The 72,089-nt window shown below is 39.5% G+C and overlaps 1 protein-coding gene and 1 long non-coding RNA gene across 2 annotated transcripts; one reads left to right on the top strand and one right to left on the bottom strand.

The window, feature by feature from the left end:
- Window positions 1-10,643: 10,643 nt before the first annotated feature.
- Window positions 10,644-30,113, bottom strand: LOC149315100 (uncharacterized). Its single transcript, XR_016281158.1, has 3 exons — window positions 29,983-30,113; window positions 17,427-17,511; window positions 10,644-10,928 (listed from the first exon to the last, which is right to left on the bottom strand). It is a non-coding gene; the product is annotated as an uncharacterized LOC149315100 (long non-coding RNA).
- Window positions 22,203-23,943, top strand: LOC149315101 (uncharacterized). Its single transcript, XM_089521467.1, has 2 exons — window positions 22,203-22,337; window positions 23,311-23,943. Exons 1-2 carry the CDS (start codon window positions 22,203-22,205, stop codon window positions 23,941-23,943), a joined length of 768 nt encoding a protein of 255 aa, XP_089377593.1.
- Window positions 30,114-72,089: the final 41,976 nt, after the last annotated feature.

Below are 72,089 nucleotides of genomic sequence, written 5' to 3' on the forward strand. Positions count from 1 at the left end.
TGGAGGAATTTTTGGTACAGAGCCTTCTCAGTGTCTGTTTCCAAGGCCTACAACTCTATGAATCCTAAGCTTGTCCCCTCTCTGTCATCCTTCTGGTATAATAACACTAAATGTGAGAGAAAACAAAAGCTGTTAGATGTGTCTACAACTACTTGTAACAATGGCCTGCCAGGTCTCAGAAACAGGGCATGAACACAAATCTCCTCTTCACGCTGTTATGTGGCTTCAGCACTTGATAGTCAGAGGCAAAGTGACACTGAACATGGAGGCTCCATTTTGCTGTCACAAACAATGACCATTCATAGAACTATCTTTTGTGTATATTTCTGATTACCTATTTAAAATAATCAATGCTAGTGGCTATTATATCTTGCACTGAATTCTATTAGTCTAATTATAGAGCCAGTGTGGTGTAATGGCTTGAGTGCTGGATTATGACTCTGGATTTGATTCACCACTCAGTCATGGAAACCCGCTGGGTGACCTTGAGCAAGACACACACTCTCAGCCCCAGAAAACCCTACGATAGGGTCACCTTAGGATCGCCATAAGTTGGAAATGACTTAAAAGCACACAACAACAATTATATACTATGAGAAGTACTTCCTTTGGTTCTGTCCTGAACCCCTGCCATTTCACTTCATTGGGTGAGTAATCCTTTCTTCCTGTTCTAGCATGGGGTGAAAGGAAGAAAAATATCCTCTCTTTGTATCATTCATAATTTCATTAGCCTCAATCATGGCAACCTCTTCCTTTCACTAAAAGAAATGCCCCATGGCCTTTATTTGCGAGAGTAGATGCATGCTCACCAACCATTAGGAATGTGAAAATTTGTCAACCTCATTTAGGCTGTGCTTCTCTGAATCCTAAAAACATTGTCTTCTCATCCTCTCTCAATTCTGTATTGGATTGCAAAACATTTCCTCCACTCTTAGTTGAAAATTTGCACATTTTTTGTGTGTTTGTTGGATATGTCTATATCTTTGTATGCATTTTCCTCCTCCTCCTCCTCCTCCTCCTCCTCCTCCTCACCATTTTTATGCCACCTTTCTCCCAGAAAGAGACCCAAGGTGGTTCACAATTGCACACAAGTTTTAATGTATTTCTCACACTGAGTTGAACATGCTGTGCACTTTTTCCACATAACACATTTTTGAAATATTTATTGATTTGATTTATATCCTACCTTTCTCACAATATGGACTGTAAACCAGTTTATAAGATACATTCAAACAAAATAGGTACAGCATTATATGATGCAATAATTTAAAAACACTTAAATCAATCAAAACATTAATTTAAAGGTAATTTAAATCACCTAAAACACATACAGTATTATATATTTGCAAACAGTACACCCTTTGTATATCCCTCTACCACAGCTGTTTAAAGGCTGAAGGGCTGTTTGAATAACAACAGCTTTGCCTACCAGCAAAGTGGGCCAAAAAAGACTCCCTCCATAGCTCAGCATCAACTCAAAACAAATCTTATGTTCTGTATCCTCATAAGATAGGTCTATGAGGATGGTAGGATGGAGAGAAAACCCTCCCCTGAATATCCTAACACTCAGGCAGGTCCATATGGGGAGATTCAGGTTTTCAGATAGTCTGGACTGATTTATGTGAGGGTTTGGACACATTTTTCTTTACTGAAATACAGTACAAGTCTTGTAAATGTACTGTATACATTTCCAAACCAAGAGAAATAAAGATATATAAAGAATACAGTATGACCAGAGGTCCTTCAGCATGAGTCTATGGTCAAAATCTGGTGGAAATATAGGATTCACTACTATCCATGATTTTCACAATCCACAGTAAGTCTGGGAACATATCCCCAGCAGATGCAGGAGTTGTACAGTACTCATTAATATTTGTATCCTTAACAACGAAAAGGTGTCCCAGTACTTAAATGAACAAATAGGGAACAGTCAAATGATTCTGTGCATTTCAGGATTGTTCTTGAGAAAATAGATTTGTCCAAAATATGTGTGCTTTTTTTTAAAGCAGAAAAAAATATTTTGGTGCAGGAAACAGTATATTTCATTATACTGAAATCCTGGCCATGTAACGCTCACCCCACAGACATATACAAATTAAGACTCTGCCCACCATTATTTTACTATTGTAGTATTGTTTTTAGATTTTTATCTGTAATTTTAATGGATGGAATTGTTTAATCCTTTTTTAAGAGGGAGGAATTGTATATATTGTATTTTTTAAAGGTTGTACGCTGCTTTGATTGTGGAAACAAAAAGCGGGATATAAATTAAAGTTTTATTTATTTTTATTTATTATTTTATTTTGTGCAAAACTGCTTACTTTGCAGAAAGCAAGTTTTCTGTACAATAATCATATTTTCTTCACAAGAAATGTATATTTTTGAGCAATCTGATTTTTTTGGGGAATGAGTTTCAAAGTGATAATAGTGGTTGAAAATTCCGCAGAAGCCCTCATATTCTCACATAGTGAGTAGTACACTGCTGATGTCATTCATTTTCACACACACACGCGTGCACACACACACAAAATTGAAAAGGATTAATATCCCTACCTTAATCCCATTCAGGAAGAGTGCAATGGAATCAACCCTCCTCTCCACCTCTCACAATATTCATTGTGTATCATGACACAGGTATGATAACTTATTAAACAGTATATTTTGTGCAAAATAGCTTTCTTTGAAGAAAGCAAGTTTTCTGTGCAAAAATCATGCTTTTTGCATTCAGGACTCTATACATCTTTTTGAATATTGCAGTTATGTATTTTCAGATCTCTCTTTCAAGATGGTGTAAGCTATTTAAGACCAGGGTAGTATCACACAACACAATGATAGTGTTATGATACCACTTCTAACTGAATCCTGGGATTTATAGTGTAGGCAGGGGTATTTAGAACTCTCAGCCAGAGAGAAGTGACCTATGCATTTAGAAGTATTTTGTGTGAGACTACACCATATTAAATTAGAGTCGGCCCTTCTTATACACGGATTTTTTATACACGGATTCAAGCATACACGGTTTGAAAATGTTCAAAAAAATTGAATATCAAACCTTGATTTTCACTTTTTTTTATAAGGGACACCATTTTGCTATATCATTATATTTAATGGGACTTGAGCCTACACAGATTTTGTTATACATAGAGGATCTTGGAACCAAACTCCAGCGTATAACAAGGGTCCACTATACACCGAAGAACTTGTTAATGCACATTGCCACCATACACTGCATTTGCACTTTGTTCCATTCCATACAAGTCACAGCAGCTGCTACAGGTAAAGCAAATTTTGTTGTCTGCTTAGGTATTACAGCTTCCAGTAGAAATTGCAAAAAAGGAAACCCATTGGATAGCACATTGCTTTTCACATTGCATTTTTAAACATGTGTTAGAACTCTCATGAGTCATTCTCATATTTCCCTGTAATGCAAATGCAGTGAAAGAATGGCGTCGAATTAAAACAGCATTGTAGAAAACCCATTGCATGCATACATTTGCATCCCCGAACAGTGGTGTTACATATTTGGGACATTAATCCACCCAAAGTGAGATGTGGATTTAGCAATGCTGATCCAAGCCATTGTGCATCACATGGTGATTATTACCTTGAGTTGGCTTAATTGCCCATCATATTCTTCATTCAAAAGTACAGCTAACTCTTGGAGCAGTAGAATGCAGCATAATGAATTACTGTTGTGCAGTGCATGTGTGTCATGATTAGCAGTTGACTTAATCACACATCCGCTTGCACATCCAGTCAGCTTTATTTTTTTGGATCTGACAGTAACATTATCCGACCTTTTGCCTCTTCAGGACACTTATCCAAAACAGTGAATATGCATTTTTGCATCAAAAATGACACAATATCCTTGATACTGGTGACATGATTCAACTCATTTGGAAAGAATATCCATGGACTAATAACCTTATTTTGTTTTAGGTGCTACAGAACTTTTGTGTATATTTTGAAATATAACAGTGTCTCATAGGATTATGTTTTTATGCAAAGATAAGGGCTGGAAAACTATCAGGACCTGAAATATACATTGTGGAATTCATATACATATTCCACTAGAGGTCACAGTTTTACATTTTGGGACAGCTGTGTAAACTGGCACCTATTTCTTTTGAACTCTCCTGCAGATGACCCAGTTACTGTCAACACTTAATCATTTGCTTCTAGGAGCAGAAAATATGGAAGGGACAGTGCCTTTACCAAGTGGAGCAAGAAGGAATTATGTGCATTGCCAAACAATGATAGCATCATTTAATGAAACGTTTGCACTGAAGTTTGATCCTGGTGTTGATACCCTTGTTGCAAAAGGGAAAAATAAAAAGAGCTCTCCTTACGTCAGTTGAATGGATGAAATTCACATGCATCATTCATTTTCATTCTCACCCTCTCTCTTTTAACAATGCAACAAATTACTGATAACAAAATAACAGGTAAATAATAAGCAATTGATCTCAGGGTTTTTTTTTTAAAGCATGGATACATATCAAAGTAGGGATGCAATTATTTGCTAATTTTGTTCTCAAGGGTAACAATGAATAATTTAGACAATTTTTTTCCACCTGCAAGAAACTCACAAAAAAAATAATTTTGCAGTTTTCAAACACAATTCAGTTTGAGACTTTTTCTGTGCAATATTCACACATGGGATTTTGGCTCAGAAAACTATATGTTCCATGCAAGAAACAGCAGAACAATTTGTTTCCAGGTCCTTTTCGTTGGTGATGTAAAAAGCATCAAAGACGATTTAAATACCCCCTCCACTTTCATAGGAAGAACAGCAGATTCTCTTCACTGGGGAGAAACTTCCTAAAGGCTCTTTTTGTTTGTTTTATTTTCCTCTGAACGTTTGACAAGTTTTTCTTGTGCAGGTGCAAAACTCACAAATGAAACATCAAGGGGCACCTCACATGTTCATTTCTCTGGCCCAAAATGGTCACTGCAACATTGGACTATGGACTGCAAAAGCTCTGGAGGAGAAACAGATGGGGAAGTGTAAGCCTCTCAGCTCTGGAATATGCTCACCTCTCATCTATCAGGTGAAAAACTGCATGGATTATATACCTGAATTATGTTTTAGGTAATGGAGAAAGAGAGATTTTTCACCAGATATTTGCCCCCCCCCCCCCCCGAGTAGTACCCAACCACAAATAAAGCCCACTTTCTCTTCTTCCCCTTTCCAGCTGCTTCACAAGAATACAACTTCCATATCCCTAATCCATGGTGTATTCCTATGTGGATGTCTTTTCCACAGAGAACTGATAAACAAAGCAGCTGGGATTGCCTCATATCGAAATGGCTGGCTGGATTGCCTTGACATTGCTTAGACCCTGAGTCATCACTTTTGTTCATATCACCAGGGCCCTATCTGCAAGTTAATGAAATGTTGATAATTTAGATTAGTGTAGACCAATGAGTCCCAAACTTTGGTCCTCCAGGTGTTTTGGACTTCAGCTTCCAGAAGCCTCAACCAACTTGGCCAATTATTATTATTATTATTATTATTATTATTATTATTATTATTAACCTTTATTTATAAAGCACTGTAAATTTACACAGCGCTGTACATACAATCTTTTTAATTGGACGGTTCCCTGCCCTCAGGCTTACAATCTAGAAAGACACGACACAGAGGGAGTGGTGGTGGGGAAGGGGCATCTCTAGTAGGATAATACATATTAAATACATAGCAATACAGGAAATGATTGAATAAAACAGACAACAAAAGAACATCAAATAGCAAGTGACAATTATGCAATGCCTGGGAACGCTGCCCTGAACAGGATTGTCTTCAACTCTGTTTTGGAGCTGGTTAAAGAAGTGATGGCTCTTGTTCGCGGGGGAAGAAGGTTCCAGGAGTGAGGGGCAGTGAGTGAAAAGGGGCGAATCCGGGATGGGGCAGAGGAAATCCTGGGCTGGGACAGCAGGCCTTGACTAGGTCTAGGATTCTGGGAAATGAAGTCCAAAGCACCTGGAAGGCCATAGTTTGGGAATCACTGGTATAGACCAGCCAAAAGATAGATTTGCCAGATTGAAAACTATACCCTGTACTTTTAACTGTTATGTAGAAGACAGACTTTCAGCAGATGTTCTTGTTGTCTGATTTTTTTAATCCCTCTTTTACACAGTCATTAAAGGTCCAGGAGCCATCTCCAGTTTTCACTTTGGCAAACCTAGCTAGACATTGGGTGGGAAAGAAAGAGAAAGTTGAATGAACTCTATACCAATCTATTCCTGAGATCACAAATAATCAGCTGTTCCCTTGGATTCCAGCCCATTTGTGATCCTGCTACAACAGGTAACACTACAGAGCACAGGATTTTTTTTTTAATTTAGATTTTATATCATATGTTTCTTGTGTGAGTACTTGGTGGGAAAAAAGAAACTTCTGTCAAAGTTATTTTTAGGAATTCTTCCACTCTCTGCAAGTTACTCATGCCTTGGAAGTAAATTGTTTCTTTATATAGTAGGCTGTTGACTTATTTGCTCCATATGTCTTCTGACAAAAATAACTCCATTGCCATAAAATCCCAATTAAAACTGAAGGCAAAACCAGGACTAACTTTCCTGGGAGTATTATTTGATCCTTTGACTGAGCTTTGTTTTCTGCCATTGCCACATAATTATTGGGTGTTCTTTAAAATATTAGCCAAAATCAAAGCCACTTGTAGTAAAACAAACAGAGATTAAAGGAAACAATACCTACTTCATTCTTTGCCTCTGTTCAGATTTAATAGGAAGTCATGCTTTTTCATTATGAGAATTAGCTGGAACCATTTTGCAATTGCCCATCTTTTGAACCTCTGAGGAACAGATAGGAACCACCTTCTTTTAGTTTTTAACTATCTAGAGTTTCCCATAGCATTCAAACTCAGGAGACAGTGGTTTAAATAAACTACAGTTAATAGAAGCAAGTGAGGCTCAGACTCTGGCACTTATACTTGAGTTAGGCACTAGAGTTCTCTAGCTGAGAATTCTGCATACCTCCCCATACTACAAATCCCAGGATTCCAGAGGAGGGAACTATGGCAGCTTGATTCCTATGGAATTAAATTATTATAACTGCCTAATATGAAAAGTTCATGACATTTTTCTGTATTTTCATAGCATCCAACATTTTGCTGATTGAGGTATCCTCTTAACTCTGCTTAATACAGTGTGTCTGCACGATCCGTGGATTTGCCATCCATGGATCTGAGCTTCCATGGATGGCAAACCACGACTTTTCCCATGGGTGCACATGAGCGTTATGAGCACCCATTGAAAAGAACAGGACTCAAGATCCTGCTATCTGAGGGGGGGGGCGCAAAGGTGGAATAGATCCCCTATGGATAGCAAGAAAGGTAGGCCTTGCCATCCGGCCTCCCTAAAGGAACTGAACCCTCCTCACAAGGCGTCTGACTCCATCCTGACCTCTGAGGGGAGAGAAAGGCAGGCCTTGCCATCCGGCCTCCCTAAAGGAACTGAACCCTTCCCACAAGGCATCTGACTCCATCTTGGCCTCTGAGGGGGAGAGAGGGTGGGCCAATGCCATCAGGCCTATCCTTAAGATACAGAGCCCTCCATCTGTCCATCTGCCTTGGTCCAGGCCTCAGAGGGAGAGAAGAATGCTGGACCTGATCCTCTCCCCCCCCCCCCCCACCATTCCATTCTCCTTTTGTGTCGTGTCTTCTTAGAGTGTAAGCCTGAAGGCAGGGAACCATCTAATTAAAAGATTTTATGTACAGTGCTGTGTAAATTTACAGCGCTATATAAATAAAGCTTAATAATAAGGAACAACTGTAGCAGGTCCAGTCTTGCAAACTGTGAATGCAAACCAGAAAGTCATTGAAATGAATGATGGTTTCTGTGTACAAACATGGTTCAGGTTCAATACATTAAAACATAATAATTAATTTTAAAATGGTTGTTGTGGATGTTTTTCTTGTGGCATGACATACCTTTAGAGACAGTTGCCTTTGTGAAGAGGAAAGATCTTACTGGAGAACCAGCATGGTAATGTGGCTTGAATGTTGAAGTTGGACTCTGAGAGACCAGGTTTCTAATCCCTGGTTGACCAAGGAAATTGACACAGTGACCCTATGACAAATTACACTCCCTCACCTCAGAAGGTAATAATGGCAACCCCCCCCCACACACACACACACAAAATGGCCAAGAAAGCCTCTCCACTGGTCTTCTTTAGGATAGCCATAGGTTGGAAGCAACTTTGAAGGCAGACAACCAATCAAAACAAAGCATCTTAATCTTGAATTACTTGTAATGTAAAGCACAGCATTCCTACAGAGAGGGGGGGAACCATCTAGACGTGAAGGAGAGAAAGCTTGCCAGCTACTGCACAAACCATTTGCCACCTCCTCCTTCACTCTGGGCTTTTTCATCACAGCAGGGTGAGTTTCCTCTTTGCAGATCTCAGGCCAAGCCAGCAGTCTTCAGCAGGTTCCCCACCTGGATTAGGTTACCCCCAGCTGTGGGGTCAGGTCTGCCAAAGGGGGTGACATCAATGGGGGGCCACCCCTTTTGGGGAACCACTTTGGGGATGGCATGAGGGGGGTTGTCCATCAGGCTTTTACAAACTGACTAGAGGTGGGCTTTTAATGCTGTGCTGTGCTTTTCTTAAGGTTTGTATACAGTCTTTTGCTGAGGAAGGAGAAGGTAAGAATAACACGTGGACAACCAATTGGCAAGAAAAGGTCACAACTTTATTAAATACAGCATCAAGTGAACAGAGGGTTGGCCTGAAAGCATGAGGTCTGGATCTGACATCCACTAACCCCCGTTGCTCAATGAACCAAATTGCCTGGTAACGGCCAGGCTTCGGGATGACAGAGGGGTAACGGGCCTAAAGTGTGCTCGCCACTTAAGGAGCCAGTCATGTGCATAAGAGCATCTTTCCTCATGTCACCGGGGAATGCTGAATCGATGTTGCCCCCGCTAGCTGTCAACACCCCCGGGTCCTGGTGGGACTCCCGATCTCGTGCTCCACAGCACAGGAAACCACGCCCATCAGATCCGAGACCTATGCTGCCGCCACAGGAGGGCACCTCTTCTGAAAGTTGTGACAAAGACACAATTGAAACGAGGGAGGGAGGGTGGGAAGCCAGCAAGCAATGGTGCCGAGAGCCGTGCACCCAGGGCCTAAATAGGCCCAGCAGCCAATCATTGGCCAGGAAGCCGGGGAGGGACCACCCCCCCAGGCCTCCTGGCCAATCCAGAGCCGCAGCTCCGGCGCGCGGCCAATTGGGGCTACCTCTGCCCCCTGAAAGGGAGGCTGGGACTTGTAGTCCCAGCCCAGAAGTACCGTGGTGGTGCAGCACCTTGGCTTCCACTCCCAGGGGAGCCAGGGAGTTGAAGTCTGGGCCCCATGTGGCCTAGGAGCGCCACGGCCGACGCCAGCCACCTGCTCGCTGCCGACCGGAGCCCAGCAGGGCCTGGAGCCTGTGGGCGAGCGGGCGACCCGGGGTGGGGGTGCAGGGAGCTGCAGCCACTCCCAACCTCCCCCACAGCAACGGGACCAGCTCAGTGAGTCAGGTGGTCCTATTTAATGAATTTTAATATTTTAAATAATTAATGTTTTAACTTCATCAATTGTTTACTTGCTTTATAAATCTTATATTTACACTTGTATTGATGCTTTGTTATTGTTTTCAATTTTTATTGTTTTAAATACATTGTTAGCCACGTTGAGGCAGAATATAAATGAAAAAGAAGAGGATGAGGATGTTCAGGTCCTAATGCAAGCCAGAACCTGGAAATTAGAGTTATTGTTACAATCCCAGTCTCCAAGGGTGGCAACAGTTATAGCTCGCTTTCTTTTTATTCAACAGAAATGGCAAAAGTTACTTTTAGCCACTTTTTAAAAATATCAGAATATTACAAGCTGTTGGTGTATTGGGCAAAACACATTTAAGTCTTTGAGTCATATACTCCAACCATGACAATTATACTACAAAAGAAGTGATTTCGTATGATGTTACAAACCTATTGCAAAAAAGGAATTAATTACAAGTGACTCATTACTGATAAGAGTTATTTTCAGATAGTATCTTCCTAGAGGTGATGTTTGTTTTCTTGTTTAATCTGACTTTATCAATCCCATGCTAAAGGACCTTTGTGTTACGCCTCTGTATGTTTCCTCATGGCTAAGTAGCATGATCCTGTACATACTTACTCCAAAGTAAAGCTGCTTTTAATGGGTGTTATTTCTAGTTGAATGTTCACATAGGGCTGCAGCCTTTAGTTGTGTCAAATTGTCCTTGTTGCAGTGAGCTGTCTGCTGTCTCCCAGGAGATTTGGCTATACATGCATCTGCATACATAAACCCCATCAGCCAAAATGCCACCTCACGTTCTTTGTCTGCAGTCCCATCTGACACCAGCTGCTACCAATTCTCTGAAATTCCTTTGCTGTGTTTTTGTCTGGTCTCTACATTGCTAACCTACTTCAGAAGTCCAGTGGAGGGCAATGACACCTCTCTCCATCTTTCTGTGTTTATGTGTGTAAGTGTAAGAGAGGGAGAAAGAGAGAGAAAATAACCACAGTACAACATCATATTGAAGAGAAGGGTTGTTTTGAAAGGAAGGCAGGGTGGGTGATTCTGTCTTGGTTCAAACCATGTCTGCTGCATCCCTTTCAGCCTGTGCTATTTTTTCTTTGGCCTTACATTTTGGTGCTTGTGTTGTTTTGGGGATAAATGAATGAGATTAAATATATTTAATAATATATACTTTTCAAAAATAGCAGCTCCTTTGTGGGAGGGTGGTAGTTTTCTAGATTACACCAGTTGGGGAGACAGGGGTAGGACAAAACTCTTTCCTCCCTGCTGTGGTCCTAGTACAAACTCCTCCTCTGAAGCTGCTATTTTTCCTTGGTAGAAATTCTGCATTGTTGCCAGATGAAATTTGCTTCATCTCCCACTGAAAAAAAAAACCAAAAACAAAGACTTGTTAGTTTCTAGCTATTTCACCAAGCAATCCAGAGGAGGGCGACCAAAATGGTGAAGCATCTGGAAATCATAGGTGAGACTTAGGAAGCTGTGAATGTGTAGCCTGGAGAAGAAATGGTTAAAGAAGTGATATGATAGCCTGTTTAAGTAGTTGAAGGGGTGTCATACTGAGGCTGGAGCAAGCTTGTTTTCTGCTGCTCCAGAGAATAGGATCCGGAACAATGGATGCAAGCTATAGAAAAAGAGATGCCACCTCAACATTAGGAAGTAATGACAGTAAGAGCTGTTCGACAGTGGAACACACTTCCTCGGAGAGTGGTGGAGTCTCCTTCTTTTGAGGTCTTTAAACAGAAGCTGGGTGGCAATCTATTGGGCATACTTTGATTCTGTGTTCCTGCATGGCAGGGGTTGGACTGGATGGCCTTTGTGGTCTCTTCCAACTCTATGGTTCCATGATTTTATATTTACTCAGGATTATGTCCCCCTGTTTTCAGTGTCCCCTATTCATTTGTGAATGTGTTTAGGATTGCAACCTTAAGAGATACAAAACTATAACATATTCTATGAATGTACCTTTGAAATGAAGAGTTCTACCTCTTGAGCTTTGATGTTTTGTTTTGTTCTTAAATAAAGTTTCTTGTAACATTACAGATTTGCAGCTACAGTTGTGCTAATATTACTGCAAAACACATTTTTATTTCCCAGTTATCTTTTACCATTCTTGCACACAGGTTTCCCAAGTTTCTTCATATTGATCCCCATTATGGATGCATACATATATACATACATACATACTCAGCTGTAGAGTTAAAGTAATGCATGTTCTGTTTAGAACTTGCTTTGTTTAGAACGTTTTGTAGTTGTAGTATCAAAAATAACTTTCCCACTTCTGGTTCAGTTTTCCTGCAATATTCACTTCCTCCAAAATGAAAGATCAGTCTGAATTTTCATTTCTTTTCATTTTTGACAAGAAAGTTCCAAAATCTACATTTTTCACAAACTTAGTGGAAAGAAGTTGATTTAAAAAAAAAAAGCAACAGCATTGTACTAAGCAAAAGGAGACAGTGCTTATTTCTCTTAAATTTAGCTTTAAAACTCTATGTGCACAGCCATGTTTATGGACTGAATCTGAGTTTTTTCTTGACAGATTCCATTTTTCCTGACTCACTCCTCATCTCTTGACAGCTGCCCAAGAGACAGGTACAAACATGATACTCTCCATACCTGATAGTAGCCGAGACTACTGGATTTGGCTGGTGCTAGATCCTGGAAAAGTTACTTCTTTGGATCACAACCCAGGAATATTCTGGGAATCTATAGTCCCATAAAGCAAGAAATTTTAGATAATACAAATGCTTTTGAATTGTATTTATATCACTTTGGACTCCATTTTCCCTGAATTTGTTCATTTCTTTATAAACGGGATGGAAAAAACATGATTTAAAAAAAAAAGCAGATGTGAAAGAAAGCAAAACCGACAGGCTTGTCCATCTCTATCCAAAACAGATGTTTATGCTGTCAGTACTGATGGCACCAGTCACTTGTGGGAGAGTGACTGATTCCAGGCCCACCTTCCTCCCAAACAGGTGATCATTGTTGTCAGAGCTGATAGCACTACCCATCTGTTTAGTAAGAGAGAAAATCCTCTCATGGAACCTTGAGCTTGCAGCAAACAGCAGCATGTAAAGATTTCCTGAATGTCGGCCTGGTGCAATTTCTACATTTCTACCATCTGCATCTTCCTGCCTGTGTCCTTCATGCTCATCATTCAGCTGCTCCAATGAGGCACTTGCTTTAATAACAAGATGCTAAAAAGTGTCTCCTGAGGTAAATCCCAGCTTTGTTGAGAACCAAGGCATGCTATGCATTCTTGTCAAAGAAACACTTTCCTATATCAGTGTTATTTGTTTTCCTTTGCTACCCCAGAAATCTTGGTACAGTTAAATAACCTCTTCTGCACAGAAATGGTGCCACTCCATAGGAACATGTTCTAACAGCCTCTGTGTTCTGCAAATAAATATTTGAGATTGTCACTAGAAAATCTTGCATTTTATATGCACAGGGGTTATTCTGCCTTCTAAGAGTTTGTGCTGATCATCAACCTGTTGAGCACAAAAACCTTCTCATCCCATCATACCAGCATCAGATGTACATCATGCAAACAAAAGAATCCCCTCTGATTTTATGATCCACAGAATTTTAATTTTCATTGCTTGGATTCGTCCTCCTCCACTCAGCATTTGCCGTTTGCCGAAAACAAATTAATTTCTAGTTTAGTTGATTAAATAGGCAGGAGAATTTACAATTGATACAAGATGTGCTTAGGAGAAAAAAATGCTTCCCCTTTCAGCCACTTATTGCAGTAATGCTTTAAACTTCAAATGGACAAAGGTTCAGGGTTGCTTTTCTTTTTTAAAATAAAGAATGAATGCATCCAGGGGGAGCTAGGGAGTAACAGATAGTCTACTTTTAAAGATGAATAAGGGAAAATGGGATATAGATAAGAGTGAGCAAAATTAGCAGTTTTGATTCGTATTCAATTCTTCCTCAATATACCAGATTTTTAAAATATCTACAAAAGCTGGTCAGACATTCTCAGAGTGGCAGAGAGCTTGCCAAGGTCACTGCCAAGGACAAAGGAATCAATTAGTATGCAGATCAGAACCAAGGAGTTCAAAGGTATTGTTCAGATTCAATCACATTAGCCAGGCCAGTAATGAACAAATGGCATGACCTTAATCATGGAGTCTAAGCCACTCCTTGGGAAAAAAAAAATGTGTGTGAGAGAGAGAGAATGAGAAAAAAAGAGGCACAGAGAGAGAGAGAGAGTTGGGTAGAGAGAGAGAAAAGAGGGGCTGGTAGAGACAGTGTAAACATTGTTTAGAAAAAATTAGCCTTAAAAAAAAAGCCAAACTCAAACAAGCAAAAAAGCCCCCTATTTTATGCTCTTTCTTTTTCTCAGAGTTCTGGTGTCTGAAGTTCACTGTGGAACTTAAAGAGCATCTCAGTGATTCAGGTGAATTTTTTTTTAAATGGTTATGCACAACCGTTTGGTAATAAAAGGATTTTTGTAAGGCGCATACATGGCTAGCTAACCTCTTCTGTCCTGCGATTGCATTTTCTCCCTCTCTTTGTCAGTGCTGCTGGTTTCCTTAATTTAAACACTGAGAGAGCATTTGCTCATCCTTTCCCCCACCTTCTTGGGGTTTCTTCTGGCTTTGTGTCTCACTCTTCGCTTTCTCAGAGGTATGACTGGTTATCCTGCATAGCATTCTGTAAATACAGTTATGAATAGAGTGAATGAGTGTTCATACAAGAGGGTTATGAACACTCTTGAGTTACAAAATTACTTGCCAGGTTTCTTCAGCACAGTTATATGCGTGAATGTGTGTGTGTGCTTAAAAATATATATATACACTACTATAAGGGGTGGGCAGGAAGGTGAATTTAATTTTTATTGCTGCATGATTGCCCTCATAGGTGTTGGCAGCAAGAGCTGAGCAGTTAATACTGTCCTGAATTTTCAACTCTAGCCAAGGCCAGAATATGCTGATTTTTGTACAGCTATGATAGATTTTTTTTCCTCATGTGTACATACAATTATGTTTTTCTGTATTTAATGTTACTCCTCCATACATACTCATGGGTATGAGAAAATGTGTATCAATATTTTGCATTACAATTCTTTACTGCCTATCAAAAGAATAAGTGACACCTTTCCCTAACAGAACAGGTCAGAAGTGTAAAGGGTTCTGTTAAACTAGACAATAACTAGTAAGTTTCCCTATGTTTCTAGCTAACATTATGCCAACAATTACTTCTCCACAATCAATTATCAAGTGAAGCTGCAGGCATCATTGCAAAGAAAGTCTGCAGAAAATGTGTGGTTTTTGTATTGTCAATGGAACAGGACACATGACTGAGCAGCTTAGGCTCTGTGTGAGTGTGTTTAAAAAACATACATACATACATACATTTCCTCCCCCTGCTTTTTGTACTCACTCTGTCTTACTAAATGTGTGGTGCAAAAGAAAAAAGGTATTCTAAAATAGCAGGTTCATGAACACTGGATGAGAAACTGTGGTCCTGATGTCCACTGACAAATATGGAGTCAATATTTCAGTCTTTGGGCTTGGATTATCCTGTACATAAAAGATGCTACATCCACGAGGAGGATTATCTCTTAAAAAGGGGGGGAGGGAATGAGATTCAAAGGTCTCTATGGAGAACAAAAAAGTTAACTTGTTATTAATATAAAGACATGTAATTTCCTCTTTCCCATAGGTGAAAAAGATTTCTTTTTAAATCTGTTTCTTATATTTGATTCAAGGGATTCCCTTCTCAAACCTTGAAATACTTCTGAATACAAACCAAAGATTTGCTGTAAATAACAGCAGCAACAACAACAACGTGAGACATGTACCGCACCAAAAAGAAGGTTACAATCTCCAAAAGGAAATTCATAAACCGATTAAGTATCTTACAAGAAGAATACTGGGTAAGATTTTCTTTTAATGTCAACATACAGCATGCATACTGGGTTGTCATACAATTATTCACCTAGTCAATAGGTCTTTTTTGATCATATTAAGATGATGCTTCAGCTGAATTTCAGAGGGAAGCAGGGATCTTCTTTCTCTTCTCTTACACACACACACTCTCACATACAATTTACTCCCACCCTCACCAACAAGGTCATCTCTTCTTCTTGTTCTTTTCTTTTTTTTTAAAAAAAATTGAGGACTAGAAGTTCCTAGTACAAGATTAAGTTCTAACTGCGTTATAAAACTAAGTGCTTTTCTCTATAATAAAAGGTGTTTAAAAGGTTCGCTACAGCTTTAAACAGAATTACAATTTACTTCTTTTCAAGTGTCCAGGCCATAAATTCTTCTCAATTCCCTCTCTCTCTCCTTGTCGGAATTAATGAGATCAGATTTGATCAGGGCAGTGATGTGTTCAGAGCCAAATCACACAACAGCGCGCGTGCGGTAATGGAATTTGCATCTAATGCATACATAAATCAAACATCTTTCTGGACATTTTCATATGCATAATGTCATTTCATCCAGTTCTCTCTGTGCAAAGGGGGGGGGGGGGGAGAGGGAGATCTCTCTCTCTCTTCTCTCTCTCTCTCTTTCTCTCTCTGAGAGAATGACTTTCTTTAATGCTTTCATTTTATTTTCGCTGACTACAATTCCAGAGAATGCGCTCGGTTGGAGAATCTTTCGGGGCGCGGTTGACAGTTCCTTTTCCAAGAGGGGTCCTTCACATTTATCATGCCTCTTCCTTGGGGGCTTTGTTATGCAAATGTGGCTGAAATTGATAATTCCAAAGTGCTTCATTTCGGGTTCCTTGGCGGTTGGAGATGGTAGATAAAAAGAAACTGACAAGACACACTGATTGCCCTCAATGCTTGTAACTCTCTTGCTAACAAGGCTCGATATTGTTAAAAATTCCTATTGTTATCAGGGTGGCAGTTCCATTATGCAGACCTTGCAAATTTCTGATTTGAATATTAACCCTTTAATCTCCCACTTCCCCTCCCCCAACTCCAAAATCAGTTGCTCCATATATATATATATATATATATATACATACACATACACACACACACATACATACACGTGTCTTTCTGTTTCTGTTTGTGAGACAGAAAGACAGACATAAAAACTTTAAGTGAATTTATGCAATGGTTGTTATTATTATTATTACTATTATTTCTGCAATATATTAATTCTTTCCTTTAGCCCCATATTTTGTAGCCGAATGGTTAAAAGAGAGAGAAAGAGTAATAATAAAAAGAGCTAAACATCTAAGGAATACAAGTCTATAGCACCCTATTGAAAATCTTCTCTAGTAGAGTTGCTACAGGGTTTGGGGTATGGAACAAAGTTGCCATAGAAAGATAGATATGGTACGAAATAAATACATAGATAAGTACCTCAATATCTTTAAATAGTTCCACTGCAGAGTGCGGTGGTACAGATGGAAAGCTTCAGTTGTGGCTTAAAGCTGGTGTGTATTTGCTCTTTTGCTCTCTAATTTGTAATAAGCTGAAGAAAAAGCAATGCCACATATTCACAACATAATTAATATTTACCTGCCTCTCTTTCTGATCCTGGAGACATTTTTTTCTTTTCTTTTTTTAGGTAAACAGTGTATTCAGTAGCACAATGTAAGACTTGAAACTGGCAGGTAAGCAACTATGGCAGTTGTTTGCTGAATGAAAGTCAATTGACAAGGAATGAATTGTTACCTCCCTTCCCTTTATCCTTCTTTCCTTCCTTCATTCCTAATAATCTGGTAGGAAAGTTTTTTTCTAATTTCAGTGGCACTTGCCACACTAGTACATTATGATAAGTTTTTGTGAAATCTCCTTTAGAGTGCAGCCCAGTTCTGTACATGATATCAGTGGCATAATACTATCCTTAACTGGTACTGGTTTTATACATGATCAGGTCCTACTTACCCAATGCAGTAAAGTACAATATGTTATTCAGTGCATATTTGACAGCGGGAAGATGTACCAATAGTTCGTTGCTGAGAATGATTTGCTGGAGTTAAAACAAAAAACAAAAAAGGGAGGGAAATCAAGTTGAGAACTGGAAAAAAACACTCTAAAATTGTTAAGAGATTGTTGTTTTTTTTACTGGTATGTATCAGAAGCTAAAGAAAACCCCCTCCTTTCTGTTTGTAAACATGTGCCTTTGCGATCGCATTGGCTAATTTTGATTCATCTACTCATCTCCTTTTCAGGAAAAGCAAAACAGAGAAATGCAATGGCTGTGGTTAGCATTGCCATGCATTATTATCAATGCTGGAGAGGTTTATTGAGAGGCTGTAAAAATAAAAATAAGAGAGAGAAAAGAGAAATATCATTACTAACATATATCTAGTAACTACAGTTGCTTAACCTCTCGGTGCCTTTATCAGGGTGATGTAGCCACAGTGATCTCTTGTCAAAAGAACATCAAAGTTTTCCACTGTCTTCATTCAGTGGTAGCTAAATTACAGTAAATAAAATAACACTTGCTTTACAGCCTTTCTTGTCCTTATCAGGGAAACCTCTTGTGAAACTGGAGCAACTCTTTGGGATCTTAAGAGGTCAGATCCCCCCCCCCCCCCGCTTCATTCCTAGGTATATTGGTAAATGAAACCTTTTTCAAAATGCCCACTGTACATTAGCTCCATTTTTCATGTCTATTTTTTTGCCTTCAATTATTTGAAACAGCCTGTTAATTTTTAATGCTTTTGTACCCTCATTCCGCTGCTGTAAAGGATACCTGTCTCCCTCCTCCCCCCTCCAACCCGGCAACCACCTTTTCTTTAGTTCAGAAATAGATTCCGCTAAAACTGTTTGCTGAAAATCCATCATTTGGTTCTATCATTTATCCTGTCCATTAGACTCACCACTGTTGGTGCATTTTCTCATTGATTTACATATTTCTGTCAAGTACTGTTATTTATGCTCCGTGATATTAACATCGCTACTTGTACCATTAAGATCATTAGCAGTGCTAGCTAGACCCAGCAATTCAGCTAGTAATAGGAGTTAGTAGGTCTCGCCTGCACAAGGATTATGTTATGGCATCACTCTGTAGTTAATCAAACTGAGTTTTAGTGTCAATAACCATTTAAATGAAATCATCCTAACCACTTTGCCAAAAGGGATCAAATGCCACATTTGACTCCCCCCTCCTTCCACAAAGTTCCTTTTATTCCTTTCCAATAAAAGAAATATCTTAAATCTTGGCAATACAAAAATGTTCTATTTACAGCTAGCCAAAGTATTATTACAAATGGAGGGCTTTTTTTCACCCTCTCCCCTCCGCTTCCCACTCAGAGTTTCCTTCATGGACAACATCCGCATCTCCCATTTGTAGCATTTTCAGAAAATATGTTAATAGGATGTTTTTATTTCTTTTTCAAAAAAGTGTCATAATCTCAGCCATACTTCGCATTGATAAGCCAATTTAAGAGAAATGTGTAGGAGCAAATGTATGGATTCATACAATAAAGGAAACCAACAGTGTGGAATTGATTGCACAAGTCGTTATATTTTGATAAGAGCAAGAAGAGGGATCATTTAGAAGAATAAAACTGAAATATTCTTATATGGTCAAGGATTCAGACTGAGGAACTATAGATTTTTTTTTCTTTTTAATGTTGACAGATGTTCAATGTCAACAGCATGCCATTAAATTGTACCAAATGTTTGTTTGGTACGTAAGTGCAACAAGGAGTCATTTCTTCAATTATACAGCACTCTCATGATTATAGCAGCTCTTGCATGATTTTCTCTGCCACGTCTTTCCTGAATTATACATTTATGTAAACTGTAAGCAAGGTAGATTTGAATGTATAACTCCACTCTTTCAGTTTTCCCACAGTGATGTTCCACTTTTATTTTAAAACACATAAACAATATAGGATCATTACATTATATTATACTTGCTTGATTATTTTTTTAGAAAACACCAAATTACAATTTAGCTATTGGAATGCATTCTCTATATATGACTATTTACTTCCAAAACAGTACTTTGATAAAACTGTATTTATTGTTGAAAAAAGATTCAGATATAAGGAAAAAGGGGACAAGCATTGCACTGGCTGCTGGTAAAATTAGAAGCCGCTTAGGAAAGATGGGAGTTGTAATCCAACCCATTGGGAATGTCAGGAGACCAAAGAGGCTGTACATGTTTCCAGTTGGTGGTGCCAAGAAGTTTTGAATCTTTATGCAGCTCCTTGTGTGGTGAACCACTGAATGACGCATGGCAGGCTTCTCTGAAAAGTGCTTTTCAGGATTCACTTCTACTACTCAGGCTGGTCAGAAAGAGTTCAGCCTTCTTTCTAAATTCTCCTGTTTTCCTTTTCCTTACTTATTCTTGGCCTTGCTTTCCAGCTTATTCTCATTGTTTGCTTTCTACTGTCCCACAGCTTTTGATTTCTGACCCACAGCACACTAGTGTGTGTAATGGTTAGAGCATGGGACTAGGATATATGACAAAGCTGTCAACTCCCTGCATGACTAAACCAGAGAACCTGTCCTGCATTACTGGGTTATATCTCAGCAATGCCAGTGTGGCATAGTGGTTTGAGTGTTGGATTATGACCCTGTAGATCAGGGTTGAATTCCCCATTCAGACGGAAACCCACTGGGTGACCTCAGGTGAGTAATACACTCTCAGCCAAAGAAAACACAGTGATTGTTTTACTTTAGAGTCTCAATAAGTCAGAAACAACTTGAAGGCACACAACATCAACAACAACATGCCCTGTAGTACTGGTTCTCAGCTTCAAAACCATTAACAAGTTGGAACTGGGATAGTTTTTAAAACTTTCTTTTAGAAAATTGTCTTTCTGTATGACTCTGCCTATCCACTTCGGTCATCTGGAGATGTTTTTTGTGTCGTTGGAAATGTGGAAATGTCTGTCCTGGGAAAATCTCTCTGATGCTTCTCAAATCATTTTCCAGTGCTAACTGAAAACTGTTTTGTTTCTAGCTGATCCATTTGATTCTAAGAACCCCATCGTTTATCTGGGTCTTGATGTGCTTTTATTTTATTTCATCTGTTGTCTCTGTATTGTTTTAATTTATTTTAAGCAATGCCAGTGTTTTCTTTTGCTGGTTATATTGGCAAATAAAATAACATATAATGGAAAGGTAGGATACAGCATCACTAAAGGCTGGAATCCTCCTATTGAGACGTTATGAATGCATAATCTAGAATGACACATTTGTAACTGTTTGATATTCACAATCCCTATTTATTCCCTAGTTTAGGAGACATGTGGCTACTATAGTTAATGAGGCAAGCCCCAGTTAAGAAGGGGCAGCCACTGCAATAAATGAGAGTCGATTCTCCTTTTGCTCACAAAGAAGTTGACTGATGTTCCCACCAACCATCCTTGCACAAGTGATCTCCAGTGTAAGGGGGAATTGCAACAGTGACCTCGCCTCTGTCTGTTGCAACAGAGATCAGTCATGGGACGGAGTGGGAACATCAGTCAACCACTTCCTGAGTGACAGGACAACAGATCCCTGTTGATCATAGCGATTGCTTTCTGATAAGTGGGAATTGTGGGTGGATCAGGCTAGGGATCATTGTATAACCATATAATTACAGTGGTTACTTGTTTGTAAGTCCCCAGTAGGATTTCAGCCTCAATATGAGATGAAAAATATACTCCATTGAAGCGATGCAATACCCTCCATGAATGGATACCATAGTAGGGCTAGGTCACAGAAAAATCTTAAAGCATTGACCATACTCTTCAGCTGAAAAAGCGTCCAAAGTGGATTTCAAAGATAAGAATCAGGGAGGTATCATGAGATAGTATGGCATGTTCTGAACAGCATCAGTTTTTGTAATTGTGCTATTCTGAAGCTGTTTATGATGATTTCATACAGAGGTTTTCTCAGTCTATTTGGAATTTCTCCAAGAGCACCTTTCACAAATGGAATCACTCTTTTCTTTTCCTCAGAATGCAAAGAGATCTAGTAGTACCTTTGGTCTAATCTATACTGCAGAAATAAGGCAGTTTGACACTCCTTTACCTGTCATGGCTCCATGCTATGGAATCCTGGGATTTTTAGTTTCTTGTGGCATAATAAATAAATAAATAAAAGTTTTATTTCTATACCGCCCTTCTTGCAATCAGGGCAGTGTACAACATTGTGCAAACATTATACAAAACATATCACATACAATAAAAAACTTTACAATTAAAAAATCACATTAAAACCAATTCTGGCCAGCTTGCCACTGCTGTCAGAGGGGGGGAAGACTAACTGGAGCCTGTGTCTGGGAATGCTAACTTGAACAAGAAGGTCTTTAATCCCTTCTTGAACTGGGCCAGGGAGGCGGCCGAGCGGAGCTCTACGGGCAGCGAGTTCCAGAGAGTCGGGGCCGAGGTGGTGAAGGTCCTCCTAGATGTGGAGGCCAATCTTGCCCCTGGGACTCTCAATAGTTGCATCAGAGCCCTTTGACAGAGAAGGCTACAAATCCCAGAATTTCATAGCATTGAGCCATGACAATTAAAGTGGTCTCAAATGGCATTATTTCTGCAGTGCAGATTAAATCTTTGAGAATAAGTGAAGGCTGGAACAGAAAGCCCCCAAAAGCCCACTTCTGGATCTCACTGGCATGTGGTGTTTAGATGCCGTGCATCCTGATGATGCTGGGAAGCTGATTTGAAGCTGGCTGCCCAGGTGTAGGTGGCTTCATGACACCCCAGGGGCATGACGTTTACACACTGCACACCACCAGAGTGTAATGAAGCTGTCATGAGGCCGTGGAGGGATGGGAAAAGCCGGCTTTTCTCCATCAAAAAAAAGGAGCTGATCTTTGCTGCTCCTTTTTCGACTGGCTTCAAGGTGGATTGGGGGTCATGAAGTGTGGTTGTCACAGCCCCAATCCATTTTTAGAAGAGGTGGCTTCAAGCTGTTTCGCCCCTGAGCAAAAAAGCTGTAGCATTAGCTTTCATAGACTAGTTTACCTCCTCAGATGCATGGAGAAAAGGAAGCAGACTAGTCTTCAAAGGCTAATGTTACAACATATTGCACTCAGTTAGTGTCAAAAGTGCTACAAGATCCCTTTGCATACTGATATTCCAGATTAACACAGCTATATCTCTGCATTTGTTTCCCATGGGCAATGCATCTCAATTTGGAAGTCCTGATATTTCACAATCCTTTCCTTCCCTTTGTCTTCAATTATTCTGTCCTGGATAGCCATGTCTATCATCATCATCATCATCATCATCATCATCTCAGCCTTCTCCTCCTCCCCCTCCTTCATGATAATAATAACATTTACATCCCCCCCAAGGTTCAAGGCAGGATATACAAACTTTCTCTGCAGTTTTATCCTTATAAATACATTGTGAAGTTTATATGTTGCTTTTCTCACAACAGAGGCAGTTTACAACATAGGTTAAAAGGGAATACAGATAAATTCAACTGTAGTGTTTAAAAATATTAAAATGTTAATTCAGCTATCATATTAAAACAATGATGAATTAAAAATTGTTGAAAAACCTTTAAAATGAAAAAAGTGCAGCACCCTTCATTAAAAAGAAAAGAATAGAAGAAGGTTACTGCATTAAGCAAAAAGGAAAGCATATCTAAATAAGGGCGTCTTTGCCTGCTGTTGGAAGGAGTTCCATAGTCTGGAAGCAGCAGCTGAGGTGGTTATCTGGATGCCTGCCTGGGGTCAGTAATGGTCTGGATGAGCGAAAACAAACTCAAGCTGAATCCAGAGAAAACAGAGGTACTCGCGATAGGTACCCCAAGTCCAAACAGAGAAATTTGTCATCCAGTCCTGGACGGGGTCACACTTCCCCTAAAGGACAAAGTTTGTAGTTTGGGAGTACTCTTGGACTCATCCCTACAGTTATCATCCCAGGTGGATGCGATAGCCAAGAGTGCTTGGTACCAGCTTCGGCTGATACACCAGCTATGTCCCTGTCTGGACCGAAAGGACCTTGAAACAGTAGTACATGCATTGGTAACCTCTCGTTTGGATTTCTGTAATGCGCTCTACATGGGGCTACCTTTGTACCAAGTCCGGAAGCTTCAGTTAGTCCAAAATGCCGCAGCCAGACTGGTCACTGGATCTTCAAGGCAAGATCACATAACGCCGGTATTAAAATCTCTCCACTGGCTGCCAATTAGCTTCCGGGCCCAATACAAAGTGTTGGTCATTACCTTTAAAGCCCTACATGGCTTGGGCCCGAGTTACCTGAAGGAACGCCTCTCCCTACACAATCCGCCCCGCACTCTCAGAACTACAAGGAAGTATCTACTAGAGCTTCCCAGAGTGAGACTAAAATCTACCCACCAAAGATCTTTTTCGGTTATGGCCCCTTCATATTGGAATAATCTCCCAGAGGAGATACGGTGTATCCCTACATTGGAAATGTTTAAGAAGACGCTAAAAACCTACCTTTTTCAATTGACATATCCTCCTAACTCAATATAAAGTATACACCATAGAAATTAAATCAAGACCAAAATATATTATGACTGATATCATATGCTGCTAGATTGATAATGTTTTTATAGATTGTTTTTAACAAATTATTGTTATATTATGATAATCATATTTTAAATTGTAATTATTTATATTGCTCTGTCGTTTTATATTCTGTTGTAATCCCGCTTCAATCTTGGGAGAAGTGGGAAATATAAATAAAACGTAGTAGTAGTAGTTTTGTCCTTTTTCAAGATGATTGTGAGAGTCAGGGGACTGAGAGAAAGCTTGGCCCAAGGCAAGTTTTGTTTGTTCAGTTGGGATAGATGGTCCTCTCATGTCTTCATCCAGTAAATGTTGTGCTGGGGTAGACAAAATCTGACCCTGAGGTTGCTAACAATTGTCTTTTGGAAACCATGACTAGAGTAGTGCTATTGAATTTACTGGATTTACCTACATGTTGATTTACCATTCAAAAGTTGATTCAATGAGCATGGGAACTCTCTTCTATGTCACCATTACTTTTCTAAATAAATAAATAAATAAATAAATAAATACGCCCTATTGCCCCAAGGGCTTATGGAAATCAATTTTGCCACACTGCGGCTGCACTCTGACGTCTCCTCAGCATAATGTAAATATGCCCTGCAGTGTACAGTGAGCCCTTGGTATCCATTGGGGTTTGGTTCCAGGATTTTGATACCAAAATCCATGATGCTCAAGGCCATTTAAAGACAATGGCATAGTAAAATAGTGACCCTTATATAAAATGGCAAAATCAGGGTTTACTTTTTGCATAATATATATTGTTGTATGTGTCACTCCATTTCCACTACTGTGAGCAGAATACATCCATCGCCAAGGAACGAAAGGGTGACTTAAGCATATATATGCCACTGAGAGGATATCAGGCAGTCTGAGACAGAAAGACAGAGAGAGACACAGAATGGGAAATAATTGTTTTAGGTACAGGGTGGGTTTTGCCTAAACTAAAACAACAGCAAAGGATTTGAAGGCACATACAGACACAGGTGGGGTGGGGACAAGTGCAATTTTGCGTGCAGCTTCCAGATGTTGTGTAACTGACCATATCACTCTAAATATACATCTTTCTTTGTTTCTACTCAATTATATTTAAAACACCACACCTCAGAAGGTTTTCAGATCCCAGCTATTTCTGTAGGGTTTACTGCTGCTGATCTTCCTCCTTCCCCAAATCATCCTCTTTTAAATATCATATTCAGTCATGTTATTTAAAACACCACTTGTTGGGTAAACCAGGAATGGGAAGTCTTCCGCTCAAGAAATCAATTTGGCCCATGAGATTTCCCCATCCAGCCCTTAAGCTTCTTCGATGATTATCTGTGATCTGTGATTTTTTTATAAGAAGCTACTTAAAAACTCAGGAAGCTGTTGCATGGAACTAAACTCTGGTCTGCAGCCCAGAAGCTGTTGAATGATTAAACAATATATGATAATTGCCAGGATGGTAATTGTCATCATAAAATGGTTGAATCTAGAGATGTCTGAGTGGGGTTCAGTCACAGGGATATTCTGGAAGTATACTGTGCTCCAAAAGAGCGATTCCTAAGGATAAACCAGAAGAAGTTAAGCACAAACTAACAGGCTTAATCTGTCTCACAGATACTCAAATCTGGTCCATGAATGCTATGATGGAAACCTGTCCCCAAAAGCCTTTCTCCTTCTAATTGGAAGGTAAGTGGGATAGTTGGAATCTCTATCCTATATTTAATCAGTATTTTAAAAAATCTATAGGAATTATATATGTGAGTCTTCCTTGTGCAACTGGAAGCATAATTCTATTAACATAAACAATCTTTGGAGTCAAGCCATACCTTATTGGCTAGAGTACTATTGGTAAGTCCCAACTAGAGTAGACCCACTGAATCAACTTTGAATGATGAGTCAACATGCAGATAAATCCAATAGATTCAGTGGCACTACTCTAGTCATGGCTTAGAACAGACAATTGTTAGCAAACACCAGATCCTTTATGATATTGGAAACTAAACGAAGTCAGCCTTTGTTAGTATCCGGATGGGAGATCGCCAATGAATACCAGATACTGTAGGCCCATGTTGTAAAACCTGTGACACATGTGCCCTCTCTGGCATGTGAAGCCATCTCAGAGGGCATGTGGCAAGGGAGGCCATCCCTCTCCAGGGGCTTTTGGAAGATGCCCCAAATCCTGGCTAAACATCCAGACTTTCCAGCCTCCCCATGGCTGGGAGTGCCCTTTTGCCACAGACTTCTCCCAGGAAGGACGGCAGAAGGACTGCTTCAAGCCACCACTCTCTGATAAGACATGGATCTGGGGGTTTGGGTTGTGTGCCGCCAAGTCCTTTCCAACTTATGGTGACCCTAAGGGGAACGTATCATGGGTTTGTCTTGAAAAGTTTCTCCAGAGGGGCTTTGCCATTGCTTTCCTCTGAGGCTGAGAGAGTGTGACTTGTCCAAGGTCTCCCAGTGCATTTCATGGCCGTGCTGGAATTTGAGCCTTGGTCTCCAGAGTCACATGCTCAAACTGCTGGTTCTTTTTGTTTTTGTTATTCTGATGTTCCTTCTGTGCTTTATTGTGCTTGTTGTTGTTGTGTGCCTCCAAGTCATTTCCAACTCATGGGCCTAGAGCACCCTTTCTGAGTGCTGGTTCCTGGCAACCCTAAGGTGAAACTATCCTGAGGCAAGCTTCATCAGAGGGGGATTTCCATTGCCATCCTCTGAGGCTGATAGAGCATGACGTGTGTGTGGTGCTTTCAAGTCATTTCCGACTTATGGTGACCCTAAGGTGAAACTATCATGGAGTTTTCTTGGCAAGTTTTGTCAGAAGAGGGTTTGCTATTGTTAGCCTGAGATTGAGAGAGTGTGCCTTGGAGTACCCACCCCCGGAAGTCCCATCATGGAAGGTGGGCGTCCCACCTCTGGAAGTCATGTCCCCTGGTACCAGGTGACACCTGGTGTGGGAACACCACTGAGCTTGGCTACGTGGTCTCTAGAAGGTTCACCATCACTGCTGTAGGCTATATTTCAGAGGAAGGAAATGGCAAATAACCTCTATTCCTTGCCTACGAAAACCCTATGAAATGCTCAGGGTCACCATAAGTCAACAGGTGATTTGAAGACACATATACACACACAGCTAACTATTAGCATAGCTAGCAATAGTCATTGACTGTTAATCATAATCATAAATTGTTTAGTGGATTTCATGACCAGCATATCATTACTGCAGTAGGCTTGATCATTCAAGACAGCATTCATCCTGTGATTCTCTGTCTGCACAGAAAATAACTCAATGACTCAAACATGGACAAAGCTGATGTTTGCAGTTGTAACCATCTCTTTTAACTCATGATACATTATCTAAACTAGTCACAGCACTAAAAACAGCTTATCTCACACCTGAAATGGCCTGCAGTTTCATAGTGGCGCTCACCATCCCAACATGTGGAGACAAACTTCTCCAGTTAAGAGGAAGGAGGTCTGTGATATCCCTTCAGGCACAAAGTGTAAAGTTACATAAATGTCCTTGCTTGTTGGCATTTAATTTACCAGTTGCTTCTGTAGTGGAGCCTTGGCAGATTCAGCTTGAATCTGAAAGACAAGCTGTCATCCTGAGAGTCTGCTGCCTACTGCTGAAATTGAGAGGCTTGGCAGATATGCAAACGGTAACTGGGTTTGAGTTGTTTTGATTACAAGTTAAACAGAAAATCATTGGCAGGGCCAATATAAATCTGCAGAGGGGGTTGGCTCTTTTGGCAATAGTTTGCTGAGGCATTTTGATGGCTGTGGCAGTCCTCAGTAGACCTTGAGTGCTTCTCTCAAAGAAGGTCCACCTTTATTGCCCAGTCTCCATATGAACATGTTGTCAGGGACATGAGCAAATCATGTTGAAAAATGCATTCATCCCCAGATTCATGAGCCTAAATTCACTGAGATAACTATAAACTTTGGTAGCAGAAGGGCCATAACACAGTGTTAAAACACATGCTTTGCCTGAAAGAGGTCTTGGGTCTGATCCCTTACATCTCTAGAAAGAATTCTATCACTCATTCTGGAAAGCTTCTGCCAGTCAGTGCCAACAACACAAACCCAGTTGTCTAACTCAGTAGATGATATAGAGATTCAGCCTGCTGACATTCTATTTCAGAACCACTAAGTTCCTATTAAACTTTTTTATGTTTTTATCACACACAGTTTTGTCCTCTGTTGTAAAATGTAAAATTTAAATGCAAATTGTAAATGTAAAACTTTTTTTTTTTTGAAAAAAAAACTTTTCAAGCTACTTTCAAGGACCTACTCTTTCCAAGCTTGGCTTTGCCTCTTTAACATTCATTCTGCAATTTTAAAAGAATAAATGAAGGGAAAGTAAAGGAGGAACCACAATGTAGACATTATTGCCTTATAACTTTAATTTGAATCTGCAGCTGATTTTCCAAGCTGATACGATGAAAGTAAACCAGACAGATGTTAAGTCACCAAACAGGGAATCTTGTCTTCTCTGAACAATTGCTCTTTTGCAACTATCTGCTTTGTCCCAATGTAGTGTGTGTTTTTTTTTTAACAGTGTTCACTTTGACCATAATGATTTTAAGCAGGAGTCACAATAAAGAGTGTGCCTAATTGTTTTTGCCACTGTTCCTTTCAGTGTTGAGACAAATTTCTATCAGGCTGATAATGTACAACAAACATAAATTTATGTATGGAAGTAAGAAAGACTGCAGTATATTATCACATTTAAAATGTTAAAATTTGAAGAACTTAAGTTTCTGGAAAGGATCCAAATGTAAGACATATATTATTCAAGCATCTAGTTCTCCTTCTTGTTTCCCATTTATTAGTTACTTCTTCTCCTTTTTAAGGACAGCCCTGGAAGTAAGCCAAATGTGTTTTTTCAGCATTCAGCATTCTTTCAGGTATGCCTGAAACAACTTTGCTTGATCCAAGCTAGTAACAATTTCTTGACAATTGTGGTAAAGAATACCATCTTCTATTTCTCTTCTGCCTCCATTCTCTCCCTCCATCATTGAGATTCAGAAAACTGAAACTATGAATTGAAGAGAGAAAAAGAGAAGGGTCTCTTTGTCTGGGAGTTCTATCATTCCTATATGTTCTTCGCTCTCTTCTTTGATACTCATAAAATAATATGTGCTTATGGTACTAAACTCTAGCAACAGTACACAAAAGCATACAGTGACATATGATTCAGTGGCACTGATTTCATTTGTTATTATAGGCTCTGTAATATCACAGTGATGAAAAATAATAAGAATTTTTGATATTTTTTTCCCAAGTATAAGGTTCATTCACAATGTTCCTTGTTGCCTCTATTCTTTATCCTGAATACCTGTGTTTTGGATCAAAAATTGACTAAGGAATTTCAAAGCTCTTTCTCATACCTTTTATATGTTTGCTCCTCTGCCTAGCAGGTTGATTGCATTTTTTAGAGACCACTTACAGATGCCAAATCTCTCTGGAAGTGATATACTTTACCACTCTTCTTTCTTACAATGCAAATATTTCTGTGCAATGCAGATCTTATTTTTCCAAATATACAGGATGTTGATATACAGCCAAGAAGAGAAGATGGATTTTTCGATATAATACCATAAGTGCTTAAAAGTTTTTTTTTTCCCCTTCCCCTCGATCTGATTTAACATGGGAAATTGCCAGGTAGATTAATTTTACGGGCTGCTTTTATGGGTGTAACATTTCAAGATGAGAAAGCCATGCTTCTGAATTTTAGTTTTGGCTGATTTCATGGGCATCTTTTTTATTTCTTTAAAGTTAAAATTTAATCCCTCCCAATTCGTTGCTTAGTTTTCTTTCTCATTGTTGAGCAAAGGGGTTCCAACATATGTGCTCTCTCTTTTGTTGGTTTAAAAAACATAACCAATATAAATAAACTGATAACTTTTTAAAAATATAACTACTGTGTCCTGTGCTGAGCATTTGAAAACCATTTTGAGTAATGTACCAGCAACAAACTTTCAGTAAAATTTGTCTTGAATTGCAAAATGTCTTACTTACATTTGTGAAGTGCTCCTTCAGATAGCATCTGCAACACAAAACTTATAGAGGCAGGACTCGCAATTGCAGCTGGGCAGGTGAGGAAGACCCTGTCTTTTCATAATATATTGAGAGCAGCATGCACACTTATACTGTGGATGTCATTAAAAGAAGTGTGTTTAGCTATGTTTCTGTGTTATCCTTAATATGGATTCACAACATGCACCATAGGAGGTGTGTGTGGTGAATGTCTTTGAACAATAGTACACATTTGTGTATTATGCACTTGCTTGTATTTCTGAAACACTCACTAGAATGCATAGCAGCTCCTTATGAAAAGTGGCTTTTATGAAGTTGCTTTTTAAATCTCAGCGCTTCCATCATTTGCTATTTTGTTTTCTTTGACAGTACCACAGGAATCTAGCCTATATTGTGGACTAATCGCATACAAAATTGCTTTTAAAAGAATGAAGTTTTTTTTTAATTCAAAGAGCAGGAGGGGAAAAGAAAGCACCTGGAGAATGAGTCTTTTTTTTTTAAAACCTACACAAATATATGGTGGTGTTTGAAAAAAAGAAATTACAAATAGGTATGTCCAGACTCTTATCTCAGTTTTTCATTGCTGCATTTTATGCTTTTGAAATCCCAGTCTTTATGATCCAACATTGAGAAAGTCTTGGGGACTAAATGTTGCTTCATGTTAGAGTGATAGGATGCACTAGAATATAGTCACAAAGGTACAAAATTCATTTACAGTGAGGATATCCTGTACAATGATAGTATTGATTAAATTAAGCAATCAGAAATTCCCATTGTTTTACATAATTTGGAACAGATGGGGGAATTTTTTTTCTTTTTGAAAAAAAAAGCATCCATAGAATGGGTAGAATGTTTAAAATATTAAAAATAGATAGTAACGAACTATTAGTATGGCTGCCGCTCCCACTTTGTTTTTCCAAAGTTGGAACTCAAAGCAGCTTACAATTTTTTAAAAAATACAATTAAACATTTACAAAAGTGAATATTAAAATAGAATTAATCTGATACAGTATTAAACACACTACTCATTAAAAGAATAAAATGCAGTTAAAAAGATAAAGCACTTACTTGTTCCATTAATATAAATTATTTTATATTTATAAATGATAAAGCACCATTTTTTAAAAAGCTCATATTTTCTTTTTCCCTCATTGCTCCAATGCAGGTGAGAGTAATTGTGAGAGATTCAAAGAAGCATTTGACTGTTCAACTAATTTTTTTTTTGTTGTTGTTGAAAGGGAGAAAAAAGATATAAAAAAGCAAAGCAAATGTAAAAAATAAAAATAGGGAAATGAAACCTAGGACAACAAAAGGTATTCTTCATTCATCCCCTACAGAATTCATCATGTGATGTTGTTTCAAGAAACAACCGTACAATGTTTCATTCGTTATTGATTTTCAAAGCATTGCAATTAGTTTCTGCGCTGCGCCACTCATTGAGATTTTATATGTACTGTGTAGAATGAATAACTAAAAAGTACAAAGCAATAAAGCATTCTGTTGCAGAATACCCGTTTGTCACTCATCAGAGGGAACACGATCCATACTAGCGGAATGTCTGCTGAAGAATCCTGTACTATATTGCCAGGCTAATTGCAAACCATTTGTACAAATGCTTCTCCTAAATTTCTTAGGTAATGCTAGCACAGCTGGTTTTGAAAGCAGAAATTAGTTATCTCCACTTACCAACACACATATTCCTCATACTTGGTGGGAAAAGGTAAAATGTTTCTTATACACAAAAATGTCCGTTTTTACATGTATTAGACCAAAGTTGAGAGGGAGATGAAGACTGAGAATAATACAGAGAAAAAGAGGGGGGGGGGAATGTAGTGCTGATTCAAAGAATAAAAGAGCCATGTTTTGATTTTCTTATTTAGGTTTAGCTAAAAATACAAGGAAGGAGGCATGCTTGCTGTACCCCCTGTGTCATTGCTTTATTCATGTAAAATGTGATGAAACTAAAGTATAGAATATGTGTGGAGGTTCTCCGGGTTCTCCAATAAATATTTTGTAATTATTGTAACCATCCTTGAATTCCTTTGTAGGAGAAGGGAAGGATATAAGCTTTGAAATAAAATAAATAAATAAAATATGGTGATTCTTAATCCTGGTTTTCCAGGCTTCTGGCCTGAAAAGTGGAGAACATGTTATATACACAGAGGCATGGAGAGCCTCTATTGTATGTAAGAACATCTTATATAAATAGAGGCAAGGAGAGCCTCCATTGTACGTAAGTCCGCATCAGACTCATTGCTTTCCTGTGACAAATAATAGAGAAACTTAGGCTGGCTTGCATAGGGTGGAATAGGGCTTGGTCTGAATACATATTAAGTCACATGCAACTGACCACATGTATCTAGAGTCGAGATCAAGCAATATTCTACACACTGAACAGACAGGCCAGGAAAGCCTGGGTTGAATCTGTGCTTTCCTGGCCCTGGTGCTCACCCATGCTGGTCCCTGGGTCGATATAGGGACAGACTGGTGTTCACACATCTTGGGTTGAAATCTAGGACCAGCATGTCACTCCTTGCCTTGCTGGCTGTCGATCTGACTGAGAATCCATAGCCAAGTGCCAGGTGCCTGTTTCCATATCAGACACAGGGACTAGGGGGACTTCTCAGTTGGATTTATGTCCGGCAAGATAAGGAGCATGGAGGAGCTGTCTGAACAGACCAGTTTTACAGTGGGGCTTCCTAGAAACTCTGTGCAAATGCAGGGGTTAATTACCTCAGGGTAAAGGCTTTTTACCCTGGGGTTAGGATGATCCTTTGGATCTGCAGCTGGACAGGCAGGATTGGACCCACTCCTGCCTGGGTGTTTTGCACTGAGTGTTTTGCACTCACATCTAGATGATGTGAGACCAGCAGGATGCTGGGCCTTTTGCTCCATGTAGACAGGCCCTAACTAGGAGCAACTCCCATTGCACTTATTGGGATTGATTTCTGAGTATACATACCAAGGAGATTATTGCATGCCTCTTTTCACCCAATCTGGGCACAGGCTGGGAATAGGCTTAAATGGGTGAAAACAGATCGTATCTCACACCTCCATGCCCAACTCAGCTGCATCGCATACCTGATCCAGACTCCTGGCATACTTTTTGAAGAATGGGAAAGTATCGTTCTTCGAAAAGTACACCAGGAATCTGTATTGGGAACACGATGTACCTAAGTTGGGCACAGAGGTATGCAATAAGACCCATTTAAATCCATTTAAGTGTGTGCCCAGCCTGTGCCCAGATCTAGCAACAAGGAGTTTGATAATCTCCCTAGTGTTGCACTGAAAGAGTGCACTCTTGAACAAGTTTAAAGTGGATTTAAAGTGAATTGATTGAGGCTTAAAATGTTTATAAGATTACAAGTTAAATGTTCCCAATTCTGTGTGTGGTTTCCCTCACAATTTTTAAAGGTGAAAATTACCCACTGATTTTTTCATCCAAGGATTCAAGCATCCACAGCTTGAAAATACTTTAAAAATATATAAATTCCAGAAAGAAAACCTTGATTTTGCCATTTTATATAAGGGATACCATTTTTCTGTGCCACTGAATTGAATGGGATTTGAGCATCCATGGATTTTGGTATCCATAGGGGATCCTGGAACCAAAGCCAATGGATAACAAGGGCCCATTGTAATACATATTCTCACTTACCCACTAATGTGGTCATAACCTGTGTTGAATGTGGAAAAGGTTTTTCCCCCTAAAGCAAAAGATGTAGAGGTACTTATATGGTAAATAAATTTTAATTAAATGTCATTGTCTAGCATTAATCTTTTTAGCTCTTTCCCCCATGGAAATAAGAATAAGTATTCCATTTATTTTGATTACATGCACATTTTAACAGAATCGCTTTTTCATATATTGATGTGTTCTTCAAGATGGGAGACTATTTGTGAGACCAAGAACCATTAGTAAGATGACTCAGTATTAATTTTAAACAAGAATTAGGCTTTTTTTTAAAAAGAACTTTGTACACAGCAGTGACAAAAGTTTAGTCATGTTTAGTATTATTTATGAAGACTTATTTTTAAAGTCCCTGTCATGGAGAGCAAACCTGTGTTTACCCAGTTTAATTCCAGATTTTCCAATAAAAATCTAATGTAATGAGTAACCAAATGAATTGCTAAGGGAGAACTAATTAATTACTTTTTCAGGCTTTGTAATGAATTCCATAAGAAATTCCTTTCGAAAAGAAAGTTCCTGAGTTCTGCTATATCTGATTCTTGTACAAAACACGCCTATGCACATATTAATAAGTAAAATCCGTTCAGGTAATATATCACCCATCTTTTGGATTCAGTAGATTGATTTGTCGGTGGCTGTCCAGAGTTTTCAGGGCTAGGGAAAGGCTGTTCAAGTGCTTTTACTGAGCTTCTCATGGCTGTTGTTAACTGCTGACAAGTCAACTTTAACTTATGCTAATCCTAGAAATGAGAGACTTCCAAGATCCCTGGTCATCAACTGCCCTCCCCAAGCCTTGCAAATTCAGGGTGATGGCTTTCTTGATTGATGGCTTTCTTGATTGAATCTATTCACTTGGATTCCCAGTGATTGGGCGGGATATAAATAAAAAAGCAGCTAGGAAAAAAATAGTATGAGAGAGGATTAATTGGGATTGTCCCTGCCAAACTGGGAAACTTGGGGACTGTGGAAGAGGCTTTTCTCTTCTTAATTTCTATGGTTTAACCATGTGTGTTTTTGTCATGCTATTTTGAGAGGACAGCAGATCATCAATATTTCTGACCAGTTTGCTGTTCCTGCATACCATGTGACCAGTGTTATAAATGATTTAATGAAATTATATCATACATATAAATTAAGGATGGACAAATCATCCAGCTTCAACATTTGTCAATGTCTGCAATCAATTGTTAGTTGGCCTGCCCCATTTCTTAATTTAGTGCAATTTTGAAATTGAAAATCTGCATTTAGATACACATCTGAATAACAAATACATACATTTGATCACATTTTTTCCAAATATGCACATCTAAATATTTTTCTTTCTATTATAATATGTATTTTGAACACTTTTGATAAGACTGTTTTTTTTGTTTTGAGCCAAGAATGACACTGGAACATTCAGGACAGGCAACATCACATGGAAGGTGAAGTTCTGATTCACATATTAGTCCAGAAGATGTGGATCAGTTCAGTTTCCACTGGAGCTACCAAATATTTGAATTAATAAGGCTTCCCAGATAGGCATGTCAAAGGTTCACATTCCCCTACAAAAAGAGAGGAGGAGGTGACCACTTTTCTTCAGTTAATAATTCGTAGACATTCGCTGCCTTGATCATGCCTTTGGAAAGGCAGGGTAAAAATAAAAATTATTATTATTATTATTATTATTATTATTATTATTATTATTATTAAGTTTTAGGAACTATAAAAAATGTTCATAAAATTCACAACTGTTCCACAATTAGATTGTTCATTAATTCAAAAGATGATATATGTCAGGGATGATGGGAGTTGTAGCTCTTCACCTCTGGCTCGAACTCACCACCTTGTTACGCACCGGCGCTGACCAGTTTTGGCCAGTGGTTAAAGCTTTGCTCTAAAGCAGCAGAGTTACAGAGAATAGGCTGAAGACCCTGACAAACTCTCCAAGCCTTCTCACTCTTGCTTCCACAGAAGTCTTCACACTTCTTCAGGATCCAGCTGGCTCTTGTATCTTCACTCAAGACACCAGACAACTCAGTAGTCTTATATAAAAGATCTACTTTATTCTACTGTATACAGCTCCAAAACTATCCAACACAACTCCAATATTCCTCCAATACTCCACTACTACTACACACAAAATACATTGGGATTCATAGCCATTATTATAGTCATTGGAAAACACCACCCACTCTTGTCAGTTTCCACCCAGTGGGCGTGTACAACCATTTTCATTGGTTCTCTTGGTTCATTCCACAATTAATGATTTCATCATTTCACCTTGTCCACTTAACAATTCTCAGGTGTGTTCAATTATCCACTTTGCATTTCTGTCCTTGGCATTTAGGACTTGTTAATTCCATTACCTTTTACACCTGTGTGGCTTCTAATTGCTTTTGCTGAGTCATCCTGACTCTCACATACATGTTTTATTTCAGTCACTGTATATCCCATGCTGCTTTTTCCTTAACAATATATTCTTTGGAATCTTGTGAGCATTGACTTTTGCTTGTCACGCTACTGAAATCTAAAATGATGCCCCAGTGCTAGTCCATATGACAATCGGCTGCTATCTCATAACCCACATGAATTTGCAGTGGCCAGGGGAATCTATGGTGGTGCACTTCCATGTCATACCATACAACCAAGGAATTCTCCTGCTAATTTATTAGAGCCAAAACAGAAGGCCATGATGCTAAACATTAGCCTACAGAATGTCTGTTCTCCCCAGAAAGTAATCTATAGCTTGTTATTTTTATGATCACTGGCTATAAATTACCTTTGTTTCTTTCCTTAAATTTGCCTTCCATCCTCCCTGACATCAAGATCAATTTGTTCTTGTACAAAATACCTGAAGCCAGTTAAGCAAACTGAACAGAATGTTCCTCATGCAAACAAATGAAGTGTTAATGCTACTTTTAGATATTTATTCTTCATATGATTGTACATTTCACCCAACTGCTATATAAAATGTCTGTCAATCTTGGAGTTTCTTTCTCTATGCTCCTTTATCTGGACTAGAAATGAATGACCAGAATTCTGTATCAGCTGTTAAGTATACTTTAGTATACTACAGTCCAAAACATACTGCAGAAATAATCCAGTTTGATACTGCTTTAACTGTCCTAGTTCAGTGCTAGGGAATCCTGGGAATTGTAGTTTCTTGTGGCACCAGAGCTCTTTGATAGAGAAGGCTAAATGTCTCACAAAACTACAGTTCTCAGAATGACCTAACACTGAGCCAGGGCATTAAAGCAGTCTCAAACCGGATTATTTCTGCAGTGTGTTTTGGACCTAAGTTAACAAAGGGATCTTGAGACTGAGGTCCAAAACAGACAACCCAGAAGGAGCAATTTTTGGCTGTGATTACTTCTGAAGCAGGTTGCCACTGCAGTCCTGAATGGGCCTCCAGCAGGAATGGATTAAATGTGTTCCTTTTGCCGGCAGCTTCGGACTGCCTTAGGTGGTCTTGGAGCAGCTTCTGGCTGCTTCAGGAGCATGCATTGTCTAAATGCCATGCCCACAAAGTGGTCATAAGCCACTTGATTTGGCCCGTCTGTTTCAGGCCAAGGTGAATCAAGTTGCAACATAAGCTTTTGTAGACTTCTTTAAATGCAAAGTCTACGAAAGCCTACGCTCCAATGTCTTTCACTCAGATTATCGCATTCATTTTAAAAAAATAGTGTTTAACTTTAAAACTGGGTATCATCACACTCAGCTGCAGCTGGGCGAGTGCAACCCGTCTGCAACCCGGACCCCAGCTGTGCTTATCTAGCGGCTTTTTTAAAAAATAGGAGCTTGCTGACTTTGAAAAGCTGGTGGAAAAGCGCATCTGGGGTCCAGGCTGCAAATGAGTTGCACTCGCCCAGCTGCAGCTGAGTGCGATAATACCCACTTTTAAATTTAAACATGACTTTATCTCATTGGGGATAAATCACTTTAAAATGAGTGCAATAATCTCCTTAATCTCAAAAGTGCTACAAGACCCCTTTGCATACTGATATACCAGACTAACCCAGCTATGTTTCTGAATTCTATACTAAGTTAAGTATATTTAGTTTACTTAACTAAGTAACTTCTCCTGGCCTGACTCCTGCAAACTTGATGGAATTGGCATTTGCCCATGCTCCTTCTCCCCATGCAGGCAATGCACAGTAGTATGGGGGGGGGGCTATTCACAATTGCTACTTAGTCACATCTGGGACACTACTGCCATGATCATAATTTCCCCCCTACTTTACCAAGCATCAGCTTCACAAAGACCCAAGGAATACAACCTTGGAAATATAGCTGGATCAAGTTCTTTGTATCACCTTGGGAGCATTACAATCTCTTAATATAGTCTAGTTTAAAGAACTATTGTAGTATGCAATAGTATGCAGTAGCTCTCATACAAGGAGGCCCTAAATATCCTAAGGGCACCAGATCTTGTCTAGTTTTGGATGCTAAGCAGAATCAGCTCTGGTTAGTACATGGATGGGAAACCATCAACAAATACCAACAACAGGTGTTATAGGCTACATTTCAGAGGAAGGAACTGTCAAAACCACCTCTGGGTATTGCTTGCCTAAGAAAATCACAAGAAATTCATGGAGTCACTAAGTCAGCACGCAACTTGAAGGCACATATACACATGCACTGAACTCTCACAAGACACTGATCTTTTGGGAAAAAATGGTAATTTGATTGCTAGATGGATAAATGTTCCACACTCAAAATTTCTAAGGGTGGGTCTACACCAGCCTGAATAGTCTGGGCTGCTGCTAGAGTATTCTGGCCCTAAAGCTGTCCTGAATTCCCTTGTTACCTGGGCACACATGTTTCACTGTGCCACCAGGCAATTCTTCTGCTGGTACACGTTGCTCCCTCTGTGCTCAGAAATGCGATGCACAGCACTGATCGCATGGTTGGGTGCTTCACTGTGACCACAGTCGGATCCATGTATAAACAGCCACTAGGGTCACTCTGGAATGCTTTGGATTTTTCTGGAACATCCAGAGCAAAATATAAGGCTTTTAAATCTGGTTTTAGGGAGAGATTGCCTGGATTCATTGTTGAACTGGCCTTACCATATGAAGATAATGTGTACTTCACTTGGCGCTTTGACCCTGTATCATATGGATAGGGTGGGAGGAAAGCAGGGGGAAACCAGTTTATCTGGCTTATGTAGGAAATGCCTTGATTTACTGATATAAACTGGCAAAGATGATTTTCATTTGGTCCCTTGTTTTTGAATGGAGGGATTTATTTTGTACTTCCTTGCCCAACATAGAGACTGGGATGCGGTTATTCTTCAAATAGCAGACTTCTTTGAATTCTGCACAGCAGTTTCTGACTTCTTCCCACCCACAACCCACCCAAAAAAAAAAAAAAAAAAAGAAAGAAAAAGAAAAAGAAAAGAAAAGAAAAAGAAAGGCATGCATACAATGAATATTTTAGAAAGACGTATTTTAGGAAAACTATGTATAACAGTTATAACTGTGTGTAATTTTAGGAGACAATACTTTTCAAATGCATTTTGAACATATTTAAAACAGACCTGAACAGGAAATATGGGACAGAAATATGGGACAGTTCATCTTCAGAATAATCTATGATGATTCTTCTCCCCAGTGAATGCATTTCATTGGAGGCTGGCAAACGGCTATAAGCAAAGCTCATAGATGGTACCCATGTGGAAAATATATTTCAGCCCAACTTCAATTAAGATGCACAAATTCAATCTATTTAACAATGGCTACATAGCTCAGATGGTTGTATTACACCTGTCATTTGTAAATGTCCAGCAATCTTCCAAAAGGGTGTGATTCATGGAGCTGAAAGAAATGATTTGCCTAAAAATTATGAATGCTTCCTCTGCCTGCAGAACTCTTTAATTCCCGTTACACATGTCAGCATATTATGACTGTGTGCTGTCAAATTCTAATGATGAAAATTTCATTTTTCTACCTTTTCACGCTGAGTTTGAGAACTATAGGTTGGAAATAATTCCCTAACTAAATTTCTTCTCTTGATGCTAAATGCAGGTATTTGGGTGCATTGTCTTCTCTCTGTAATTGCTCTTTCTTGCTTTCTCTTGCATTTTGCTGGATTGCTTCTTATAGGATTCTCTTCTTAAAATCGGATGGTCAGGGAATGGAAGGGATATCCTTCTCTCCAGAATCTTTTCCAAAGGGATGTAATTTTTTGCTGTCAACTGATTTGATCATAGTCATATTTTAGGAATGTACAGCTGATCATTTGTCTGTAGCTGTTATTTGATTAACTAATCAATTAAAGTTCAATCAGTTTTCACACTATCTAAATGGAGATCATGGAAGAAAATAGGTGATAATTTACTATGAATTAGTTACAGCTCAGGAATGCAAGCACATCTTGGTTTTTGACTCAGGTTAAGCTTTTGCAAGAAGCTGATATGAGCGTTCACAAATGGTTCAGAGGTAGTCAATGAAAGCTTGCTACTATTCCTTTTCCTCTGCTCTTGACCCCAGCAACATACCTGTGATGGCATGGAAGGTGACCAAAGTGGTAGTGGATCTTACAAGAGCTCTGGAAGAACATCTTTCCTACTGTTAGGAATTGCAAATGCATCTTTCCTGCCATAAAATATTAGGAAGGTTATGCAATGGGTTGTACAGTAGAAACAGCTATTGCAGAGACATGGTGATTTCAGTCACAGGTAGTGAGAATCTGGAGATGAGGCAGGCATGATTCAAACCTGTTCAAGATTACTCCTGTGAGAAGAATCTACAGTAGCTGTAACTACAAAGATGTAGTGACATGGGAATGAGCAGGACAGATACATTTATTAATTGAAATGAATGAGAACTGAGCCCGCCATGAGTTTGAAATTATGCATAGTTTAATGAGGCAATATTAATGCTTGCTGTTTAGTTTTGACACTGAACATCTCTGGATTGGATCTATACTTACTGAATTAAGGTTTACTGAGTTTTAACTACAGAAGCCTGACCTTCTGAACTAAATTCCTTCTGGATTTGACACCTACAAGGTATGGGACTTAGAATACCAAATACCAATCTTAGGCGGGGTACAAACCGCCGCTTTGCGGCGGTCTGCCGCCGCCGCCGGTAGATCCATGGGGGAGCCGGAGCCTTCAGACGGCGAGGCTCCAGCGCGGACCGAAAAAGAAGCTCCAAAATGGAGCTTCTTTTTCAGTCGCGTTTGTGACGTAGCGAGGCGCCAGGGGTGCACTCGCTACGTCATAAAGGCAGCAACACGTACGGACGCTCAGCGTCCGATACGTAAAGATGGCGGCGCCCATGTGGAAGGGGCGCCGCCATCTTGTACGTATAGGATACGTACTAGGGTTAGGGGGGTGCGGAAGCACCGCCCCTTCCTAACCCTAGTACGTATCCTATACATACTAAATGGCGGTATGTATCCCGCCTTAGAATCCCTGATGGGAAAATCACAGTTCAATAATGTCCACATCTGGTTGATGGAGACATCTTCTTCTGTAGGACCTTAGATACTTGAAGTACCTTTTTTCTGTGCCCTGCCTGTGGAATTTTTCTCCCAGAAATGTTTGCCTGGCATTGAGTTTAGTGTTTTGCCACCTGAATTCCATCTTCTGAGACTATGCTCATAAAAGAACATTTTAAGATGTTCTTAGGTTCTTAAGGATCTCTGTCTCTAGACTCCATTGCATGATCAGTTTTATATTTTTAACTGATATTTTGAAGAGTAAAGATGGGGTAGAATTTATCAAGTAAACACATTCAGAAACTAGGAAGTTTTGGAGGGGAATACATGTGGTTATTATGAAAGTTATACAAATGAGATTCCAGATTGACCCCAAACTTTACTTACTTAGTATATGTGAAAATGAGGAAATGGAAAATAAACATGGTAATTTTTGTTTAAGACGCAACCACAAGTGCTAGGATTGTCTTTGCTAGTAAATGGAAAACCACGGTCTGTCCCTCTATTGACTCATGGTTGATTAAATTACTGGATTTAGTGCAGATGGATAAACTGACCATAACTTTGAGAGGACAAGACTGGGAAAAATGTGATAAGATCTGGAAACCATTTTACAAATTTATTAAGGAATTTGAGGTTAAGGATGAAACGGATGATAGATAAGTCAGCCTAAAGAGGTTATAGATGTGCCAAATGGAAAATATGGTAATTTAAGTTTATGAGTTTAGGGATAAATCCCATTTTATACAAATACTTACGTTTGGTTGTGGCTAGAATAACCTGAAAGGAGGTAGAAATGGTAGCTGATATTATTTCAAACATGACTAGGTTGGGATTCAGGAAGTTTAAATTTATTTTCTTTTGTGAGTGTGTGTGTGTGTGTGTGTGTGTGTGTTTGTTCTTTTCTGTTTTAGCGATTGTTAGTTATGTAACAGTTTGTCTTGATGTATTTATATTTAGATGGTGGTGGTGGTTAGATGATATCTTCATGTGGATGTAAGAAGTCTTGTTAAGTGATATTAAGTACTTTATTCTATTGAATTGAATTTGCTCTTTTTTAATCAAATAAAATTCTTTAAAAAAAGAAGAAACTGAACAAGGAGACTATGCACATTGGATAGGAGTGAGGACAATGCAATCTGCAGCACCCCAAGGCTGTTAGGAGTTTTTCCCCATGGCCTCCTCACAACTTTAAAGAACACAACTAATTCAAAATGTCCCCTGAACTCCCTGTGATGGAGAATGTTACCAAATCATCTTCTAATTCCATTCTGGATTTTAGAAGGGTCTCTCCTGAGCCTAAAACAGTTTGAGGGAAGTAAAAACCGGGTGAAATTACCCCTGTCACACTACCTAGCATTACTTTAGACCTAAAAAAGAAGACTTTAAACCAGGGAATAAAATGGAACATGGCAACATTTTTTATTTTGCTTTGACTGTTTTAGTACCACAAGAGGGTCTTTTTGGAACTAGAAACTAGATCACACACTGACAAAAGGACACTGGAGATGTGTAGGGGCATTTTGAGTTAAAACAAACAAACAAAACACCAAAGCATTGGGGTATGTGATGGAGAGGTGGGCTTCTTTAAGTTCTGGTGAGAATCCAGCCTCTGATTAAAAGCCTCCAAAACACACTCTGAGGCAGTGTATTCCATTCTTGAACAGCTCTTACCATCATAACACCTGAAGAGTCAATCAATGTAGCCAGTTTTAAGTTACATAGGGGCAGTACAGACCGCCCCAAAATAGTGGGCTGGAGTTGCCCATTTTAACTGCAGAAGGACGCTGTAGTCGCACAACCGTGCAGTGTTCATCCGCAGTAAAAAGAACCCAGTTCTTCTGGCTTCTTTTTGTGATGCATTGCGTATATCACAAGCATGCCATTGTCACATTCGTGATGTACGCAACATGGAGCAATGTGCAGATGCTGCACAGTGGTGGCATCATCATGGCAGTGCGCATGTGGACTGGATGCTGCCATGATGCTGACACTCATATGGACTAGGGTTCCGGAGTGTGTGGTTGCCGCACACCCCGGAATCCTAGTTTTGGTGTTGGCACACCGCTTTTGACTGGTGTGTCTTGGGCCATAGTTACATAAATTGCATAGAGTAGGGCAAACTCTAGCATGAAACTGTGGTCCTTGTCACACCATGCTGTTATGTCAGGTTATACTGTTTAAAAACTGCTTCAGCTGTATTCACAATGACAGCTGATTGTTGATGCTGTGTATCATACCCTTGCCACATTTGTGCTGTAATAGCATGGTTTGCACAGTTTTTTCATCTGTACTAATGCAGTTATCATTACCTCATTTGTTCCATCTTGTGCTTCTTAACTGGTTAGTTTCAATAAATATATATTCAAAAATAGCTATGAAAATGCTATCAAAGCATGACATCATTATGTTACACCCATTTATTTATTTATTTTTATGCCACGTTTCTCCCAAGTTGGGACCCAAGGCAGCTCACAATACGCACACAATTTTAAAACAACACTTTAAAAACAAAATAGACCAATTAAGACAGTAATTTTTTAAAAATAGAAAACAACATACAAAATTTAAAACATACAAGGTTAAAAATAATCTAAACCAACCACCCATAAAACCAGGCCTGCATGATTTAAAAAAAACTTAACTAAAAATGTCTCTACTTGCTGGCAAAAAGCCAGCAGGGAGGGAGCCAGGCTAGCCTCCTATGGAGGGGACTTCCACAGGGTGGGAGCAGCCACTGAGAAGGCTCTCTCTTGTGTCCTCACCAGGCGAGCCTGGGATGGTGGTGGGACCGAGAGAAAGCCTTATCCTAAGGATCTAGGGGTTCTAGGTGGTTTGTATGGGGAGATACGGTCTCTCAGATAATCCAAATATCTCATCAGGATGGGTGGCTCAGGAAGAGATACAGAAGGCAGTAAACACAGCTATTCTCTTTGTAAGTTTTGTCCTCCCTGCCGAAGTACAGGAAGGACTCTGAAGATTTCCTTGGGAATCCCCAGGGAAGGAACAACCAGGCCATACCCACATCATGCTCACTAATCAATGAGTGGGATGAGACATTCACACTCAAACTGGATACTGAATCATGGGGGGAAAGGGGGGTCTTTAATGGATTATTTTCAGCATGAAAAAACAACCAAGTTCCAAACAACTATACAGCACAATAACACTGGGAGAACTACAACATTGTGCAATAAGGTTGCGACAAATGCAGGCTCGAAACACTGTTATGATGGCATAACAGCATGGTATAATAAAGAAACCAACTGAGGCAGTTACCCAAGGTTTCAGGGCATTGGTGGGAATTTCTTTGGTCCACATTAGCTTGCCCTGGCAAGGTTCTTGCAATTTTAGAGAGGTGCACCTCCTCCATACTGTATCACCAGGATCTTCCTGGATCTCTCACCTCTTTCCAAGAAGAAGATAGGGTTAGGAAGTAGAGGTGACAGTAGGCATCAACCTCCCCAAGCATCGAGCTTTGTTGTATAGAGCAAGGTGCTTCCTGAATGTGAGACAGATGGGATGTAGAGCAAAGTTAATTCTCTGTGCTCCAGTTTTCTCTTGCTGCACCTATGACTTCTCTCCTTCACCATCTTGTTCACCTTTCAACTTTTTTTCATGTTGTTTTCCTTTGTGGTGAGTGTTGTGCTAGGCTTCCTTCAGGGAGTCATAAATGCATGCATGAATTTAATTTCTGGTTACATGCTATGCTCCACTTCACCTAAAGTGGTTGGGACAGTCACTATATCACATCTTTAAGATGAATGCTGACTGATCTCTCAATGGAAGGGTCTGGTGGTTGAACTCAGGCTGGAGTGATCTGGGTAGACAGTGGGGAGGGTATCATCCCAGTTGTCATGTTATATTTGGGAGACTACACTGAAGGGTTATTAGTTCATTGCTAAAAGTTTTGTTGTACTGAAAATTTAGTATATCAATAAAACTGCTTCCCACTTACCTCACACATTCCTGGTGGTGTGTGAGGGAGAAGAGTTATGAGGAATAAAGACTACACAAATGAAATTATTTCTGTTGTTTCAAATAGGTGAGAGAATCTTGCTGCCTGAAAACTATTTTTATAGTTCTGCTAGAAAGGAGTTTTTTGTTGACACACTATTCAGTAACAACAGCACTAATTTTAGCAGAGAGTTGACTAACAAAAATATAATATCGACCCACCAGTTTTTATGTGCATCGTCGAAGTACTGTGTGTAAAGCAAAGGAAGCCAGATCCCAACTTGATTCATTAATAGATTGGTTTCAAAATTTATGTTATGCGCGTCCAACAAATCAAGAATAAAAGCATGTAAAAGGCTCAGTAGCCTGTATTGAATTACTCATTCTTCCCACAGTAAAAGCTGTTAGCTAGGGATTGGCCAAAGAATTTAAAATATCTCATTATATCTATGTCATTGTTCAAAGTGTCCCTAAATGGGATTAAACAATAGTCACTCAACAATTTCCTGCGATGTCTGTTTCCAACCTCACCTTGACTTAAATTAAGGCTAATGATATGTTTTCAGTGTAAGGTAAAAGAAGGGTTTTCCTTGAATGACTTTCCAGCATTTTGAAATCTAATTCATTAGAAGCACTTCTGTCAAATGATTACTTATTCTATCTCATTGTCTTAGAGGATTTAACTCTAAAACACACATGTTTGATATGAACTTAATGACCATTTTATAAAGGAAACCCAAGTGAGCCAGCATTTGCCAGCAAATTCCTGTTTGTGCTTGGAATTAAAAAGAATGCCAAGTGGGGCTTTTCAAAGAGAGCCAGTTGCGTTGGCTGTTATTTTTAGTTCCCCTACATCAGTACGTATTCATTTGCCTTTAAGACTCATGGGTAGAATAAAGATTATATCTTCAGGGGAGGTGGGGAGAACTGCTACTTTCCAAAAAGTTGTGCAATTTGATTAGATTCAGTGGCTTGTGCAACTATGGCTTCAATTTATGATCTAAAATGACCACAGAGCTGGTGTGCCATAGTGTTTAAGATATTAATCTCTTATCAGGAGGTTCTCATTTTGAATTAAGATTTTCATACATGGCAGTATCACTGGTAATTCATCCCTCAAATGTCCTCAAACATGGAGGAAGCGTGCTTGTATGAATGCCTGGCACCCTTCCTCAATCGTCCTGAAATTGTTGCTCCCACTAGCATTCCTGAAATCATTCCAGGGGAGAGAAATTCCTCTGAATGGAAGCTTTGCATTCAGAGGAAATCTGCTCTCCTGGAATGATTCAGGGACTCTAGAGAGAGCGACAATACCATAACGATTGAGGAAGCATGCCAGGCATTCAGACACATGCACTTCCTCCACATTTGAGGGACATTTGAAGGATGAGTTACCAGCGATTCTGCCAGGTTTGAAAACCTTCAATGTCAACCCTAGCATGAACTCAATAGGTGGCCTGGGCCCTATGTTCCCTTTCAGCTTCTGAACTCCAAAATTCAGAGGAAACATGGACTACAGATCATAGAATCCTTCAACCAGTGCACTGGTTAGAGATTCTGGTTCTAGTTGTCCAAAAGGTAACATTCTCATGATGTGTTCAGATTGTCTTCGCCATCTGCAAAATAAGGGGAAATAACACTAGCTTAACTTTCAGGAGTCTTTTAAGGAATGGGATTATAAACAGATCGGGTGTAGTTGTTTTTGCACAATGAACAAGGTTTCTTTGTCTGTGTTGTGGAGGGGGGCTTTCTCTCTTGTGAAGCTCACCATGTGGAATAATCTTCCTTTTTGAAATCAGGCAGTTTCCTAATGGTGAATGCTCCCTCTGTCAATCCAGCCTCAACTGACTACCTGGACATGTTCCTAATTATTAATCATGTCCAAAATTCATGATTGCAGTTACAAGTGTGTAACTTAGAATTGCACATTTGCAAATGATTCCGACTCACAATTACTATATATTCAATATAGTATACATATGTGGTATACATAGGCACTATATGAGTCCCCCAGTCTTGAAGTACTGAGTGGCAACTGGTGTGAGGAACATTGGTCTGTTTTCCAGTTCACTGGGACACAAAAGACTGACAATGTCCCTCCTCCTGCCAGTAATCTCCTGTATGAGCAGGAATTGTGACAGGGATCCTACTTCTGATTGTTCCACCAAAAATCACTAGAGGGAGGGAGGTGGGAACTACATTTTTGTGCAAACTACCCCCACTCCCACTGTTCTCTATGCAGAAAACATTTTTGTGCAAAAAGAATGTAGCTTTTCTGCAGAATAATTACTGCACCAGGATGTTTAAATATGGGGAGGATATGACAGAGGGATATTCATTTTTCCCATGTTGGGGCGGGGGGGAAGGTTATTATTTGTCCTTGCATGAGCTTCTTAAGGCTGTAATTCTATCAGCCACCCTTCCCTGACATGGTGTCCTCCAGATGTCCTCAGTGTCAACTCCCATTGGTCCCACTTGGCATAGCCAATTGTTAATTATTATTAGGGTTGCAGCCCAAAATATTGCAGGGATGCTATGTTGGGGATAGCTGCTGAATATGGTTATTGAGGAATAAAGTCCACTGAACTCAGTGGGACTTACTTTTCCAAACAGTAAAAATGAATAGATTGCACTCTATATGCAGTTATACTAAACAGACATGGACAACTACATGGGGACTGAGGGATCAGTTTCTCCTCTGACCTTCCTACCAGGCCACTACAATCCCCAATGCATTTGTTTTCCTTTGCAATTCATCTCATAACAGCAATAGGAAGTACCATCTGGTCACTTCTGGTCATGATTTTGGGATGGACTACATAGGAAAACATATATATTTGGCATAGTACAATGTTCTATCATTTTGGAGTGCTTCTGGGAGAAGGCTGTGGGTATTTGCATGTGTTTTCAGATGTTTGGAAGGCTTTATGTGTGGTTTTGGGGCAAACCATACCCCAAAATTACACCATTGACTTTTTTTCAATAAACAGTTTGGAGGGACTGGTAGGGATCTTCAGTACAATAATGTCATCCAAGGGCCACAATTTGCTGACCACAGCATAAAGGAAATATTCTGAGATGAAAAGGAAGGGTTTCATTGTCTACTTTAAAATCAAGATAACTGACATAGTCAACATAATGTGCTTCTGTGTTGGCTCAGTCACCTGACAGCCTTATGATAGATGGATGTCAAAATGTCCCTTTTCTAGATCTCTCAGTTGACAGCATGGCAGACTCTGCTACTCTGGGTCTTTGAAGACAAGCTTTGCTGTGGAAGGCTAGTGGAAGATTACTGAAGTTGTATATTGACTCTCCAATATGGCAGTAAAGTCATGGGGAAAAAACCAATACAGTATTCACACTCTTTCTTTAAAGTGTGAATTGTGCAAATCAGCCTGATGTGCATGTCACTAGAACTTTGCTGATATGTGCAATCTTTTTATGGCTGTAATAAATGACTATCTATCTATCTATCTATCTATCTATCTATCTATCTATCTATCATCGCCAAGGGATTCTGAGGGAATGAACAAATAAAATAAATTAAAACAATACAAACATAAACATAAAAAATTAAAAACACATTAAAATACTATTTAAAAACTCCTAAAAGCAGTCTAAAACAAACCTAGAATTCTATTTTCAAACAGTTATATTAACAGTTTCATACAGTGAATGCCATGCAGAACAACACTATTTTGGTTACCTACCAGAGGTTTAAAAGAGATGGGAACAGCCCATCTTTTTTGGGAGCACCACAGTTGAGGCAGTGCTAAGTGCACACACCAACCTAACTTCACGATGTTTTGGGACATGTAACAGGGCTTCTGTAGATCTCAAATTTCTGGTTAAGTTCATATGGGATGGGGCAGTCTTTCAGATATCTTTGCACCAAGTCATTTAGGACTTTTTAAGTTAACACTGGCGATTTACAGACAGCCCAAAAAGGGTGGTCCGCCGCCGCCTCCATTTCTGCCACTGGGAAGCCTCAGCCTCCAAACAGGGAGGCTTCCTGGCGGCGGAAAAAGAAGCCACAAAAAGCGGCTTCTTTTTGCGTCGTGCATGCGATGCATGAGTGCGCAAATGGTGCACTCGTGACATCCCAAGTGCAGGGGGATGTGTGGATGCTAAGCATCCAACACATAAAAATGATGGTGCCCATGTGTATAGGGCGCCGCCATTTTTACGCCCCCATCACGTGTTAGGGGTGAGGCCGGTATGGACGCTAGGTCCTCGGCCAACCCCTAGCATGTGACGGCGGCATATTAAAGGCCCATCTAGAACGGGCCACTAGCACCTTGAATTGAGCTTGAAAGCAAATTGGAAGCTAGTGTAGGTCTTGCAGGACTGATGGTTTCTAAAATGCATACCTGACACTAGTCTGACTGCTGCATTTTGCATTAGTTGAAGCTTGGACCTATCCACTCTGTCCCAACACTAATCTCTGGTGCAGTCAGAAGTAGGGTCCCTGTTGCAATGCCTTCTTGCACTGAAAATCACTTGAGGGAGTAGGTGGCTATGTCAGTCAGCAGCCACTGGTTTCTTTTAGTGGCTGCTGCATGGTAGGGGATGACTGGGAGACTTTCACTGCCCCTATGTATTACCTAAACTAGTGAGTGCCAACCATTGATGAATACATATAGTAACTCTTGATCACACATTTATAACAGCCTTAGTTGCCTTCTTCCCCCACCCCCCAGTGACATAAAGAGTTTTTATGAATATTCTTCAAATGGGGCTTGAATATGTGCGAGTTTCCATTTTCAAGGGGCGGGAGGGGGGTCTGGAACACATCCCCCACAAAAACAGAGGGCCAACTGTATATCATCATCATCATCATCATCATCATCATCATCATCATCATCATCCCACCTTCTTCCCAGTACAGGTATTCAAGGTGGCTAACAAAATTTAAAACAGTCCAAATTAAAACAATGCAAACTATTAAAAATACTAAGGTCCAGTACAATCCATATGCGCCAAGCCCTAATATCGACGCCATTATATCACAAGGCTGTGGCCCCGTCCACACGGGATGCAGACTCATGATGTAAGGGCACCCGAGTGCCTACACGCCTCTGGGCTGAAGAGGCGTAATTATTATCATTATCATTATAACGGCACAAAAAAGGAGCCACCTAGAATGGATGCTGCAGCACAGAAGTGGGGCTTACAGGGACGGCTTCTAGCTGCCCATTTGTACTGCCCCAAAATTTCAAAAACAAACACATCTCTCCCTTCAGCCACCATCTGGGAGAGAGAGGCAGGTGAGCTCCAACTGCCTTCCTCGAAGAGGACCAACCCTCCCTTCAGCCACCATCTGGAAGGGGAGAGAGAGGCAGGCGAGCTCGAACTGCCTTCCTCGAAGAGGTCCAGCCCTCCCTTCAGCCACCATCTGGGAGAGAGAGGCAGGCGAGCTCCACCAGGCCTGCCTGGAAGAAGCAGAGCCCTCCCTCTGGTCCATCTGCCTTGGTCCAGGCCTCAGAGGGAGAGAAGAATGCTGGATCTGATCCCCTGCCCCCTCACCATTCCCTTCTCCTTTTGTGTCGTGTCTTTTAGATTGTAAGCCTGCGGGCAGGGAACTGTCTGGTTAAAAATAATAATAAATGTAAGCCGCCCTGATAGCCATTAGGGCTGAAGGGCGGGATATAAATACCTAAAAAATAAATTAAAAAAAAATAATTTTTTTTTGAGTTTTGAGCATTTACTTGTGTGGAATCTACAAAGAAAAAAAATAAAGAAAAAAAACAATAATGACAGACCATTTGCTCTTTTTTTCAAAATTATCTGCCCAGTATCATTAATTGTCTCACAGAGCAAGGATTGAACGAATTTGTAAGAAATAAATAAATGCAGTCCATTAATACAAATTTCTTCTCCATCCCTAGGCTATGTACTGAGCTCATTGGTTTCTCTGAACAATTTTAAAATATATATATACTATATTCAGTCTTGAGGTTGCGATCACAATAGTAAAGAATTCTGGCTCATTCTCTGAGTGAAGAATACAATAAATGGCAGGCATAAAAATATTGTAAACATCTTTGGTGGCTACCATGCCATACATGGTGTGCAAGTGTGCTCTTTTCACTCTTTGCTGGAGGATTCTCATGGGAGTAATTTCACAGTCACCAATACCAGCATTATAGAATGGAGTTTGTGTAGTGTGCCTGATGTGTTTGTCTTATTGCCAGATGTGTGAATGTACAGCTTCACAAATCACTATGATCAGTTGATTTCACAGCGAGCCATGCACAAATAGGCTGTATGATTCATCCTCAAATCATTTGGCATTCTCTATAATGCCTGGGTGGATGATTTCCCACAGGAAACCAGACACAAACTTTTGTTGTAATGCATAATTTCATGACATTAGCAAGTTTTTCATATATAATACCATTGTGGTTCAAAGTTAAGCAAGGAAGAGGAAGAAACCCAGTTTACAAGAATGCACTGAGTCTAGAGGCCAAGAAGGATCCTGAATGCACGAGCAGGGAAGCCAGTATGGTGAAGTGGTATGAGGACCTCTATCACACGGGGCTTACGGAACGGGCCCGGCGCAGAATGAATGGTGGTGAGAAGGGAATGCAACGGGGAAAGGACACATTTTACCACACGCTGGAATGCCCTCTGTGGGATGGTTGGGGAACGGAACTAGGACTTCCAGTGGCATCTCTGGCATTCCAGCATGCAGTAAAACAGGTGATATTCCCATTCCGTTCTCTTCCCGTCCCCTTTCGTTCTGCCCCGGGCCCATTCCGCGAGCCCTGTGCGATGAGGTCCAGAGTGTTGGATTACAACTCCAAGAGACTAGATTTAAATCCTCATTCATCCATGAAAACTCACTGGCTCAACATGGGCAAGTCACACTTTCTCAGCCTTAGAGGAAGGCAATGGCAAGCCTCCTCTAAATAAATCTTTGCTAAGAAAACCCTAGAAGATGCTTGGAGTTGACTTGAAGGCATATAACAGCAACACCTTTTTGGGAAGATGATATTTTACCCCCTAAAACAATTTTGGTTTTGTTTGTTTGTTTGTTTGTTTCAATAGGATTATTAAAAGCTGCCCTTTAATATATTTCCAGTTTAATTTTATTTTATTTCTTAAATTATGTTTTGGATCAGAATTCCTTTGGTGAGCTGGAAGTTACTTCTAAAAATAACTTGTGCTATACAAAAATTCACACATAATCTCATTTCTCTTTTGTAGTGTACTTCCTCCCCGGGAGAAGATGAAGTAAACTCTCTCCCTCTCTCTCTTTAAAAAAAAGGAAAGAAAAAAAAGAAGAGAAAATAAAAGTATTCCTCCCATCAAAACTTTTATACCATTTCCACATGGAATTCTAAAAACATAAGAATGCATTTTGTCCACTTTTCCTCTCCTTTCCTCCCCCACTCTCTTTCTTTCTTTCTTTCTTTCTTTCTTTCTTTCTTTCTTTCTTTCTCTCATGCTCTCTCTCTTTAAAAAAAACCCTCTACATTAAGAAAGGTGTTGTTAATGCTATTGTGGTGCCATGCAGTGAAGGAACTAAAGCATCATGATCACCAAAGTCAAGAATGTAATTCAAATGAGATTTGATGAAGAGATATAGTGAGTCTAGTGCATCGTTGCTCTTCCAAGCTTTCAACATGGTTTCTTCGAAGGCATAAATTTCTTTTGCAAGGTCTGGTGTTTCTAAAAGTCATCTGCTACATGGTGACAAAACCTAAAGAGGGAGTCAGATGTGCGCAGATATAATACTGGAGAATTTAACTTAAATCTGTAATTTTCTTCTCTCCTTCCCCCTCCCCATTTCCTCAGAGAAATTAGCTATTCTATTCACTGCATAAATTTTCAGGTTTTGCTAGCACGACACTGAGGGTGTTGAATTTTTTATGACAAAAATGCTGTAATAATTGTTGAACAGATGTAAGTGTTGAAGAGTGGGCTCTGGCAGACCTCATGAAACCTCTATTAGCAATTTAACCCTCTCATTTCAACAGTACACGAAGGAAAGGGAAAAGGAGGTCTTTTTTCTCATTTTGATGCCAAGGAAGATGAACGAAGAGTTCTCCCAGGTAGAGAAAACAAGTGTGGGCTCACATCTCATTGTGTTAATCATGCTTTTCAAGAGGAGAAAAGAAGTAGGATAGGGTAGCCAGAGAAATATGCTACAGTTATAATAGACCTAAATTGTTTGATGTGGGAAGTAATAGGGCATTTTTACAAGTCATGGTATCAGCATCTTTGGATCCAGAAATGTCTCACATATGAGTGTTGCTAATGTTGCATTGTTAGAGTCCAATTTTTTAAAATGAAGATGCTTTTGAGACATTTTATGATTGATGTACCATGCTTGGAAACTTGGATATGAAAAACTCCACATTTCTCCAAATTCTCTTCCTGTGTTTTATACTGGGTTGAAATACTGTGTTTTCTACCTGCACTGGCATCCATGCAATTAAAATATGTTTTATTCTAATTTGCATATTTTTGGTGCTGTTTAACTAATTTATGCAACTTTTCCCCATTGGGTAAAATGTGCTTCTGCTTGAAACATCTATATTTCAAATTGTGCACATTGTATACATTCACATTTTAAAATATGCACATTGTTTTGTGTGGACTTCCATTCTCAGAAATGTCTTGTAAAACTCACAAATGTGTGACTGCTCAAAGAGAGGAACACATTTTCTTGCAATAAAATCCTAATCCTAATCCCAAATCCTACTTTCACTGACTGCTGAGTCCCACAGAATTGCTTTCCAACATTAGTTGGAAATGCAAATAGCAATTCAACAATGTGTGTGAACGCTCTGATGCTACATCTTGGTCCAACCCACATTTTCACGAACTTTTTTTTGTTTACCACAGATTTGTTTGCCACAAACCTACATTCAGTGGGTACCAGCTTGTAAAGAAGGCTCTCTGACACATAGATCTATATTATATACATGTTTGCAAACATGTGTTTCTCACACTCATAGTAATTCACCCATGAAAGCTAGGTTGTTCTTCTGAGGCTGGAGAAAACAACATCATTCTGCTGAGTTTTAAAAGGTTAATGTTCCTTTCTAATTTCATTGTTGCTCTTTGGTTTTATTGCAATGAAGCATATATATATATATATATATATATATATATATATATATATATAATTTCTGGGTAGTAATATATTTATTGTATATAGAATCATAGCATTGTAGAGTTGGAAGAGACCGCAAGGGCCATCCAGTCCAACCCCTGCCATGCAGGAAATCACATTCAAAGCATCCTCCACTACACTCCGAGGGAGTTTGTTCCACTGTCGAACAGCCCTTACTGTCAGGAAGTTCCTCCCAATGTTGACGTGGAATCTCTTTTCCTGCAGCTTGCATCCATTGTTCTGGGTCTTGTTCTCTGGAGCAGCAGAAAACAAGCTTGTTCCTTCCTCAATATGACATCCCTTCAAGTATTTAAACAGGGCTATCATATCACCTCTTAACCTTGTTTTCTCCAGGCTAAACATCCCCAGCTCCCCAAGCCGTTCTTCATAGGACATGGTTTCCAGACCCTTCACCATTTTAGTCTCCCTCCTTTGGACACACTCCAGTATCTCAATGTCCTTTTTGAATTGTGATGCCCAGAACTGGACACAATATTCCAGGTAGGGCCTGACCAAAGCAGAATATATTGGCACTATTACTTCTCTTGGTCTAGATACTATACTTTTATTGATGCACCCTAAAATTGCATTGGCCTTTTTAGCTACTGCATCACACTGCTGACTCATGTTCAACTTGTGGTCTACTTGGACTCCTAGATCCCTTTCACACGTAGTTTCATTCAGGTGTCGCACATCCTATATCTATGCATTTCGTTTTTCCACCCTAAGTGCAGTACTTTACATTTCTCCGTGTTGAATTTCATTTTGTTAGCTTTGGCCCAGCTTTCTAGTCTATTCAGGTCATTTTGAATTTTGATCCTGTCCTCTGGGGTATTTGCTACTCCTCCTAATTTGGTGTCATCTGCAAATTTGATAAGTATATCCCCAATTCTATCATCCAAGTCATTGATAAAGATGTTGAATAACACTGGTCCCAGGACAGTGCCCTGTGGGACCCCACTGGTCACTTCTCTCCAGGATGAAAAGGTGCCAATCAATCAATCAATCAATCAATCAATCAAAGCCTTTATTGCAGTCAACAGACCTCCAGGCAATTAAAAAAAAAATTAAAAACAGAGTAAAACAACCACAACCAGTTTTAACACAGCAATTACATATTAAGCATAAATATGCAAAGTCTGTGCAATTAAAAATAACAGCATTCAGTTAAGAGCATAACCGGACCTTGTTATGTGAAACAGATACTGTTCTTGAAAAGGTGCCATTGTTGAGCACCCTTTGGGTTCAGCCAGACAACCAATTACAAATCCATGCAACAGTTACGTTGTCTAACCTACATTTCCTAGCTTGTTTGCAAGAATGTCATGGGAAACCTTGTCAAAGGCCTTACTGAAATCAAGATATACTATATCCACAGTATTCCTTTCATCTACCAAGCTGGTAATTTTATCAAAGAAAGAGATCAGATTTGTCTGGCATGACTTCTTTCTCTGAAACCCATGTTGACTTTTTGTGATTATGGAATTGTCATCTAGATGTTCACAGTAGTTTGATGTCTTTTTAAAATTAATTTTATTCTTTGAATTTTATTTATGTGTCACTTGTGGGGGGGCTCATCAAATGGAAGGACAATCCATAAAATACTAAGACTGGTGTTAAGAAGTTTTATCTATCTCCTTCTATGAGCTTGCCTGACTTAAGATCTTCAGGGGGAGGCTTTCTTGCCAACCAGTCACCATCACAGGTGTTTTTGTTGAAGATACTGGAGAGAGCCTTCTCTGTGGCTGCTCTTAAATTTGTAATTCCATTTCATGGGAGGCTTGGTTGTTCTCCTTCCTAAAGGCCTACCTAAATAAAAAGGTCTTTGCCTCCTGGTGGAAAGAGAATGCTCTTTCCACCAGGAGGCAAAGATCTTTCATTTAGGCAGGCCTTTGGCATTTAATTTGTGGTAGAAGGGTGTTTTAACTGGGTATTCTATGATATTATCATTTTACCATGCTTTAATGTGTTTATAAATTGGTTTAATCTAGTGTTTTTAACATAATTGCTTCTTTATTTTTAATTTTTAATTTTAAAAAAATCAAATAGGCTTTAGTTGTGCTTTAATTTGTTGTAAGCCACCTTCGGTCCTAGATCAGGAGACAGGATGAAATAGATGAAATAAATAAATATGTCACAGGAAATAAAGGCCGATTCCTATCCCCACCTTGACTAGAGTCATTGACTCAGGATGCAACTACCCTGTAGAAATGATGCAGTTTGACACACCACTTTAACTGCCATGACTCCATCCTAGAGAATCCTGAGATTTAGAGTTTTGTGAGGCACCAGCATTCTTTGTCAGAGAAGGCTAAACACTTTGTAAAATTACAAATCCCAGAATTCCATAGGATGAGGATACTCCACTTAATGTGGCATCAAACTGCATTATTTCTACAGTGTAGAAGCACGTTCAGTATGATTTGTGTAAGTGTTGTTGATTTCCCATTCAGCAATTGATTAAATGGGCCTATTGCAGCTGGTACTTGCAATTGCATTTCAGCCTTGGCATTACTTTTTAATCTTTCACTCAGGACATTTTAGTCTATATGTCAAATTTTGTTCTAGAATTCACACACAATTGGACTGACAAGGTAGGCATTTTACAACTCTATTCCCCAGAGAGTTGTGAACAATGTATCTTGGTTTCAGCTATTTGCCATGCACAGTTAAAAAAAAAAAAAACAGTAGAAAGTGTCTGGGACAAAGATTGTCCAATAAATCCATTGCTTTAGCCACTGGAGTCTCTTTTTGTTGCAGCTGGTGGAGTTCCGTAACAGTGAGCCATGGCAGGTAAAATGGTGTCAAATGGGTTATTTCTGCAATGCAGATGCAGACTATGAAGATTTGTACATACAACTTTTAAATTGTGATTAGACCAGGAAAAAAGTGGCTCTAATGATAATTATCAAACAGTGATGCCTCTGACCCATGGCTGTCCTCAGCCTGTAGCTACTGCATCCCTTTTCATTGATGGGGTGAACCCATCAATTAGCTTGCAATTGTGCAAGTCTCCAGGTGCAAAACATCACTGCAGGGCAGTTGTCATATTAGTATTTATGTGGTGTCAGTGTCTTTTTCTCTCGTCCTGTCCCCCACCCACCTTGCTATTCCCAAGCAATCTGATTGTCTTTTTTTAAAAAATCTATTTCTTTCCTTTTAAAAAAAACAAACCTCAGTTCAACGATCTGGAATTGCATGAAGAAGGTGGGGAAAATAATAAAAGAAAAAATAAAATAACCTAAAGGCATGCTTTACATAGCATATAACAGGGAGGCAGGCTTAAGCTAGAGTCAGGAAGAGAGCTCATAGGAACAGCAGTCATCCCAGTTGCACAATTGAAAAGCCATGTGGTGATGGCTGCTCTGGAGGTAGTATGCTTGCATTTTTTAAAAATGGACGTGATTTCTGTGAGAGTGAGGCTAATGTGGTAATGCCCTAATTCTTCCAGTAGGAGGCTTCCAAAGGTAGTGATGGGAGCTATCCCAGCAAAGGTTCTGTCCTGTGCTACCAACTAACATAATTTGGTGGTGGTAGACATAACAGGATTCATAAAGTGAAGGCATTCTCATATGGGAGAAGACAAATGATAGATCTCCACATACTTCTGGATCTACAGAATGTTTGGAATCATAGAGGTAGCCAGAAAATAAAGATTGAGTTACTTTGGCATTTCATGACAGTGTCTAGTATCTTTTTCTGAGAAATATATAAATCTGTGCCTGCAAATGGGTGAAACAGTCACTTATGGAAAACTAGATACATACAGAAAGACCTACACAACTGTGGAAGTAGACTCAAGTTCATGAAAGCTAATGCTACCAACTTCTTTCAGTTAGTCTCAAAGGTGCTAGAAGATCCCTTTGCATATAGATACATATATGCATATATGTCAATGAAATATGACAGGTAAGATGCAGTTTGCATACAACAACAAAACTTAGGAAACAGGCCAAACATTTGAATTGATTTTTATCCCAGTTTAGCTGTCTTGATTTCCCCTAAGGAATTTGAGAAATAATAAACTTGGAATGGGAAAAGTGAGGCTTCAGTAATAAGCACTCACCCAACTGAACTGTTGTTTTGAGGGAAAGAATGCTAAACCAGTACAGGCACACCTTTCATTTTAGCATATGAACAGATGCTTGTGTAACTGCATTTAACCAATACTTGTGGGCAATTGCCAGGACCTGAATGTTAAGTATATAAAAATAACATAGAAAGAAATGCTAGGCTTACTGAAACAGTAAACAAGTGTTTGAGGAATATCGTGAAGTACAGACAGTATAGCTGTGCAATCTTGAAGAACTTCACACCTGTCAATGTATCATGCTTGCTTCTGGGATGGTGGAGACATGCATGGCTCTTAGATTTACATCTCAAAGAGCTATGCACATTGGGAAACTTCTATTTATTTAGTGCAGAGAGAGAGATGCCATCAGGGATTTCAACAGAGATACATGTCCACCCAATGATGAAAGTGTGTAAATTCCTTAGAATCAGACAGCAAAATAAAAGAAAAGAAAATGGTGTCCATTAAAAAATGGTGGTGGTGACAGCCTATCACTGTCAGTCCTAGTGGAACATCCAAAGCTGCCAAAAGAGCTGTCGGAGGAATTGTGTTTCAGAGACACATGTCACTGTTAGAAGAAAAGCTTCCATAGACTGTGGTTGGTGAGGGAGATGTTGGAGAGAGGTAGGGCAGGATAAGGAGCTTGATTAAAAAATTAAAAAATAAAATAAAATCCAGATTAATTTCAATTGGAAAACCTTATCTCAAAAAGTGCACTGTTACGAACAGATATTTGTTGTAAAGTACATTGCAACCCTTTCAGGAATTAGACAGTTGCAGATTTCAACAAGAACTAATCTGACCTCCACTGCTTCAATTGGTGTGGATCCATTGTTATCCATTACAGTAGGTCTTGCACTGGCCAGATGCTCTGGCACAGATCTTGACTAAGACAAAAATGATAATTAAAAATTCATATCACAATACATTTAAAAATTCACATTTTTACAGACTGTATTTTTCAAGCTACAGGTTCACTATCCCATATCAGAAAATCTGACACTTAAATTTCCCTTTCACTTGCCATTTGTAACAGATAACCTAACACATGCATGTTAAGTACATTCGCACAATTAACATCACATCTAGTTTGACCTTTATTCATTGCCTTGAAAATCTGTTATTTTATTTCTTCATCTCATCTAAAATGTGGCCAGGATCCAATAATGCATACCCAACTGAGGGAAGAAGGTCCTCTCTGGGTAGGAAATAGTTTAATAAATTTGATATGAACTTAGTTTTGATAGTGTTTGTTGCAAATGGAAGAGTGTTCAACACCTAAAGATCTCTTTGGCTGTGTCCACACTGCAGAAATAACCGAGTTTGACATCACTTTAATTGCCATGGCTCAGTGCTATGGAATTCTGGAAATTATAGTTTGGTGGGGCACCAGAGCTCTCTCAGGCAGAGAATTCTGAATGTCTCTCAGAACTACCATTCCCAGAATTCCATAGCATTGAGCCATGGCAATTACAGTGGGTTATTTTTGTAGTGCAGACACAGTGGTAGAGAGACCAGAAGTGATAGGCTTAAGTAATTTCCAGTGTCCTGAAGTCTTCATATGTCTTACCACCTTTCCTAAGCCTTCTCAGATATAAAATAATGCTCTTAGAGAACTTCCCACATCTTCTGTTCTGACCCCTTTATTCTCTCATTTCTTCTAACAGTGAAATTAGCTTAGTTCAGTGTCAGCTTACCATACTTATAGACCTTTCCTATCTTTGATGGTGATCTTACAATAAAATTTGTTTTCTTTAGCCATTGGTATCTTTATTTCTTAATAAGTATTGTTTGTTGCTGCACACATACACACTCCATCAGCATTCAGCACCTTGAATAGTTCTTTTAAAGTTTGGACTGAAAGCCAAAAAAGATTTGCCAGTCCATTGACATGGAAGCCACCTCCTTTGGGGTCTGTCAGGGCCAAATATCTTTAGATGGAGTGATAAATACTACTAAAATAGTATGCTAGTACTGAGATCTTTCTGGCTGCATTAGAAACTATTCCATCCTCTACCTCAGGAGTTTAGAAAGTGTAAAGAGGAGCGTCTGACACTCCTATATCACTTTGGCACTTCAGTTTCTGGTTTCTATTGCAAATTATTTGCTACTCTGTGTCTGAAGCTTCCTTGATTCCTCAAAGGCAAAAAAGAATTCCCACACTCCAGTGCTCTCTTTCCATTTGCTTGCTCTCAGTTATTGATCAGAAAAGTTCATGGCCTAGATTTGGACAACTTGATTGAAATATATCCCACTTCACATTTACCAGGGATGTAGGAGACTGAGGAAGGTTTTTGTTTCATGCCCATCCCAGTGATCCTGCTCTCCCTCCTTCCAGCAACAAACATCCACACTGCTCAGTTACAGTGGTTTGTCACCATTTTAATTGCCATGTCTCTCTTCTGGCATGTGTAGTTTGAGAAGACACTTAGGACTCTCTGTTAGAGATCTCTAGTTCACTTCTCATGGAATACAGCATTAGAGGTTTCTACCAGAGAATTCCATTTAACTGGAACTCCTGAGATTCTGTAGAAAGTAGCCATAACAGTTAAAGTGGTTTCAACTGTTATAATTATATCAACTGTTATAATTATATCTTCAGAGACTGTATATGTACAGTCTCTGAAGAACATCAGATGAGCATGGGGAAACAGAGACTCAGGTAGGAGAAATGTATGTCATGTGAACAGGGCCATGCTGTTTGTCCTGTCAACAGGACTGATCTATATAAATCCATCTAAACCTGTTGCAGAGATTCAGCATGGGGCTTATTTTTACATTTTGTTCTTTGTTGTGTGACTTCAAGCATTATGGAGGCACTGAGATGAACCCATGATGGGTTTTCTTCACAAAGTTTGCTCAGAGGAAGTTTGCCCTTGCCCTTGCCATTCTTTGTGGCTGAGAGAGTGTGACTTGTCCAAGATCACCCAGAGGGGTTCATAGCTGAGCTGGGAATGAAACACTGATCTCCAGATCACTATACTACACTGGTTTTACTTAAATAGGCTTATTTCTGGGGGAAATAGAACTTGGCAGTTTTGCAATGTTCATATTCAACAATGGGTTGCAGTGATGTTACTATGTAGGGGAGCCAGTGAAGTGACAATTGGACATCAGATACCCCCAATGCAAATTGGGATGCCAGCAAAGGATGTCAATGTACATCAGTAGAGCCCAATGGGCACCAGGAAACTCTTTCCAGTGCCCTGATGTGCATTTTCATAATTCACTAGGAGGGTTCTATAACCAGGGGCATCTGTAGGGGTGTGTGGGAAGCACAGACTGTACCAGGTGACACCTCAGAGGTGCGCATCACCTGATCTGGTGAAGGGAAGGAGCTGCCTTTCAGATCTGGAGGCTCTGCTGACCAGGCAGTAAAGAGAGTCATTTTCCTTTGCTGTCCAGCCAGCAGCTCTGCCAGACCCAGAAAAATTGAAGAGAAAATTACAAATAATCCACAATGTGTAAAAAATATATTAGGTACACCACTGTCCATAAAACCTCTGCTATTTAGCTAACTATGCATAAAGTTACACAGTGTAGACCACAACATATAATCATGGCCTTAGTTTATAACATTAATTCATTCCTGTTACTCACTGTTGTCAATTCAAAATAAGTCATTACTATTACTTATTGCAATGGCAGAAAAATAATCCATGCTGCTCATTTCTTTTTATTGTTTTTGTTTCTTTGGGGCCCCAGGGTCACAGGATTGATAAGAGAACAGCATTAATCATGAAAACCTTCTGCCAAAGTACCATGAGAATACCTTGAAATGCCCTTTAGAAGTAACTTTGAAAAGTAACTGGAAACATTACTTCTTACATCAGTGAAGCAACTTTGTTCCCAATGATTGCATTATTGGGGTAGCGTAACCATCATGCCCTTGCTGCAAAAGGAAAGCATAGATAACTACCTCATTTTTCCCCTAATGCATATGGTGTGTGTTGTGCGAGTTACCATTTTTAATGTATGCATTTAATATTCTTGCTAGCAATTATTTTTACACAAATCAAAGCTCAAGTCACTCAAACCCAAGTCACACCAACATCTCACCACAAGAGAAGATAGCCTGGGATGACATTGAGTTTCCTGATTAATTGCATTCCAGTCTAATGCCCTGTAAAACACAGATCTAAAAATGGCATGCCAACCTTTTAATATTTTTAACCTAATAAAATAATCAAGTTATATTTTTTGACCTGTAACTCTACATCTGATTGAGTTTTCAGCGTATTGTAATTCGTATACCTTTCCCCCTCTAGCTCTAGGTTTGTATCTGTCGCATGGTTTTCAGTGTTCTTAATGAGCTGTTAACAAGCTGTCAATTACCTATGTAAATTAGGAAGCCAAAGCAGAAATGCAAGACTTGATGTACCTGGAGGTAAAATAGGCTACCTTGCTGTGTTAAGAAATAGATCATTTCAGTTTTAATAGGGTGCCTGTGCCTGGGTATTTCTTACTGTGTAGCCATTGCATTATTTACTTTCTAATGAAATAAGAAAATGGAAGAAAGAAGGGGGCATTCAGCTTTGAATGTGCCTTCTAACAACATCTAAGTCACCTGTGCAGTTGGCTAAAATGTACCCAGTCTCTGGACTTCTTCTTGAAAACAGAATAACAATTAGATTGATGAAACTAATAATATAGCAAGAAAGGGGCCAAATGGATCGGGGAAGGCTGTGCATCCTGCTGCTAGAACTTTAAATGGAGTTTGGGTTTTTTGAGAGGGAAGAATTTGAGACTTTGATGATCACCCTGAAATTTTATATAAATGTGGAGGTAAATCTGGATAACTTTTTTTTGGGGGGGTGGGGGGGCAATCTGTGATATTTTAAGGGCGGGAAAGGGAATTTCATGAGAAGGTCAGCAACATTTTTCAGGCAGGAGTGTGGAAGAATCCTCAGGAATGTGGGGGAAAGAGAGGATTTCTTGTCTATTCTCATCTTCTTTCTCCATCACTTTGAAAAGGTAAAGTCTAGGAAAACCATGGGAGATACAGTTCTCTCAAGGGCTACTGTAATTGATTGACCAACATCATTATAATATTCTGTGAAGAGAGAGATTGGAAACGGACGAGTGTGTATTCAAATATGTATTTAGTGCCAACAGAATTTTAAAGCGATTTACTACAGATCAGCAGAAGTTCATGGAATGAAATGCATGGATGTGAACAATTCTAAACTATTTGTGGAATAGAATAGAAGAGAAATCCACTTATCCCCAATTGCTAGTTGAAAGATTCATGTGAGATTATCCCAGAAAAGCCCGAGAAAGCGTTCAGGGCAAAGCAGGGTTTGATTACAATATTTTCAGTAGAAATTGAGAGAAAGATTGAGAGGGTGAAAAAGAAAGGTCTCCCTGATTCTTTTTATGTCTGCCTAAACATGTCTTCTGGGCCTTCTCTCAATGGCGTTGTCATTTTCTTGGATGAATTTTGGATTGGATTAAAGCAAGAGTGGGCAACCTGTGGTCTCTCAGTTTAATTACCTGTTTTGAAATTTAGTCTAATTTCAAAATCCATTTGCAAATAACCAATTCTGGTGAGACATCTTTCTTCCTACTTATCAGTCCACTAGACAGTGAGGAAGGGAGGATGGCATGAGGGGAGAGCAGCTAAGAAAATAAATTGGTGTGTGTATGCCAACATATGGCCCAGAGCCAGAAAAAACAGTTTCTTTTGTGGTAGGGGATTTTGGGTACTGTACTAACAGCTTTGGCCCTGCTCTAGATCAGCATTTGTTCCTTAACAGAGAAACCCATGAAAGAATCTGATACCAGAGAAAAGGTTCTCCACCCTGGACAATAAGGGAGACAAACAAGAAGAGCAATCCAGAGAAAATAATGCATCTTGTGGTCTCTACATGCAGAATTGCTTGCAGAACATTATTACTGAATTAATTTACTGATTGTTAGTTTTTATTTATATATTTATTTATCATATTTATACCCTGCATAGTTTTTTGTGGCCTTTTCGGGCTATGTGGCCATGTTCTAGAAGAGTTTATTCCTGACATTTCACCTGTATCTGTGGCTGGCATCTTCAGAGAATGCAGGTGAAATGTCAGGAATAAAGTCTTCCAGAACACAGCCACATAGCCCAAAACATCCACAAAAACTATGGATGCCAGCCATGGAAGCCTTCGACTTCACATTTATACTCTGCCTTTCTCCAGGGGTGGGATCCAAGAAATCTTCCAAAAGTTTAAACCAAGATTAAATTAAAATAGTGTTTTACAAAAGTTCAAAAAGAAGTAAATAACAATAGAATTAAAAACCATAGTTAAAACATTTAAAAGCACATTTAAAACAGAATTACTAATCAAAGATTTTTAAAAATAAAATGCACATCTGTACCATTTCTCATTTATTACTTTGTGATTATCAGTTTTGAAAAACAGACAATTCAAAACTTGTTTAAATAATGTAGCATTGGACATATGCAGTTCTAATAAAATCAGTTCTGTCCGAAGGCTTTAATAAAAACCTAGGTTTTCACTCTATGCCAAAATGATCCCAACATTGGCCCCAATTGGGCCTCCATGAAGAAGTTATGCGATCCCCGAGCTCCCTTTGTGTCATGTCTTTTTAGATTGTAAGCCTGAGGGCAGGGAACCGTCCAATTAAAAAGATTGTATGTACAGCGCTGTGTAAATTTACAGCGCTTTATAAATAAAGGTTAATAATAATAATAATAATAATAATAATAATAATAATAGAAGGCATTCCACAACTGGGATGCCATTGTAGAGAAGGCCCTGCTGTCCCACAATGTATTTCTCTTATTGGTGGAATGAGGAGGAGATGTTTAGTTTTTATTCTGCAAACATACTCCTAGTCATCACTGAAACTTGGACATCATATCCATGTCCAGACCTGAATCCCGGTGTATGCCCAAACTGCAAACCTGAAATTTCAGGGAGAGTATAATCTTATCTAGTATGGTCTGAATCCCTATTCTCTTTTCTGGGTTAAGTTTCAATTTGTTCACCCTCATCCAGTCCATTACTGACATCAGACACTGGTTTAGTACAGAGAAGAACTTCCTTGGAAAGGAGAGATAGAATTTGGTGCCATCAGTGTCCCAGATGACACTGAATAGCCAAAATTCCAGATGACCTCACAATAAATATTCAAAAGCAGGGGGGCAGGACCAAACCCTTAGGGTCACTGCAGGCACTGGTCAGGTGTCAAACAGGCACTTCTCAGCACCATATTCTGAGTCCACCACTGTTAGAATGACCGAAACCACTGTTTAGCAGAACCCCCAAGTGCCAGGGAGGCAACCCAGACAGATACCATGGCATCAAAAGTCTCTGAGAGGTCCAGCAGAGTTAACAGGGGCAAATTTTACCTATTTAAGTCCCTGTGTGGGTCATCTACTAAGGTGACCAAAGCTGTCTCTGTCCCATAGCCAAGCCTGAAACTAGATTAAAATAGATTTAGACAATCCATTTCATCTAGGAACCTCTGGAGCTGGGAGTTATATTTTACATTGCATAAGTTGCATTTATATCCCTTTTTTCTCCAGTGGCACGCATAGCTTTTTCTCGCTACTTTGTCCTTACAACAACTCTACGAGTAGGGTTCCTTAGCCTCAGGGCTTGGCCCCAAATCTCAGGACCTGGCCTCTCTTCTCCAGTCCTCAGGGGGAGAATGACGCACTCTGCATGCGCACACTCCTCATTTAATAATAATAATAATAATAATAATAATAATAGGATTTATTTATATACCGCCCAATCACTGGGAATCTGAGCAGTTTACAACAGAGGGGATTTGTTAGACTTAGGGATGCCATAACTCGTCTGCAGGTGGGAAAGTCCCGCTTTAACGGTAGCGGCCCAGTCCCACTCTGGTTACCGCTAATTCACGGCTTTGGGCCCGGCCCCTGGGCCGGGCCCGCTCATGTGGCCATTGCTGCGTTTCCTCTTCCACCTTTGCCTCTGCCTTGGCATGCTCCCCCTCTGCGCGCTCCGGCAGCAGGCAGCCACCCACCTCCTCCTCCCCCTCCTAATCCTCTGCTCGCTTCTGCGCGACCGTGCCAGGCACTTGCTTCGGCTGCGGCCGGCACTAGCGCACACTCACCCCACTTGTGCGACTGTGTGCGGGGCTATAAAGGCAGCTCGGCCCCTTGATGCTGGCTGGCCAATGGCAGAGCACCGGGGCCAGGGCCCTAATCTGCCATTGGCCAGCATCAAGGAGGAGGCAGAGCCTCGAAGGAGGAGGCGGAGCGGAGGAGGACTCTGGCCACAGGGAGGGGAAAGGGCTCCTTCCTAGTGCATGACGCAAGGAGGAGGAGGAGGAGGAGGAGGGTGCCCATTTTCTATGTCTTTTTTTCTAAAGTGTGTTTTTTGTTGTATTTTTGGTGCTTTTAATGCTAACAAGCTTGCCTTGTTTTAACAATGATGATGATGATGATGATGATGGTGATGATGATATCTGCAAGCCTCAGAGGTATGCGCTCACTGTTTGTGAAGCTGAGACAGTGTGACCTTCCAAAGTGTGTTTTTTGTGTATTTTTGTGCTTTTAATGCTAACAAGTCTGCCTTGTTGTGACAATGAGAGTAATGATGATGACGATGGTGATATTGATATCAGCCAGCTTCTGAATCATGGCCAATGTAAGTTGCACTGAGTTTTACAAACTCATGTGCAGTGAAGAAAAACCAATGTGCCTTGACCAAGTACACACTTCTGAGAAGTACAGTTGAACCCGAGGGCAAATCACTTCTTGTTAAACCACCTTGACATGTTCAATATGCATAGCCATGTTAACCCATGTTAAGTGTTAAACCCAAGGGGTTTGGTTATGAAATAAGTCTCTGAAATATGCAAGAGGCCATGTTCAGTAAAGCCATGTGAAATGCCCAAATGTGCTGTCGTGTGTGTTTTGGAATGTGTGTGTGTGTGTGGGGGGGGGGGGTTGGCCAGAAAGGGAAGTCTATTTCTGCCATCTGCCTAGGAATAATGCCAAAATGTCCTCCATTTTGATCATGCCTAAGAAACATGCATTTATATTAATATTTTTTTAAAAAAATCATCCAATTTTTCCGTGTGTCCTCCATTTTATAAAAAGTGTCCTACATTTCAAAACGTTGTCCTACATTTGTCCTACATTTGTCCCGGTTTGGAGGTCCTGACTTATGGCAACCCTAGTTAGACTTCATCTTTTTTTAAAAAAAGTATTTAGATGTCATACTATATACAACTGTGATCAATGCTTAATATGTAATGACATCATTGAGGGCTGCCCCATATAAAATAACTTTTGTAACATTACTAGATGTTATCCAAAGGTAACTTTTGGTCCTGAAATCTTAGGCCCTGGAATAGTGTTGACATGGCAAACTTGTGTGAGGTAGACCAAGTTGTGGGAGAATGAATGAGAGTGAATAGACCAGGATCACCCAACACGTTTTATGCCTCAGAGGAGACTATAATCTGGATCTCCCAAATCATGCTGTTACAGACTAACCACTATACTACATTGCTGAGCTATTCTGAACATTTCACACGTATTATCTCTCCCACCCCTCCATGTGGGCCATAGGAATGGAATGGTTTGAAATAAGTGCCTTTTTTCATTGACAGGTAAAGTGTGTAGGACGCTTTTGTAACTTTCTTGTTTATTGTCCCTCCCAATCCACCATTCCTTCTCTGTTGAAGCCTCAGCCAAGAAAATGCCACCTTTAAATTCTTTTTCTTTTTTCCTGGCTTATGATTGATAGTACTCACAGTAAAGCATTTTCTGATAGTTTCTATGAAAGATGTTATATAAAATGAAATGGTATTGTATTTATGGCCAGCACTATAATAAGGGTCTATCAGCATTTCCATTATAAACTCTCTATTGTTGAAGGTTTTAAAACTAGCCCATAAAAATTCACTTCGGACTGAAGCCCAGTGCACAAAAGCATAAACAAATCTCTGTTGCCGTTTCTGAGTTACTGTTGTGCAGGAGAATGAATGTTAGGTATTTAGGGCCATTCTTTCAGTTACTGAGGTCTGTAAGTGGCATTCTTATTTTTTTAAAAAGAATATTCAAACCTCTTTTTAAAAGATGGGGTATACCTTGTGAAAACCAGTACTTACACATGCAGTGGGTGATTGCACACTTCAGTGACGATTTGCACACGCAATTAACCAGTCTGATTGTATATGCCAGCCTTTGTCTCCTGGTATGTCGTCCTGAAGGAGACATATTGAAAATAGCGTTTGAGATCTTGCTCCTTGTGTCTTCTAAAGCCAAAGGGAAAGTACAGATTGACACTGATGATCTACAAGCCATCAGTTTTTGAAAATTAGACAACCATCAATTTGAAATATCTCACCAGGAAAAAAAAAACCCAAAAGGGAATATATTAAAGAATGCTTTTGAAGTGGGATGCATCCGTCAAGCTGGCGACAGGAATCTCTAACTAAACTCTCTTTCTTTGCTGATCAACCCAATCATTTCCTGGTCAAAATATCAGCATTAAGGCTTACAGTCGTCGTCGTCTTCTTCTTCTTCTTCTTCTTCTTCTTCTTCTTCTTCTTCTTCTTCTTCTGTTGCTATGTCAGATAATCCTTTTGTTCCATCTGCAAACACTAGGGGGTAAATTTTTATCACGATGCTCAGGGATTTAGCCATAGGACTCCCATTAACGTTAATGGGAATCACATAGCTCAAGTGCTCTGCATTGCAATGAATATTTACCCCTTCGTTCGGAGCACTCAGTAGTTGAATTTTTAATTATATTTACAGATAAATTCCATAACCAAATAGCAGCTTCTGATGCAGATTGTATAACAAAACGGAGCAGATCTCAGACGTCACTCTAATGGGCAAGCTAAAGTGATAAGGTTTTTATTTCTGGCTGATTTTTAAAAATCAATTTAATTTGTTTTTCTTGAAGAGGAGGAAGACACATCAAAGTTTGTCAAAGAAGAGGGGCCAGGTCATGGAATCCAACTAATTTCTACTGATTTGGAGACACCAGTCATTAGAATCATATCCAGGAAGGAGAGAAAGGAAATGAACCATCTTGACTCTCAATTTGAAATCAGACTACAAAGGTTTCACTTGTTTATTTGCTTCACAAAAATTGTCCTAGTCCTGCCTGCGCCAGATATTCAAGGCAGTTCATGAAATTAAATAATTTATTTAAATTATTCTCCTGACATGGGACCAAAGGTGGCTTACCTGATAGATTAAAAGATAAAATGATGATAGAAAAGTAATGAACACCTATTAAAACACCAAAATTCAGAATGGTGTATAATAAAAGTACATATACCACTATTATAAGACCATTCTGCAAAATCAAATCACTAAATCATTTGTTTAACTAAAAAGGTACCTACCTAGTAGCAGAAGGAGATCAGAGTGAGGTCCAGCTTAGCCTCATGGGAAAGAGAATTCCACAGCAAGGGAACAGACACTGAGAAGACCCTCTCATATGTTCTCATCAGAAAGGCTTGTGGCAATGGTAGGCTACAGGGACACCTCCTTCCCATTGGATCTTATGATATGACATGCTCATCATATCCAATTTAATGTGTTTGTCCACCTGTCTATCTGTCTTTTGTGCTGTGCAAATCCATAGGCTGGATCAATGAGTCACCAAATTTTGTATGTTATCTAGTGAAACGAAAACAATTCAAATCACTCATCACAACTAAAATAGAACCACTGAATCGTTTGCTGAAAGTGAAATCAACACTTGGGCAAATACCATTAATTCACTGGGTCTGCTCTAGTTGTCAGCTACATTGGGTAGCTCTAAACTAAAATTTGGCTTTCTTTCTTTCTTTCTTTCTTTCTTTCTTTCTTTCTTTCTTTCTCCACAAGTGGACATTAATGAATTGATTTTGGCCAAACTTGCTGTTTAGATGAAGGCCACTGCCATATTGCAGAATTAATGCAGTTTGTCACCACTTTAATTGTTATGGCTCCATCCTGTAGAATCTGGAGATTTGTAGTTTGTTGTTGCACCAGAGCTCTCTAATAGAGAAGGATAATCTCACAAAACTACAAATCCCAGGATGGAAAACATGTTAATTGCCCCATGTGTGGAACTCATTTTTCCCTAGTTCACCAAGTGACGATACTGGAATTTTTTCTCCAAGATTCTTTTACAGTGAATCATTCCTCAAAATCAAGGGAGCAACAAAAAGTCCTCCAGCCCCAACCATAAGTTGTTCCAGCCCTGGGAGCCCTCAATGTGTTTATAAAAGATATTTTTAAAGTGGAAAATTATACTCTTTGAAGCTTCCAGAAAGCACAATTTACTTTTAAATCCCATTGTGCTCACCATTCCTTTTCAAATATTAAAAGTGAGTTCTTTGAAACTTGAAATAGCTTTGGCTACTACAGTATGACCCTCATATTCACATTCACAGAATTTCTGTGGAAATGCGAAAGCATGGATAATAGGCGATGGAACTTCTGATGGAAGATACCATAGCGTTGCACTGGAGGACATGGAGATTCTTAGAAAGAACAACTCTCCAGGCATTTCTAGGTCCATGTTGCCAACTTCTTTCTTTCAGTTAGTCTCAAAGGCTCTACAAGATCTCTCTACATACTGATTCTACAGACTAAAACGGCTATATCTTTGAATTTTGTCAGGATTAACCAAGTAACAGATCTCTATTCTTCAGAGGTTGGCTGCAGGAAGAGAACATCCCCTTCCTGGGAAGTCCAGTAGAATGTCTTTCACTAGCTATCTGTCCCCTCCTTTGCTTCCTTATCATTCAGTGGTTGTTGGAGACTAAGGAAAGAGTTCAAAGTGCCAGCATGGACAACCAAGCTCAATTCTACTATTTGCATTGCCTCTATAGGGTTGGCTGCAACTAATGTTACAGTAATCTAAACAAAAGAAATGAGCTATTCTTAGCCATGATCCAGCTACAGGAGAAAAGATCAGAGACATACAAAATCAACTCAGAATAGTTTTAATGCCTACTTTTAAGTTGTTGATTATTTCAGGGATGCACTTCATTCTTTGACCTATCCCACCCCATTATTATCATCCAATATTCTAAATATATTCTGTTCTATTTCAAATGCACTAATGTTCATTTTTCACATGTTAAATTCAATTATGTTCAACATTCATACCCAGAAATAATCCTCATGGGGCAGGCAAATAGTCTCAGTGAAGTAGAGAGAAGAAGAAGAAGAAGAAGAGGAAGAAGAAGGAGAAGAAGAAGAAGAAGAGGAAGAAGAGGAGGAGGAGGAGGAGGAGGAGCCTTGTTATACATGGAAGGTTTCTATTCTACATTTCTTACATTTTGCCTTTTTTCAGTTGTGACTACATTAAGACAAAGGACTGGGAAATCAAGCTCAAAAATATATAATTCATACAGGAAGATAAAAATGTATGGTTATAAGTGTCCTATCAGGTCTTACCTTATGTAATTTGGCATCAAAGATTCACAAGTACAGAATTCCCTTCTACTTGGAGATGGACATGTCTGTATATTTCTGCTTTATTTCTCTTTTCCCTGCACCCCTAGAACCATCCAACTTTTGATTTTCCAAAAATCATTCTCCTACCCTTGCAGTTTCACAAGTCATTTTGAGGTTCATCTCTTCCCTTATTTTGCTCACTAGTAGCCATGCACTTTGGCTAGCAGTGGGAAGCTATGGGATAATATCAGTGGGTTGGTAAATTCACACTGGGTGTTTGTCTGGATTTACCCAAGCAGTTGAGCTCTGTCCTGCAAACTGGTTCAGCATTTTGGAGATCTCCTTTATCGTTTGGCCTGAAATCCCCGTGTGTAATTACCACTTCATTGGCCTCAGAGCTACCAGACAAGGTGCCAAG

The sequence above is a fragment of the Sceloporus occidentalis genome, unplaced genomic scaffold, assembly GCF_023333645.1.
Source record: "Sceloporus occidentalis isolate IW3139 unplaced genomic scaffold, rSceOcc1.0.p SCAF_4, whole genome shotgun sequence".
Taxonomy (NCBI): Eukaryota; Metazoa; Chordata; class Lepidosauria; order Squamata; family Phrynosomatidae; genus Sceloporus; species Sceloporus occidentalis.

Bases quoted from the DNA above. Each gene is read 5' to 3' on its own strand.
- LOC149315101 (XM_089521467.1), top strand. From the start codon at position 22,203: ATGACGTTTACACACTGCACACCACCAGAGTGTAATGAAGCTGTCATG. The intron at 22,338-23,310 runs GTGGATTGGGGG...CTTCCCCTAAAG, and splicing joins CTTTTTCGACTGGCTTCAAG to GACAAAGTTTGTAGTTTGGG.